At 48.4% G+C, this 51,864-nt stretch overlaps 19 non-coding genes across 19 annotated transcripts; all 19 read right to left on the bottom strand.

Moving 5' to 3' along the window:
• Nucleotides 1–21,400: 21,400 nt before the first annotated feature.
• TRNAR-ACG (transfer RNA arginine (anticodon ACG)) lies at nt 21,401–21,473 on the bottom strand. The gene has a single exon. It is a non-coding gene; the product is annotated as a tRNA-Arg (tRNA).
• Nucleotides 21,474–23,727: 2,254 nt separating this feature from the next.
• On the bottom strand, nt 23,728–23,800 carry TRNAR-ACG (transfer RNA arginine (anticodon ACG)). The gene has a single exon. It is a non-coding gene; the product is annotated as a tRNA-Arg (tRNA).
• Nucleotides 23,801–27,428: 3,628 nt separating this feature from the next.
• On the bottom strand, nt 27,429–27,501 carry TRNAR-ACG (transfer RNA arginine (anticodon ACG)). The gene has a single exon. It is a non-coding gene; the product is annotated as a tRNA-Arg (tRNA).
• A 1,304-nt stretch (nt 27,502–28,805) lies between these two features.
• TRNAR-ACG (transfer RNA arginine (anticodon ACG)) lies at nt 28,806–28,878 on the bottom strand. Its single transcript has one exon. It is a non-coding gene; the product is annotated as a tRNA-Arg (tRNA).
• Nucleotides 28,879–29,134: 256 nt separating this feature from the next.
• On the bottom strand, nt 29,135–29,207 carry TRNAR-ACG (transfer RNA arginine (anticodon ACG)). Its single transcript has one exon. It is a non-coding gene; the product is annotated as a tRNA-Arg (tRNA).
• Nucleotides 29,208–29,463: 256 nt separating this feature from the next.
• On the bottom strand, nt 29,464–29,536 carry TRNAR-ACG (transfer RNA arginine (anticodon ACG)). The gene has a single exon. It is a non-coding gene; the product is annotated as a tRNA-Arg (tRNA).
• A 256-nt stretch (nt 29,537–29,792) lies between these two features.
• Nucleotides 29,793–29,865, bottom strand: TRNAR-ACG (transfer RNA arginine (anticodon ACG)). The gene has a single exon. It is a non-coding gene; the product is annotated as a tRNA-Arg (tRNA).
• A 256-nt stretch (nt 29,866–30,121) lies between these two features.
• TRNAR-ACG (transfer RNA arginine (anticodon ACG)) lies at nt 30,122–30,194 on the bottom strand. Its single transcript has one exon. It is a non-coding gene; the product is annotated as a tRNA-Arg (tRNA).
• A 256-nt stretch (nt 30,195–30,450) lies between these two features.
• Nucleotides 30,451–30,523, bottom strand: TRNAR-ACG (transfer RNA arginine (anticodon ACG)). Its single transcript has one exon. It is a non-coding gene; the product is annotated as a tRNA-Arg (tRNA).
• A 256-nt stretch (nt 30,524–30,779) lies between these two features.
• On the bottom strand, nt 30,780–30,852 carry TRNAR-ACG (transfer RNA arginine (anticodon ACG)). The gene has a single exon. It is a non-coding gene; the product is annotated as a tRNA-Arg (tRNA).
• A 256-nt stretch (nt 30,853–31,108) lies between these two features.
• On the bottom strand, nt 31,109–31,181 carry TRNAR-ACG (transfer RNA arginine (anticodon ACG)). Its single transcript has one exon. It is a non-coding gene; the product is annotated as a tRNA-Arg (tRNA).
• Nucleotides 31,182–31,437: 256 nt separating this feature from the next.
• On the bottom strand, nt 31,438–31,510 carry TRNAR-ACG (transfer RNA arginine (anticodon ACG)). The gene has a single exon. It is a non-coding gene; the product is annotated as a tRNA-Arg (tRNA).
• Nucleotides 31,511–31,766: 256 nt separating this feature from the next.
• On the bottom strand, nt 31,767–31,839 carry TRNAR-ACG (transfer RNA arginine (anticodon ACG)). Its single transcript has one exon. It is a non-coding gene; the product is annotated as a tRNA-Arg (tRNA).
• A 256-nt stretch (nt 31,840–32,095) lies between these two features.
• TRNAR-ACG (transfer RNA arginine (anticodon ACG)) lies at nt 32,096–32,168 on the bottom strand. Its single transcript has one exon. It is a non-coding gene; the product is annotated as a tRNA-Arg (tRNA).
• Nucleotides 32,169–32,424: 256 nt separating this feature from the next.
• Nucleotides 32,425–32,497, bottom strand: TRNAR-ACG (transfer RNA arginine (anticodon ACG)). Its single transcript has one exon. It is a non-coding gene; the product is annotated as a tRNA-Arg (tRNA).
• Nucleotides 32,498–32,753: 256 nt separating this feature from the next.
• On the bottom strand, nt 32,754–32,826 carry TRNAR-ACG (transfer RNA arginine (anticodon ACG)). The gene has a single exon. It is a non-coding gene; the product is annotated as a tRNA-Arg (tRNA).
• Nucleotides 32,827–33,082: 256 nt separating this feature from the next.
• Nucleotides 33,083–33,155, bottom strand: TRNAR-ACG (transfer RNA arginine (anticodon ACG)). The gene has a single exon. It is a non-coding gene; the product is annotated as a tRNA-Arg (tRNA).
• Nucleotides 33,156–33,411: 256 nt separating this feature from the next.
• TRNAR-ACG (transfer RNA arginine (anticodon ACG)) lies at nt 33,412–33,484 on the bottom strand. Its single transcript has one exon. It is a non-coding gene; the product is annotated as a tRNA-Arg (tRNA).
• Nucleotides 33,485–38,535: 5,051 nt separating this feature from the next.
• Nucleotides 38,536–38,608, bottom strand: TRNAR-ACG (transfer RNA arginine (anticodon ACG)). The gene has a single exon. It is a non-coding gene; the product is annotated as a tRNA-Arg (tRNA).
• Between the last annotated feature and the right edge of the window lie 13,256 nt (nt 38,609–51,864).

The raw sequence follows: 51,864 nt of genomic DNA, 5'->3' as shown, positions 1-51,864 counted from the left end.
AGATTGTGGACAGGGTCCAGTCGTTTTATGTAGGACGGTCTTGCTGAGCCATATACTATGGACCCATAGTGTAACTTAGAGCGAACCAGAGAACGATATATATGTAACAGGGAAGCTCTATCAGACCCCCAGCGTTTTCTTGATAGTATTTTCAGCACATTGAGGGCTTGGGAAGCTTTTTTCTTTAAGCTGTTTATATGTTGCAAGAAAGTGAGCTTTTTATCGAAAGTTATTCCTAGGAATTTATGCTCTTGTTTGACAGGTAGTGGGGTTTGGTTTAAATATAGTATGGGGTCAGCCTGTAGGCATCGTCTCAAAGAGAACAGAACCGCTACTGTTTTCTGAGGGGAAAGTCTAAATCCGTTTCTATCTGCCCAGGTAGCCAGTTTATTTATTGTTATTTGTATTTGCCGCTCACAGGTAGGTATACTGGAAGACGTGCATGCTATTTGGAGGTCGTCTACGTAAACTGAGTACATTATGGATTTTGGGATTAATTTTCCTATGGAGTTCATTTTGATGACAAATAAGGTCGTGCTGTGGATGCACCCTTGGGGCACACCAGTTTCTTGGATAAAAGTCTTGGAGAAGGTTGCGCCTAGGCGGACTCTGAACGTTCGATTGGTCAAGATGTCGCTCAAACAGCTCAGCATCCTGCCGCGGATACCTAGGTCCGCTAGGTCACGGAGGATACCGAACCTCCACGTGGTATCGTAAGCCTTCTCCAGGTCGAAGAAGACCCCGATACAGTGTTGGTTGTGGATGAACGCTTCCCGGACTGTGTTCTCAAAGCGTACAAGGTGATCGGTTGTGGAACATGTCTTTTTAAAACCGCACTAGTGTATATCTAAAAGTTGCTGGGACTGAAGTATGAAGGTTAGTCTGATGTTTAGAATGCTTTCGAATGATTTTGCTATACAGCTAGTGAGGGCTATTGGCCTGTAGCTGGTGGGACTAGTTTGTGGTTTCCCTGGTTTTAGGAAGGGTGCTATGATTGCTTCTTTCCATGCTTGGGGGATTTCTCCACTCATCCATATTTTATTTAAAACTTTTAGGAGAGCCTCTATGGCAGTCTCAGAGAGGTGAGCAAGCATGGCATAATGTATATTGTCTGGGCCTGGTGCTGTCATTTTACCGGATGTTAGTACTGTGTTTAGTTCCTGCATGGTAATAAGCTGATTGTAGTCTTCATGTAGGCATGTTCCAAAGGGCAGGCTTTGTTTTTCTACTATTGTTTTGTGCTTTTGAAATGGGTGTGTGTAGTTGGATGAGCTTGAAACTGTGGAAAAATGCTCACCCAATATGTTGGCCTGCTCTTCTAATGTTGTTTGAGTACCGGGTGTTGTTAGCATTGGAAATGTGAATGGAGTAAAATTTCCTGTGAATTTCCGCACCTGCTCCCACATTTTCTATGATGATATTTAGCTGTTTATGGAGGATATGTACTGTTGCCATGATGCCCTTTCTGCGCTGCGTCTAATGTATCGTGCTTTGGCTCTAGCCCTTTTGAAGATGAGCAAGTTTCCTGCAGTGGGATATCTGCGAAGGTTGCCCCAAGCCTTGTTTTGCTGCTTTTTAGCCAATGAGCATTCATTTGACCACCAAACTTGATGTGTTTTTCGTGCAATTTCAGACGTTTGTGGGATGGCTTCTATTGCTGCAGATATTAAGCATGGGACAAATTTTCATTTAGTTCTTCTATAGTAAGGGTTTCGGCATATTCATTTTCTAGTATGGCCTTTGGTCTTAAAAGTGCCCAATCGGCGAGGTGAATTTTCCATCGCCGTGGCTTTGTAGGGAGGATGAATGTAGGTGATGTTAGTTTTAAAGCCGTAGGTAAGTGATCACTTCCCCGGGGGTCATCTAAAACATCCCAAATAAAATCATTAAAAACAGATGGTGATCCAAATGCTAAATCGAGGCAGGCCATTTTTCCAGAACTGGGGCAGCAGTACGTAGCTTTTCCCGTATTCATTAAGCATATGTTATTCGAAAGAATAAAATCTTCGATGAGCTGACCCCTGGAATCAGTATGCGCACTTCCCCAGAATGAGGAGTGTGCGTTAAAATCCCCTATTATTACATATGGCTCTGGCAACTGTTCCAGAAGTTCTTCTAGGTCATGCATGGCTATTGTGTTGTGTGATGGTATGTACACAGAGCATATTGTTATTGTTTTATGGCTAATGATGTTTACTGCGACCGCTTCTAAGTTCGTCTTTAATGATACCTCTCTTGCAGGGACATCGCTTTGCGTAATGATAGCGACGCCTCCTGAGAGTAGGCTAGCTTGTACTCGGTCTTTCCGGAAAATATTATATTTTTTTAAGATGTTTGTGTGCTGTGGCCCAAGGTTCGTTTCTTGCAGGCACACAGCTGTAGGTGCCATTGTTTTGAGCATATCGGTTATGTCCGTGTAGTTTCTGTGTTGACCTCTACAGTTCCATTGTATTAGATACGCCATTGTTATAAGTTGGGGATTGGGGAAAGTTACTTATTTTCAGGAGCAGTGATTCGTGGTTTCCCTTTTTTCTCTAGGGAGTCTCGCCGCCGCTGCAGCGGTGGCGAACCAGGAGTTCTATCCATCGCCACTTTCGTGGCGCCGGATTTCCGCGGAGAATCCGCGGATGCGTGTGTTTTAGATGTCAGCGGACTTTCGCTGACATCCATCTCCTCCACGGTGGACGTGGAGGATGCTTCTTGTTTACGATGGCCCGTGGCCTTCGCATTCGTCTTTTTTGTTGGCACCACTGAACCATGCTCTGCTCCAGGGGCAGAGTCTCTTGGGCCAGCAGTTCCCTTCTTAGAGGGGTGGGGCGACAGGTCCAGTTCAGCAGAGCTGTTCTGGGTGTCTGTCGCCGAGGGTGCTGCTGCTGAAAGTGGGGCCTGAGGGCCTCCGGCGAGGATCGCGTGGTCTTCCCGCGAAATTTTCAGCCCTTTGGACTGTGTCACCGACTTCTGTGGTGGGGACTTGGTTGTCGACCCCAGGTCCTTCGGATCGACCTGTGTGCCGACAGAAACTGAAGGCGGCGGCGGTCCCCGCTTCAGAGTATGTCCCTTTCTGTTGGAAAGAGACGCGTTTTTTTGCTTCAAGGTAGCAAAGGTTTTCTGTGGTCTTCAAAGTTATGATTTGTTTTTCTGTTTTCCAGACTGGGCACGACCTGGAGTACGCGCCATGTGCGCCATTGCAGTTGATGCATTTTGGTGTGCGTTCGCATCTTTCCTGTGTATGTGCGTCTTCTGCGCATGTGACACAAGTGGGTTTACCGCGGCAAGCCAACATGCTGTGTCCAAAGCGCTGGCACTTGAAACATCGTCTCGGGTTCGGTATGTATGGGCGGACTTTACAATGGAGGTATGCGGTGTGGATGGAGTCAGGCAGAGTTGTGGTATTGAAAGTTAAGACAATGTGTTTTGTCTTGATTTCAACATTGTTTCTTCGGATGGTTATTCGTCGGGCTGCTATTACTCCTTGTTCAGATAGTTCTTCTTCCATTTCCGCATCGGTACTCTGTAGGAGTTCATATTCAGATATGACGCCCTTTGAGTGGTTCAGGGTGCGGTGCGGGGTTACCTGTACACTGGTTTCTGCAAGATTCTGTAACGACATCAGTTTGGTGCTCTGTTCTTTTGTGTTTATTTCTACAAGGAGATCTCCGGTTCGCTGCTTTTTTGCTTTGTAGTCTTTGCCTACACACCTTTTTAGGGTGTTGGCGATCACAAATGCAGACAAGTTTGCTACAGGTTCATCTGTATTTGAGTGAACCATGAAAAACTTTGGAAACGTTTCTGGTTTCTGTGGCATCAATTTTTTCTCATCGGTGTGACCCCTTTTTGGGGGCCGATCCGATTTTTTTGCAAATTTTTCCATACGGCATGTACTGGCTAAGGGTTCCTCATACTATGTCGCCTCTGATTCACCCTTATACACAGAGGAAGGTCCCGGGACTCCCCGCCTGGTAGACAAACGAGGAGCCCATCGGCCGAGGATTGACCACTTCCTCGACCGCCACCGTTCATGGTTTCTTCCCTCCACCTTTCAACCTATCGCCACAGTACGGATGACAGCTTCGGTATGGGGGCTAAGGGTCCGTGGTGGCGCCAAGCACCAACACCTCGTTTCAAAAGGTGCCCCTGCGGGGGAAATGATAGTAATAAGGAAGCTGTCATCCTTAGCTGGGATGACGTTGTCGTGTTAAAATTATCTCAAATGGATCAAGGGCTCTAATCTTGGCAGCCATTCTGGAACTGTACACTTCAATTTGTGCATTTCAACAAAGACATGCATACTTTCACGAAAGTAGAGCCTTGCAGCGCGAGCATCGGGGTCTAAATGATACCCAGCCATCCGGGACCGCCAGAGGCTGTGAAGACCGATTAACATGACGGTATCAAAAGGTATGCCGTCTTCGTTATCTGTTGATAGGAACCTGATGCTATGTGTATCTAACGGTAAGTCTTTTTTAAGGGTTCTTTGCAGCACGTCCCAAAATAAACCCCCTCCCAACAGTGTAGAAAAACATGATCTATTGTCTCAGGCTGTTTGCATATTAAACAAAGTGACCCCCATGGCAGAAAAAAAAACCCTGTCTTCAAGAAATGTTTTTACCGATAACGTTCCAGTATGCAGCTTAAAGAAAAACGTTTTTACTCCTGGGGAAACTGGCATCCTTTTGATCCGCTTCAATACATCTTGACCCGGATTGCCGCTGTACAAGGCTCTGTACACAGGACCGGAGAAAAGTCATCGCACACATCCTTATACAATTTTTTCTTATTGACTGAACACAAATATTCAATCGAAAAACGAGTTGTCAAAATTCTGACGCTGTTTACGACCTCTCTTAAAAAACCAAAGAGGCGCCCTGGCATACTTTCTGTAGCAACAACAAAATTTGGCAACGCCCGCACGAGCCTTACTTGGCAAACAGTGCGCAGAAATGGATCATTTACGTCGCAGAAGAAAATGAATCTGTTTACGAGCTGTCGGGCGAATAAGTGCTAGCCCAAGACCCCCGTCTTTGACACGCCGAAACAAGTTATCTCATCTACACCGTTCCCACTTCGACGCCCAAACAAAAGCGGCAAATACCCGATGCAGCCTCTGAATGTTTAACCTGGAACAGTGAAGCGTTTGCATTACATACCACAACTTGGCAACAAAAACCAGATTACACACAGTTGCGCGTGCAAAGATAGACAACTGCACACCGCTCCATTTTTCAGCCTTCTCACGGATTTCTTGGGCTTGATCGCGCCAAAATGGCTCACTGTCTTCATAGCATTCTAGAGGCACACCCAAGTACTTAACCGGTGTTGTGGCCCAAGTCACGTTGGCAAACGTGTAAGGCGTCGATGGCCACTCTCCGTGCCAAAACCCGACACTTTCCCCAATTCACCGGACTTCCAGTGGTCGTGCTGAAATCTTTCACGGCTTCGACTGCCGCGTTAACGCTCTCTCTGTTCGTACAGAAGACGGCTACGTCATCAGCATACGCCAAAAGTTTAACCTCCGTCATGTGGACTTGGAAGCCCTGTACAGATTCATTCCCTAAGATTGACAAGCACAAAGTTTCAATATAAATGCAGAACAGAAGCGGGCTGAGGGGGCAACCCTGACGCACCGAACGTCGCACGTTCACGGGTGCACTAAGTTCCTTGTTGATAATTAATCTTGTAGTGCAGTTTCGGTACGCCAAGGCTACGCCCTCGCTGATAACAGAACCCACATTAATGTAATCTAGAACAGCAAACAACGCATCATGTGAAACACAATCAAACGCTTTTTCAAGGTCGAGTTGCAGAACCGCAACGCTACCGCATGTTGCATCACAACACTCCAGTACGCATCTCGCCTTATGTATGTTCGTAGCAATGGTCCTTCCCTTGATCCCGCAAGTCTGGTGAGGCCCAACAATCTCCTTAATAACGGTCTGTAATCTGGCTGCTAGTACTTTCATTAGTATCTTGTAATCAACATTTGTTAGGGCTATTGGCCTGTATGACGTCACCAATCTCAATTTCTCAGTTTGTTCTGTTTTAGGGATTAGTACAGTATGTGACGACGCAAAAGAAGGCGGCCGTAGCCTTCGTTAAATACTGCAGCTAACAATGGGGACAACACTTTTTTAAATGCTTTATAAAAAGCCGCGCTCAAGCCATCAGGCCCTGGCGACTTCCCTGGATTTAGAGTATCAATGGCACGCTCAACTTCATGTTCGGAAATCGGCAGCTCCAACCTTTGTTTTGTCAGCATCTAGTCGTGGCAAGGAAGAAAGAAATACGCGCTTAAACCTGTCCATGTTCATGTCGCGAAATGCAAACAGTTGCTGATAGTATTCGAAAAACGCACGTGCAATGCCGTCTTTATCTGTCACGAGGTTGCCGTTCCACTCTACTTCTTCTATGTCGTTTCGACGAGCATGCGTTTTCTCGAGTCCGAGAGCCCGTTTAGTGGGCGTCTCGCCTGCTGCGCATCTTTCGGCCCTGGCGCGAACGAGCGCTCCTCGATATCGATCTTTATCTAATAACTCAATTTTCTTTTTCAGTTTTCTGATATCGTCATTATAGACCCCTGGCTCTTTGCACTCGTGCGCTATTAAACTGATTTAGTGTCGCCCTTAAACATGCTTCTTCTCACTTTTCATCATGTCGAATACAACTGGCTCTTTCTATAGCTTTCATCTTAATTTCTTGTTTGCACCATTTCCACTGCTCTCCAATGGTGGTGCAAGGCCGTTGTTCTATCTCTTTAAGCTTCCCTGCAATTATTTCAACTAAAGCTTCATCTTCTAAGAGTTTGGAGTTTAGCTTCCACAGTCCCCACACAATTTTTTTCCTTCGGTTTCTAGTGCCGATTGTACATTTCACAAGACAGTGATCCGAAAAAAGACACTGGCATAACGACATAATTTTGGCACTTCGGAATCGCTTCCAACGATAAATAAATACGGTCGAGCCGGGCATGACTAGAACCTTGGAAATGCGTGTATTTCATGCTGCGCGCTCCCTCCAAACACTCCGCTACATCATCTAGAGCAAATTCGCCAACTAGCTGCGACAAAACATCCATGCTTGCGTCTCTAAAGGCGCGGCTACTTGTCTTATCTCGAGCACTTAAGACACAATTGAAATCGCCCATAACGACGAGTTGTCGCCCACTATTTAGATATCGCTGGATGCTCACGAAAAAATTTAACCTTTCATCAGTCGCATTCGGTGCATAAACACAAAGAACGCGCCATTCGCTGTTATGAAAAACGAAGTCACAAACAAAGCGACCCTGCATACATGAAATCACTTCTTGCACTGTCAGTCCTGGCAACTTCTTAACGAACACAAGGCTTGGTTTGGTTGGTTTATGGGGTTTAACGTCCCAATGCGACTGAGGCTATGAGAGACGCCGTAGTGAAGGGCTCCGGAAATTTCGACCACCTGGGGTTTTTTAACGTGCACTGACATCGCACAGTACACGGGCCTCTAGAATTCCTCCTCCAAAAAAATTCTAGCCGCCGCTGCCGGGATCGAACCCGCGTCTTTTGGGTCAGCAGCCGAGCACCATAACCGTTGAGCCACCGCGGCGGCCGAACAGAAGGCACCCGGCCGATGTGCCAACCGCGTGACTAACAGCCACATCGTACCTCGACGTGAAACGCTGCACCATGCTCCCCGTGTCCTCTTCCCCTTCTATTTGGTTTCCTGAACCGCCAACACGTCCACGTCTTGGTCCGTTAAAATACGGTATACTTGAATTTGCTTTCTTTTCGACGCAAACCCACGGGCGTTAAGCGTTGCTACGCTCAGTGACTGTTGCATCGCCATTTTCGTACTTTAGAAGGACGCTGGGAGCATGGTGCTTACCTTTCGCGCCTAGCACGTCGCTAGACGCTTCCAGAACTCCCGCCGCCATCGTAATTATCGGGCTCGACGTGCTGCGAGAGCGGCTTTTCGGCTGCCCTCCGGCCCGTCGCGATGTTAGGTAGCGGTCTGAAGGAAGGTCGTCGTCCCTGCACAGTTTTCGTAGGTGGTTCCTCGGCGTTGCCAGGGGCCTGCTTATCCGCCCCGTCACCGGCGTCAGCGTGCGGGCGCTTCGGCGCACTGCCAGCGCTCGTGTTCTCAGCCGCCGATGTTTCCGGAGCACTTGTCCCTTGAAGGGGCGCTTCCTCGCTCACAGGCGCCTCCGAAACAACGGATGGCAGTGCCTGTGTCTTGTCCACGCCCTCGCCCGCCTCCTTTTCCGTGGTCGTCGGAGTTGTCATGGTGGGGGCCACCGCAGAGCTTTCCACACCATCGGTCCCCTTGGTTGCCTCCTCAGCCTCGACGACGTCCATAATGTCTTCCGGTGTCTCCTCTCTGAGCGCTGGCACCGTTGCGGCAGCGTATGTGCGGACACACCCATTTTCCGAATGTTTGAAACGTCGGCAGCGTGAGCAGCGAGGTACGTTGCATTCACGTCGGACATGTCCGCTGCCCTGACAACGCAGACACTGCATGGGCCGCCCAGGCACGACCACAAGGGCCAGCTCATCGGCGACTCGTATCTGGTGGGGGAGGTCGTCCGCTTTCATTCCAGGCTTCAGCTTGAGCAGCACTATCCTTGTGGTGGAGCCCTTTTCTTTCACACCTTGCACACGCCAACGCTCACGGGTTACCTCGGTCACGTTCCCGAAGGCCGCAAACGCAGTCCGGATACATTCGTCGGCAACGCCGTGCAGCATCCAGTGTAGCCGCAGTTACAGCACCTGGTCCTCGGGGTCGAATATAAGACACCGGCGTCCTTTAACTGTAAGCTCCTTGAAAGCCGCCAATCGCTTTGTTGCTTCAGCGCTGTTGAGAGTCACCGCCCAAACATGGTTGATTTGTTACGCCCCCAACGCCACTACGTCGGGGAGCGCACCCGCTTGGGCGAGGGCGTCACGAAAATCTTCGACCTTGTAAGGCCGCGCTCGCACGTCGCCGTGCAAAAACACGGTGTTGAGAACAACACGTCCTGTTGGCAGGTTCGGCAAAATAATCTCGTAATCCTTATCGGCTTCCATGTCGGACCTGTTTCCGCGGCCAGCAAGGGCCGCTATCGCCGCTCCACCGGAGCTCATGATTCTGCGACCGTTCACGACAGTGGCCAGAAGTAGAATCACACCACAGGCCCGTCATGCCAAGGTCGCTGTGTCGATGGTCAACTCAATGGTCAACGGAGCACAGGGGCTCAGAATAACCTCAGCACAGCTGTACACATAGTAATGTTTCCTGCCAGCAAGTCTGTCTCCCGTGCCAGCGTTCGCGCTTCTCCGGCTCCTTTTGCCGCCTCCTCTGCCTCGTATACGTCCATAGTGAGCTCCGCCGACCGTTCCCTCGTTCCAGGTCTCGCAGCCGAAGCGTACACACAGTCAGCCTCCTCATGTCCGTAGCGCCCACATTTTGAACATCGGGGCACCTTACATTCGCGGCGGACGTGTCCCGTGCCTCGACAGCGGAAGCAGTGCATCGCCCGCCCAGGCATCACGACCAGGGCTAGTTCACCGGCGACTCGCAGCTGGTGCGGTAAATCATCTACCTTGATGCCGGGTTTCAATTTCACGAGCACCGTCCTCGTGGTGGACCCCTTCTCCTTGACGCCTTGAACTCGCCACCTCCCCGGGGTTACTTCGGTCACATTCCCAAAAGCAGCAAAGGCCGTCCGGATGTCATCATCTGCCACGCCGTGCAACATCCAGTGGAGTCGCAGCTTCACCTGTTGGTCTTCGGGATCGATGATGAGGCAGCGGCGACCTTTAACTTCCAGTTCCGTGAACGCCGCCAGCTTCTTTGTTCCTTCTGTGCAGGTTAACGTGACAGCCCACACATGGTTGATCTGATACGCCCCAACACCAAAACGTCGGGCAGCGCACCAGCGTTGACAAGGGCGTCGCAGAAATCCTCGACCCTGTATGGCCTAACCCGCACATCGCCGTGCAAAAAAAGCGTGTTAAAAACAACGCGTCCAGTGGGCAAAGTTCGCAGAATGATCTGCTACTCGCTATCTTCGCTGTTCTCACGCCTGTTTCCGCGGCTGGAAAGGGCCGCTACCGCCGCTCCGCTAGAGCACATGGTTCTGCGACCATTCCCATCGGTGGCCTGAAGTAGAATGGAATTGCGCCACAGGCCCGTCATGCCAATTCTGTGTCGATGGTCAACTCAATGGTCAACGGAGCACAGGAGCTGAAAATAACCTCACCACAGCTGTATACATAGTAGTGTTTCCTTAGATGTTCCTTGAGATTTTTGAAGGAATTTCATGGGGGCGTACGTATAGATTATGCGGTGAAGGTGCACCTGTAGCCTTCCGCTTTTTTTTATCTTTATTTCCGGATACTTACACAGTACAAAATCGTACATGGAAAAATTAAGCGAACTCACAGCCAAAAGTTCACGTGGAAATGATAGTAATAAGGAAGCTGTCATCCTTAGGTGGGATGACGTTGTCGTTTTAAAATTCTCTCAAATGGATCAAGGGCTCTAATCTTGGCAGCCATTCTGGAACTGTACACTTCAATTTGTGCATTTCAACAAAGGCATGCATACTTTCACGAAAGTAGAGCCTTGCAGGGCGAGCATCGGGGTCTAAATGATACCCAGCCATCCGGGACCGCCAGAGGCTGTGCAGACCGATTAACATGACGGTATCAAAAGGTATGTCGTCTTCGTTATCTGTTGATAGGAACCTGATGCTATGTGTATCTAACGGTAAGTCTTTCTTAAGGGTTCTTTGCAGCACGTCCCAAAAATAAACCCCCTCCCAACAGTGTAGAAAAACATGATCTATTGTCTCAGGCTGTTTGCATATTAAACAAAGCGACCCCCATGGCAGAAAAAAACCCCTGTCTTCAAGAAATGTTTTTACCGACAACGTTCCAGTATGCAGCTTAAAGAAAAACGGTTTTACTCCTGGGGAAACTGGCATCCTTTTGACCCGCTTCAATACATCTTGACCCGGATAGCCGTTGTACAAGGCTCTGTACACAGGAACGGAGAAAAAGTCATCGCACACATCCTTATACAATTTTTTCCTATTGACTGAACACAAATATTGAATCGAAAAACGAGTTGTCAAAATTCTGACGCTGTTTACGACTTTTCTTAAAAAACCAAAAAGGCGCCTTGGCATACTTTCTGTGGCAACAACAAAATTTGGCAACGCCCGCACGAGCCTTACTTGGCAAAAAGTGCGCAGAAATGGATCATTTACGTCGCGAAAGAAAATTAATCTGTTTACGAGCTGTCGGGCGAATAAGTGTGCTAGCCCAAGACCCCCGTCTTTGACACGCCGAAACAAGTTATCCCGTCTACACTGTTCCCAATTCGACGCCCAAACAAAAGCGGCAAATACCCGATGCAGCCTCTGAATGTTTAACCTGGAACAGTGAAGCGTTTGCATTACATACCACAACTTGGCAACAAAAAAACAGATTACACACCGTTGCGCGTGTAAAGATAGACAGCGGCACACCGCTCCATTTGTCAGCCTTCTCACGGATTTCTTGGGCTTGATCGCGCCAAAATGGCTCACTGTCTTCATAGCATTCTAGAGGCACACCCAAGTACTTAACCGGTGTTGTGGCCCAAGTCACGTTGGCAAACGTGTAAGGCGTCGATGGCCACTCTCCGTGCCAAAACCCTAGACACTTTCCCCAATTCACCGGACTTCCAGTGGTCGTGCTGAAATCTTTCACGGCTTCGACTGCCACGCTAACGCTCTCTCTGTTCGTACAGAAGACGGCTACGTCATCAGCATACGCCAAAAGTTTAACCTCCGTCATGTGGACTTGGAAGCCCTGTACAGATTCATTCTCAAGGATTGACAAGCACAAAGTTTCAATATAAATGCAGAACAGAAGCGGGCTGAGGGGGCAACCCTGACGCACCGAACATCGCACGTTCACGGGTGCACCAAGTTCCTTGTTGACAATTAATCTTGTAGTGCAGTTTCGGTACGCCAAGGCTACGCCCTCGCTGATGACAGAACCCACATTAATGTAATCTAGAACTGCAAACAAGGCATCATGTGAAACACAATCAAACGCTTTTTCAAGGTCGAGTTGCTGAACCGCAACGCTACCGCATGTTGCATCACAACACTCCAGTACGCATCTCGCCTTATGTATGTTCGTAGCAATGGTCCTTCCCTTGATCCCGCAAGTCTGGTGAGGCCCAACAATCTCCTTAATAACGGTCTGTGATCTGGCTGCTAGTACTTTCATTAGTATCTTGTAATCAACATTTGTTAGGGCTATTGGCCTGTATGACGTCACCAATCTCAATTTCTCAGTTTGATCTGTTTTAGGGATTAGTACAGTATGTGACGCCGCAAAAGAAGGCGGCAACAAGTTAAGATCGTAGCCTTCGTTAAATACTGCAGCTAACAATGGGGACAACACTTTTTTAAATGCTTTATAAAAAGCCGCGCTCAAGCCATCAGGCCCTGGCGACTTCCCTGGATTTAGATTATCAATGGCACGCTCAACTGCATGTTCGGAAATCGGCAGCTCCAACCTTTCTGTTGTGTCAGCATCTAGTCGTGGCAAGGAAGAAAGAAACACGCGCTTAAACCTGTCCATGTTCATGTCGCGAAATGCAAACAGTTGCTGATAGTATTCGTAAAACGCACGTGCAATGCCGTCTTTATCTGTCACGAGGTTGCCGTTCCACTCTATCTCTTCTATGTCGTGTCGACGACCATGCGCTTTCTCGAGACCGAGAGCCCGTTTAGTGGGCGTCTCGCCTGCTGCGCATCTTTCGGCCCTGGCGCGAACGAGCGCTCCTCGATACCGATCTTCATCTAATAACTCAATTTTCTTTTTCAGTTTTCTGATATCGTCATTATAGACCCCTGGCTCTTTGTACTCGTGCGCTATTAACTGATTTAGTGTCGCCCTTAAACAAGCTTCTTCTCGCTTTTCGTCATGTCGAATACAACTGCCTCTTTCTATAGCTTTCATCTTAATTTCTTGTTTGCACCATTCCCACTGCTCTCCAATGGTGGTGCAAGGCCGTTGTTCTATCTCTTTAAGCTTCCCTGCAATTATTTCAACTAAAGCTTCATCTTCTAAGAGTTTGGAGTTTAGCTTCCACAGTCCCCACACCAATTTTTTACTTCGGTTTCTAGGGCCGATTGTACATTTCACAAGACAGTGATCCGAAAAAGACACTGGCATAACGACATAATTTTGGCATTTCGGAATCGCATCCAACGATAAATAAATACGGTCGAGCCGGGCATGACTAGAACCTTGGAAATGCGTGTATTTCACGCTGCGCGCTCGCTCCAAACACTACGCTACATCATCTAGAGCAAATTCGGCAACTAGCTGCGACAGAACATCCGTGCTTGCGTCTCTAAAGGCGCGGCTACTTGTCTTATCTCGAGCACTTAAGACACAATTGAAATCGCCCATAACGACGAGTTGTCGCCCACTATTTAGATATCGCTGGATGCTCACGAAAAAATTTAACATTTCATCAGCCGCATTCTGTGCATAAACACAAAGAACGCGCCATTCGCTGTTATGAAAAACGAAGTCACAAACAATAAAGCGACCTTGCATACATGAAATCACTTCTTGCACTGTCAGTCCTGGCAACTTCTTAACGAACAGAAGGTTTGGTTGGTTTATGGGGTTTAACGTCCCAAAGCGACTGAGGCTATGAGAGACGCCGTAGTGAAGGGCTCCGGAAATTTCGACCACCTGGGGTTCTTTAACGTGCACTGACATCGCACAGTACACGGGCCTCTAGAATTTCTCCTCCAAAGAAATTCCAGCCGCCGCGGCCGGGATCGAACCCGCGTCTTTTGGGACAGCAGCCGAGCACCATAGCCGCTGAGCCACCGCGGCGGCTGAACAGAAGGCACCCGGCCGATGTGCCAACCGCGTGACTAACAGCCACATCGTACCTCGACGTGAAATGCTGCACCATGCTCCCCGTGTCCTCTTCCCCTTCTATTTTGGTTTCCTGAACCGCCAACACGTCCACGTCCTGGTCCGTTAAAATACGGTATACTTGACTGCTTTCTTTTCGATGCAAACCCACGGACGTTAAGCGTTGCTACGCTCAGTGACTGTTGCATCGCCATTTTCGTACTTTAGAAGGACGCTGGGAGCATGGTGCTTACCTTTCGCGCCTAGCACGTCGCTAGACGCTTCCAGAAGTCCCGCCGCCATCGTAATTACCGGGCTGGACGTGCTGCGAGAGCGGTTTTTCGGCTGCCCTCCGGCCCGTCGCGACGTTAGGTTGCGGTCTGAAGGAAGGTCGTCGTCCCTGCACAGTTTTCGCTGGTGGTTCCTCGGCGTTGCCAGGGAGCTGCTTATCCGTTCCGTCACCGGCGTCGGCGTGCGGGCGCTTCGGCGCACTGCCAGCGCTCGTTGACCGGCCGCCGTTCTCCGCATTGGTGTTCTCATCCGGCGATGCCGCCGGAGCACTTGTCCCTTGAAGGGGCGCTTCCTCGCTCACAGGCACCTCTGAAACAACGGATGGCAGTACCTGTTTCTTGTCCACGCCCTCGCCCGCCTCTTTTTCAGTGGTCGTCGGAGTTGTCACGCTGGGGGCCACCGCAGAGCTTTCCACACCATCGGTCCCCTTGGCTGCTTCCTCAGCCTCGACGACGTCCATAACGTCTTCCGGTGTCTCCTCTCTAAGCGCTGGCACCGTTGCAGCAGCGTATGTGCGGACACACCCATCTTCCGAATGTCCGAAGCGTCGGCAGCGTGAGCAGCGAGGTATCTTGCAGTCATGTCGGACATGTCCGCTTCCCTGACAACGCAAACACTGCATGGGCCGCCCAGGCACGACCACAAGGGCAAGCTCGCCGGCGACTCTTATCTGGTGGGGGAGGTCGTACGCCTTCATTCCAGGCTTCAGCTTGAGCAGAACTATCCTTGTGGTGGAGCCCTTTTCTTTCACTCCTTGCACTCGCCAACGCTCACGGGTTACCTCCGTCACGTTCCCGAAGACCGCAAACGCAGTCCGCATATCTTCGTCGGCGACGCCGTGCAGCATCCAGTGTAGCCGCAGTTTCAGCACGTGGTCCTCGGCGTCGAATATAAGACACCGGCGTCCTTTAACTGGAAGCTCCTTGAAAGCCGCCAATCGCTTTGTTGCTTCAGCGCTGTTGAGTGTCACCGCCCAAACATGGTTGATTTGGTACGCCCCCAACGCCACAACGTCGGGGAGCGCACCCGCTTGGGCGAGGGCGTCACGAAAGTCTTCGACCTTGTAAGGCCGCGCTCGCACGTCGCCGTGCAAAAACACCGTGTTGAGAACAGCACGTCCTGTTGGCAGAGTAGGCAAAATAATCTCGTAATCCTTATCTGCTTCAATGTCGGACCTGTTTCCGCGGCCAGCAAGGGCCGCTATCGCCGCTCCACCGGAGCTCATGATTCTGCGACCGTTCACTGGCGTGGCCGGAAGTAGAATAACATTGCGCCACAGGCCCGTTCTTTTTCCTTACTGCATGGAAAAACTTCCGTAAAAAGGGGGAAAACTCCAATCAAACTAGTTCGCCTCTCAAGTTTCCGTGCTGCTTAATAGGAGCCCGCCATAGGCCTAACTCAACACTGCCCTTATAAAAATGGTCTATATACTTTCTATAGACTTTTTATAGACTCTATAGCCATCCTATAGACTTTTCCTTTCGTCTATAGACTGTCTATAGACCCTCTATAGACTAAGGTCTATAGCTGCCTCAATTTCCTTTCGTCTATAGACTGTCCATAGACACTTTATAGACTAAAGTCTATAGCTGGCTCAATTTCCTTTTGTCTATAGACGGTCTATAGACTCGCTATAGAGTGAAGTCTATAACGACCTCCATTTCCTTTCGTCTATAGACGGTCTATAGACTCGCTATAGCCTGAGGTCTATAGCCGCCTCAATTTCCTTTTGTCTATAGACTGTCTATAGACTAAAGTCTATAATTGCTTCATTTTCCTTTCGTCTATAGACGGTCTATAGACTCGCTATAGACTAAGGTCTATAGCCGCCTCAATTTCCTTTTGTCTATAGACTGTGTATAGACTAAAGTCTATAATTGCTTCAATTTCCTTTCGTCTATATACGGTCTATAGACTCGCTATAGACTAAGGTCTATAGCTGGCTCAATTTCCTTTTGTCTATAGACTGTCTATAGACTAAAGTCTATAACTGCTTCAATTTCCTTTCGTCTATATACGGTCTATAGACTCGCTATAGACTAAGGTCTATAGCTGGCTCAATTTCCTTTTGTCTATAGACTCTCTATAGACTAAAGTCTATAACTGCTTCAATTTCCTTTCGTCTATAGACGGTCTATAGACTAAGTTCTATAGCTGCTTCAATTTCCTTTTGTCTATAGACGGTCTATAGACTCTCTATAGACTACAGTCTACAACTACCTCAATTTCCTTTCGTCTATAGACTGTACACTATAGATAGTCTACTGCCTATAGACCAGTCTATAACAATCGCAATTTTATCTAACAATGTTCGATACACTGACTTTCGACTAATTCCAGAACAATGTCAATTCATTTTTGCACTGCATGTTGAGGGGACCTGCATCTAGTGACCGCAACTATGTCGGGAGTCCCCCACCTCCTTCGCTAGTACGGAAATTAAAAAGTATTGCGTAAGGCCATTACAACACCCTCCTGTATATTGTTTTCAGGAGCATTGACAAGCTCCTTTTCGTTATACCGTGACGTATATTGTCAATACAATTAGGTATTAATGCTAACAAGTAAGCCGAGGCAAGGCAGTCGTTCTTGAAGTAAAGGCGCCCGCAAACTGTACTACATCGAACGAATACGCTGTCCCTTAAAGGAATCGCTCTACACAATTCCATTCCATCTTTCGATCGTTACTGTCCAACGCGCTGAAATCAGACACATTTCATCAAAAGTTCAACATTTCTCTTTAAAACGTCCTGAAAATGAAGGGGAAAATACGGGTGTAAGAATTCAAGGAAGCGCCCATCCCTTAGAAACACTTTAGATTAATCTCAAAGAGCCTGGTCCTCTGTGCGATTAACATCTGCCATTTCTACCTTTGCAGTTTGTATTCACGTGAATAAGTGCTGCGACGCAACAATCACAAAGCCAGTATTTTTTCGTTCCTACCCTTGCGCCTGTTGCTTGGGAGCCGATGACACGCTGATGTGGCGCATATCAGTTTTCTAAACACGAACACACGCAAAAAAGACGTTATGCTATGCAACCTTATAATTATTATTTGAGAATTGTACCACATACTATTCGGTGGGAGATGCGGCGCGTATACCGACAAGAAGTTAGATTTCGGTTCTGTTTTAACGAAAACAATAAGATTTTTAGAGGGTAAGCGAAGAATTTAAGCTTATAAACCAATTGCCTTCTGTGGTCTTGGATATCAGATCAAGCTGCACACGGCAAGAGTGCGAGCGATAAAGATACGACCGTGAAATGGGTTTCTGTTTCACGTTTTACCCATTTTACCGCGAGACGGCGGAAAATCATTCGGGCTGCAAACCCTGTGCGTGGCTGCATCAATGGCGTTAGCGTGTTTTTCGCGGATTACGCTTTCTTCAAAATCCAGCTTCATCGTCCGCTTACGGTAAGTCTACACGTTTATATTTTATTCATTTTGGTCTCCTAAACCACTCTAAGCAGAGCTGTGTGTGCAGAACAGATTATGTGCGCAGTTACAAACGTCCTATCTTCGTTTCTAAGGCGGAAGCCATCGGGTTCTCGACTAATGCCGCTTATCTCTGTCCCGCTGTCTTTAAAACGCGCGGAAAGGCAGTCTGTGCGATGCCCTTGATGATAAGCCGCTTCTCGCGAGCTGTCTACTAGATTTTTCGTGTTTCAAGGCATATGCGCGGCCAGAAATGTCGTGTAGCCTGTGAATGACGGCCGAAATGGAACTGTGTGTTAGTTAGCGCCCTGTGAGCTCAATTTACTTTGCACCTCCGAAAACGTACTTACATACAGTCTCGTTCAGTGGTGGATTACATTTATTTTCTTATCTTTGTGTTATCGCCTGTCTGGACCATGGAGTGCTGTTCTTTTTGAGGTGTGCATTGCTTGCTACGTATGGACGCTCGCTCGGTGCGCGTCGTGGACGCCGACGTTTCAGCAAAGGTGTCTTGTAACGCTATAGACTGGAGCGCGAGACGTTTGTCAAAGTTGTATTCAAGCGGCGCTGGAGGAATGCTTGTAGTGTGATGGGTGAATAAAATTCGTTGCCGGCGCGAATGGTCGGCGTGCTCAAACACCGCGAAGAACCCACGAGCTCCATCCCACCTCCCCTTCGTTGCACACGTATGGATTCGTCCGTGTCTGTCATCAGAGCCGTTGGCCGCCGCCGCTGGCTTGCGGGCACTTCATTTTGAAAGCTTAGTGAAGGTCGGCTCGACAAGAGGTGGCTTACATTTCGTTCCGAGTGGATCGTTCATGAATGCCGCTCGCGCGTGCACAGATTTCTCGAATACCGTTTGCGCGGGAGGCAAAGGATGTGTTTCTGATTTCAGACTGCTACGTTTCGAAAGCGCCGATGTAACTCGCCGCTTATTTGCAGCTAAAATTAAATTAAGCTGTCGTGTTATTATAGCTGCGCCTGTTGAAGGCGTTAATTGTTTCATTGAAATACTTCCTACTTTGAGCACGTTAAATGCTTTCGCTGATTTTTCTAGCAGCGTTGGGTTAGGCTGCCTCCATGCAAGAAACACACCTCTTTACTGCGCTGTTGGAGCTGCACTTGAAGGAAAAACTAAGTGAATTTCAGGCGGTATTTTATCGTGACAGTAATTTGCTGTCTCAACCTCGCGACTGCTTTTGAAACGGCGCAGCTGCAGCCTCTGTGTGCTGTATTAGTTTTCTGAATAATGAGCGCGGCATGGAAGCGCTGCAACCCGCTTGTTTCTAAGAGCGTGCGCAGATGTACAAGTATGCTGTTCCGTCTTTGTACTTCAAGTTATAGGCGCAAATCTGTGGTGAACTGGTTGCTTCTGCCTGCTGGTTTTGTATAGCTTGTGCCCGTCTGAGTATCGGCTTACGTACACTCGGCCAAATCTTTAACTGGCTTAGGTGTTGCATCGCTAAATGCACCTGTAAAAAGGTGCCTTTTGGCTACACTGCTGGCATATTCATGTTGTAATTTGATGCGTGAGATGGCATTTCAGTTTCTTTTTGTTAATATAATGTTTGAGTGGAGTACTTGCATGTTTAGATCAAAGTTACCAGAAATATTCATCGTCTGCCGCTACGAAGAGACGAAACAAGCGGAATACGCAGCAATGGTTATGGTGGCGCATTTGCACTAATCTGGGTAAACGACTTGTCCGCCATGAAAGAAGTGGTACTTTACCCAGAGGATGAGGCCATATGGACAAGATCCATTGCTGCGTATGCCGCTTGTTTCAGCTGCTCGTAGTGGCAGACGAATGTTTCTGATAACGTTGATATAAACACGCAAGTACTGCACTCAAACATTATATGAACAAAAAGGAACCACGAAATGACATTTCACTCGTTAAATTACAGCATGAATATGCCAGCAGTGTAGCCGAAAGGCACCTTTTTTACAAGGTGCATTTAACGATGCAACACCCGAGCCAGTTAAAAATTTGGCCGGGTGTACCAGGCTTAATTCACGCAGGGTGTTCTGAAGCGCTTCTTCTATAGCGGTTATAAGAATAAATGCTGCAATATTCTCCTTTTTGGATCCCTCTGTAAGGTGCACTGAGTCTGTATTTTATGGAGGTGGCATTCTTAACAGCCCCTTGCGAGTCAATGCAGATATGTGGCACAATTGTTCGAAGTCTTCTGTTACAAATAGTGTAAAAGGATTGCCATAAAGAGATCAGTATTGGCTGTAACAGTATTGCCATACAGAAATCAATATCAGTACTGGATTCAGAGTAGAGTGCTCCAGAGATTAGGGGTCTTTGTTACAATGTTTTATGACGACACTTATAATCTGGCGTGTATTTACTGAAATGATTGAGCCGGCGTGATAGCTCAGTGGCTATCATGTTCGTATGGCGACCGGAAAGATGCAGGTTCGATTCCGGCCTAGGCGGTCGCATTTTAATAGAGGCAAAATGGTAAAGGCCTGTGCACTCTGCACAGGTGACCGAAATTATTCCCCAGCCTTTCACTTTAGCGTCTCGTAGCCTGTGTCGCCTTGGGTCTTTGAACCCCATAAAACCAAACCAAAAGATCAAGATTGCCTTTCTAGAATGGCATAGCCAGGATATGCCTTGCATTGTAAAGCACATGTGTAGAAATGGAATGGGAATTTTTTTTTCAGTTCCTCTTATATTATTTTTTTCCTTTGTGCTGTACAGGTGAACGTGCCCGCGGATGATTTACAGCAGACAACAGGCCACAAGAATGCTTCTGAGGAAACTAGCCGGACTGTTACTTTCAACTTTTATGTTACTGTGGTGCATTCTTATGGTGCATGTATTGCATATTCCCAGCCTGGATAGCTTGGAAATAAACTAAATTTGTAAGTATATTGATTGTTTCATGTGTGAACTCTGTCTGGTGACCTTTTTCAATGATTGTGGACAGTCTATAGGCAGTCTATAGATAATGGTCTACTAATAGTTTAGTAGACAGGGGTCTATAGACTGTATAGACAAAGGTCTATAGCACTGCCAGGCCACACACCTATGGAATGTCTATAGACAGTCTATAGACATATGTCTACTGGACCAGTGGACTTTTGTCTGTAGACTGTCTATAGACAGTAATCTACAGGAAGTCTATGGCCATAAGTCTATAGGTCGTCTATAGTCCGTCTATAGACAAGTGTCTATAGACAGCTCTATAGGAAATGCATGACCATAAGTCTATAGATCGTCTATAGACTGTCTATAGACCTGTGTCTATAGACTTCCTATAGACCTATAGACTTTCAGTAGACATTGTCTATAGACTGTCTATAGACAAAAGTCTACTAAAAGTGTATGGCCATAAATCTATAGACTGTCTATAGACCATTCTAAAGGATTTGTCTATAGACAGTCTAGACTTCATAGACTAAAGTCTATAGACAGTCTATGGACTGTCTATAGAAATTTTTATAAGGGTGCATCCCCATCAAAACATCAAAAATCAGGGAGGCACATACATGCATATAGGCCCGTGATGCCAATACGTCAATGGTCAACTCAGTGGTCAATTGAGCACAGGGCCTGAGAATAACCTTACCACAGCTGTATGCATAGTAATGTTTCCTTGGATGTTCCTTGAGATTTTTGAAGGTATTCCATGGGAGCACACGTTTAGATGAATCGGTGAGGATGCACCTGTAGACTTCCACGAAGGGGGCCCTCGGCATGGTTTCTCTATGCGCGAGAAGCGGCGTCTGTTGCAGAAAGCAAAAGGACAAAAAAAAAACAAGTGAGCGAGCCTGCCAGGAGTCGAACCTGGAATCTTCTGATCCGTAGTCAGACGCGCTTTTCATTGCGCCACAGGCCCGTTCCTTTTTCTTTATTGCCTGGCTTTGGCATTACACAAGAATGACCAGAACAAAATTTCGGGACACAATGAACACATGGCATTGATATAGTCAGCCCGCCAAGGGCTAGGTTCGTCAAATTAAAATTCATTTATTGCCATCAAAGGCTCAACTCTTGACAACCACTCGGAAGCCTCGCCAACAGCTTTGACCCTCTCAACAAACCGATGCACATTTTCACGAAAATAAATTCGTGCTGGCCTCGCGTCGGGATCACAGTAATATCCTGCCATTCGCGAGCGCCAAATACTGTGGAGGCCCATTAACATTATTAAATCAAATGGTACTCCATCCTCGTTTTCAATAGACAGATACCGTATTCAATGGGGGTGAAGTGGAAATTGCTTCTTTATCGTCCTTTGAAGTACGTCCCAAAAGTAAACCGCTTCCCAACAATGCAGAAAAACGTGATCTATCGTTTCTGGTTGCTTGCAGATTAGGCAGTGATGACCCCCCGGAAGAAATAAGCCTTTATCCTGTAAAAACATTTTGACTGATAACATTCCAGTATGCAACTTGAAAAAAAAAAGTTTTAACTCCTGGCTCAACGTGCATTTTCTTTACCCTCTTTAACACAGTTTCCTTCCAGGGCCACCACTGTACAAGGGCCCCGCCGCGGTGGCTCAGTGGTTACGGCGCTCGGCTGCTGACCCGAAAGACGCGGGTTCGATCCCGGCCGCGGCGGCTGAATTTCGATGAAGGCGAAATTCTAGAGGCCCGTGTACTGTGCGATGTCAGTGCACGTTAAAGAACCCTAGGTGGTCAAATTTTCGGAGCCCTTCACTACGGCGTCTCTCATAGCCTGAGTTGCTTTGGGACATTAAACCCCAATAAACCAAACCACTGTACAAGGCCCTATACATGGGTTCCGGCAAGACAACTTCACATAAATCCTTATACAACTTTTTCTTGTTCACTGTAGATAAATATTCGTTGAAAAACCTCATTGAGAGAAATCGGACACTTGTGACAATTTTTCTGAAGTACCCAAAAATTCCGCTCGATAGGGTTTCGGTTGCAACAACAAAGTTAGGCAGCGCGCGCCCCAGCCTTAGTTGGCACACTGTGCGCAATAACGTATCACTGACATCACGCAGAAACATAAATCTGTTAACAATCTGCCGCAAGAAAAGGTGTCTCAGACCCACTCTACCATCCTTCACTCTTCTAAATAAATTCCGCCGGCTGCACCTTTCCCATTGTGCATCCCACACAAAAACGGCAAAAATTCGATGTACCTTTTGTATGTTCATTCTTCCACAATGCAACACTTGCATCGCATACCACACTTTACTGATAAAGTAAAGGTTGCACACGGTGGCTCTTGCGAAATTGATAAGCCTGTTCCTTTCCATCTTTCCGCCTTCTCACGCACATCCTGGGTCTGCACTCTCCAATATGTTTCGCTCTCGTGATAGCTTTCTAGCGGTACTCCAAGGTACTTCGTTTGTGGTCTTCACCCAGGGTACGTTTGCAAAGTGTTCCATCGTCGTTTGCCATGCTCCGTGCCAGAGCCCCACTGACTTAGACCAGTTCACTCTGCTGCCAGAGGTTTTGCAGAATTCAGCGACACATTCAACGGCCTCTGTTACACCTTCTAGATGAACGGAAAAAACCGCTAAATCATCCGCATATGCCAGCAGCTTCACCTCCGTAGCTTGCAGCCGAAAACCAGTTATTCTCTCGTTTTCGATGATGTTTAAACACAAAGTCTCGATGTAAATGGCAAACAGAAGAGGGCTGAGGGGGCAGCCTTGACGTACCGAACGCTGTACACGAAAGGGGGCCCCAAGACTCCTCTAGTTAACAATCTATCTCGTAGTACAGTTCAGATACGTCAAGGAGACTCCCTCTCGGATAACATAACCAACATTCATGTAATCAAGTATGCGCAGAAAAATTTCATGCGCGACACAGTCGATCGCCTTTTTGAGATCAAACTGCAAGAAATCAAGGCCGCTGTGTCGATGGTCAACTGAATGGTGAACGAAGCACAGGGGATGAGAATACCATGACCACAGCTGCATACACAGTAGTGTTTCCTTGGTTGTTCCGTGAGATTTTTGAAGGTATTCCATGGGAGCACACGTTTAGATGAATCGGCGAAGACGCACCTGTAGACTTCTACGAAGAGGGCCCTCATCATGGTATACCTTTATAAGTCAGAAGCGGCGTCTGTTGCAGAAAGCAAAAAGGAAGGCAAAAATAAGGGAGCGAGCCTGCCAGGAGTCGAACCTGGAATATTCTGATCCGTAGTCAGACGCGTTATCCATTGCGCCACAGGCCCGTCTTTTGTTTTCTTTATTGCCAGGCTTCGTCATTACAAAACAGAACATGGTAATATGTACATACATTATACAGAGTGAGCCAGGAACCCAGAGAGTGGGCCTGACTTAGACAGGTTAAAATTCTCTTAAAGTTACGAGGGGTTCAGCCTTGGTAACCACTCAGGAACTTCCACTATTAGCATTTGTTCTTACACAAACTTGTGTATACTTTCTGTAAAATACATGCGGGCTGGCCGTGCGTCACGGTCACAATGATACCCTGCCATGCGGGAGCGTCATATACTGTGGAGGCCCTACAGCATGACTAAGTCTAACGAAACCCAATCCTCGTTTTTGGTTGGCAAGAACCTTATTCCGTATGAGTGGATTGGAAGCTGTTTCTTTAAGGTCCTCCTCTACAACACGTCCCAAAAATAGACTCCTTCCCAGCAGTGCAAAAAGACGTGGTCAATTGTCTCCGGCTGTTTGCATATGATACAATGCGACCCCCAAGGAAGAAATATCTGTTTTGCCTCGAGGAAAGTTTTCACAGGTAAAGTTCCAGAGTGTAACTTAAAGAAGAAACTCTTGACTCCCGGTGGTACTTTCCTTTTCTTTACCCTTTTCAATACGTTGTAGCCCGGCCCTCCTCAGTACATGGCCCTGTACAAGGGCACCGGAAAGAGGATGTCACACAAATCCTTATACAAATCTTTGCGGCTCACATCACTCAATTATTGTTTTGAAAATATAGCATTTAAAAATCTGACGCTGGCAACTATCTCCTTGAAAAGCCCAAAAATGCCACCCGTCATACACTCAGTTGAAATCAGTCTGGCAAAGCCCTACCGAGCCTTACTTGGCACACTGTGCGCAGAAAAGGATCATGCACATCGCGCAAAAAGAAGAACCTATTGACCGATTGCTTCGCAAATAAATGTCCAAGCCCGAGTTCCCCATCCCTCACTCTTCTGAACAAATTGGTTCGCGTAGACCTCTCCCATTTAGAGGCCCACACATAAACAGCAAAAATGCGATGGAACTTTTGTACGTTAATTCGCGAGCAATGCATCACTTGCATCACATGCCACAGTTTGCTGATGAAAAACAGATTGCACACTGTGGCTCTCGCAAATATAGATAGATAGGACGCTTTCCACTTTTCAGTCTTTTCGCGTGTTTCTTGCACCTGCCGTGTCCAATACGGTTCGCTGTCGCGGTAATTTTTCAGCGGGACACCCAGGTATTTCACAGGAGTCGTGTGTCAGGTCACGTAGCAAAATTTTCCGGGGTCACTGGCCACTGTCCATGCCAGAACCCCACACACTTCCCCCAGTTAACCCTGCTCCCCGTCATAGTGCTCAATCGCTTTACCCCGTCGACCGCATTACGAATGCTATCGTGACTCACGCCAAAAACAGCAACATCATCAGCATATGCTAGGATCTTGACTTCAGCCGTCTTTAGCCGAAATCCTTGAACAGCATTATTTCTTATAATGTGCTTACACAGTTTCTATATAGATACAAAATAAAAGAGGACTGAGGGGGCAACCCTGGCGAACAGAACGCTGTACGTTAATGGGGGCCCCCAACGATTTATTAACAATTAACCTGGTAGTGCAATTTCTGTACACCAAGGCCACGCCCTCAGAGATATAGTGCCTAAATTAACATGATGAAGGATAGAAAACAATGTCATGCGCAACACAGTCAAAAGCTCTTTCTAAATCTAGTTGGATAACTGCCACACGAGCGCCAATGGCGTCACAGCACTCCAACACACTTCTTGCTTTGTGAATATTATAAGCAATAGACCGCCCCTTGATGCCACACGTTTGATGAGGGCCAACGATTTATTTAATTACCATCTGAAGTCTGGCAGCTAGCACTTTCATAAAAATTTTGTAATCGACGTTCGTCAGCGAAATGGGCCTATGTGCTGTAACCAGTTTAAGTTTCTGTGCGTCATCTGTTTTAGGAATAAGTACTGTTTGGGACGTACCGTAGGATGGAGGCAGAGCATTACGATTGTAGGCTTCGTTAAATAAAAAAGTCAGCAAAGGGGTTAATTCACTCTTAAACACTTTATAAAAAACAGCACTTAAAACATCCGGGCCTGGAGACTTTCCAGGGTTTAAGCTTTCTACAGCGCGTTCGACTTCTTGCTCCGTAATCTGCTGCTCTAAAATTTTTTTGTTCGTCATCTAGCCGTGGCATATCTTCCAAAAACTCGTCTCTAAATGCATTCGAGTCGACTTCATGTTGCGGAAAGATTGTCTGAAAGTGCTCAAAAAAGGCCAGCTGTATGCTATCGTTATCAGTGACTAAAGTGCCTGCCCAGTCTACCTCGTGAATCTGGATTCTTCGAGCGTGCGCCTTTCCATTCCAAGCGCCCGCTTAGTGGGCGTTTCTCCCGCGACCAAATCTGCCACTCGCTCCCGAACTAGCGCTCCCTGATACCGCTTTTCTTCGATAAATTCCAGCTTCTGCTTTGTTTTCTTGATGTCTTCCATGCATATGCCCGGTTGTTTGCATTCTTGAGCTAATAATTTTTCTAGAATAACATTCAGCTGCCTTTCTTGTAATCGTTCTTCATGCCCTAGAACGCTGGACCGTTCTATAGCCTTCATTTTAATGTCTTGTTTCGCTAGTTCCCACTGCAATCCGACTTCGTTTTTTCCCTCCCTGTCTATTTTATTGATCTTTTCTACCACGGCATCAGTGAAAGTTTTGTCACTTAGCAGGTTAGAGTTTAGTTTTCATAGGTCCCACGTAAAGCTGTTATTTCGCTTCTTCGATCATACAGTGCACTCGACTACACAGTGATCAGAGTAGGACACAGGCACGACATTGTACTTGTGACATTTCGGCAATAAAGCAAATGACATATAGATGCGGTCTAGGCGCGCGTGACTGACACGTTGAAAGTGCGTGTACTGCACATCGCGGGCGCCCTCTAAGCATTCGGCAACATCTTCCAACGCGTATTCGTCTATCATTTGATTTAAAACCTCCGTACTTCTGTCCCTGAAGGCACGGGTGCTACTCTTATCGCGAGCGCTCAAAACTCAGTGAAAGTCACCCATGAAAACTATTTGTTTGTCGGAAAGAAGATACTGTTGCAGGTTCTCAAAAAACGTTACCCTGTCTTCCACTACGTTTGGCGCATAAATGCATAGTACACGCCACTCAACATTGCAGTACAAAAATCGCATACCACGTAGCGGCCCGATTGACAAGAAAAATACGCCTGTATTTCGAGTACCGGCAACTTTTTCACAAACACAACACACCCAGCAGAGTTGCCAATCGCATGACTCACAATTACATAATACCTCGACGTGAATCGTTGCACCATGCCTCCAGTGGCCCCCTCCCCGCCACAGGCCCGTCGTGCTAAGGCCGCTGTGTCAATCGTCAACTGAATGGTGAACGAAGCACAGGGGATAAGAATAGCCTCATCACAGCTGTATACATAATAGTGTTTCCTTAGTTGTTCCTTGAGATTTTTGAAGGTATTCCATGGGGGTGCACGTTTAGATGAATCGGCGAAGGTACACTTGTAGACTTCCACGAAGAGGGACCTTGGCATGGTATCTCTAGGCGTCAGAAGCAGCTTCTCTTGCAGAAAGCAAAAAAGAAGGAGCGAGCCTGCCAGGATTCGAACCTGGAATCTCCTGATCCGTAGTCAGACGCGTTATCCATTGCGCCACAGGCCTGCAATGCCAATTTTATGGCGATGATCAACTCAATGGTCAACGGAGCACAGGGGCTGAGAATAACCTCACCACAGCTGTATACACAGTAATGTTTCATTTCATGTTCCCTGAAATTTTTTAAGGTATTCTATGGGAGCACACGTTTAGATGAATCCGTGAAGATGCACCTGTAGACTTCGACGAAGAGGGCCCTCGGCGTGGTATTCCTATGCGTCAGAAGCGGCGTCTGTTGCAGAAAGTAAAAAAAAAGTAGTGCAAAGAAATTGGGGAGTGGCTTAGCTAGGTTAAGCCTGGATATCAGAAGCGAAACAGCAACACCGAATGCGTAATTGTTTCGTCGTCTTCACTCATTTAGCTGCTCTCCCTGGCCGTCGACGCAGCCAAAAGCCGCCTTTGGGCTAACTTTTCGACGTCGTTCAGCGAGGCGTTCTTACCGCACTTCGGGTGTTTCGGCCGCTCGTTTCGCTTTCAGCTCTTCATTTCTTTGCTGATTTTCAGCCAACTCCCGAGCTAGCTCTTCTGTATCGGTCGAACTCTCAGCTTTTCTGTGTCGTCTAGCAGCAGCCTCAATCTCTTCTCCTTCCATGGTGAATGCGCACGCCTATTCTCTGGCAAGCGCATTATACAGCCGTCCTCGCGCATGCGTAGTAACCGTGGTATACACGCGGCTGCAGGAATCAACAAAGGCGCGTCTAGTGAATACGGTGCTGTCTTAGAAGGGTACTTTAGAGACATGTACTGTGGTGTCCATTCCTTCCGGGTCTAGACCAAGATATCAGAGAGAGGCGTTGTTTCGTTTCCTTGAAACCAATTTTCTTCTGATTTTCCTTCCCTTACGGCGCGGTTCGCGTCTCCACCGAGACATGAGGGACAGGCATCGTTTCCTTTCCGTGACGTCACTCGGTCGCGGCATACGGCATACGCGAAGCTCGGCTCGGACCCTCGTAGTGAAGCTTTTCGCTTCAAAAGAAGGAGCGAGCCTGCCAGGATTCGAACCTGGAATCTTTTGATCTGTAGTCCGACACGTTATCCATTGCGCCATAGGCCCGTCATGCAAAGGCCCCTGTGTCGAGGGTCAACTCAATGGTCAACGAAGCACAGGGGCTTTGAATAGCCTCACCACAGGTGTACACATAGTAGCGTTTCCTTGGATGTTCCTGGAGATTTTGGAAGGTATTCCATGGGAGCACACGTTTAGATGAATCAGCGAAGATGCACCTGTAGACTTTTACGAAGAGGGCCCTCATCATGGTATCTCTATGCGTCAGAAGCGGTGTCTGTTGCGGAAAGCAAAAAAGGAGGAGCGAGCCTGCCAGTAGTCGAACCTGGAATCTTCTGATCCGTAGTCAGACGCGTTATCCATTGCGCCACAGGCCCGTCGTGCCAAGGCCACTGTGTCGATGGTCAACTGAATGGTGAACGAAGCACAGGGGATGAGAATAGCCTCACCACAGCTGTATACATAATAGTGTTTCCTTAGTTGTTCCTTGAGATTTTTGAAGGTATTCCATGGGAGCACACGTTTAGATGAATCAGCGAAGATGCACCTGTAGACTTTTACGAAGAGGGCCCTCATCATGGTATCTCTATGCGTCAGAAGCGGTGTCTGTTGCGGAAAGCAAAAAAGGAGGAGCGAGCCTGCCAGTAGTCGAACCTGGAATCTTCTGATCCGTAGTCAGACGCGTTATCCATTGCGCCACAGGCCCGTCGTGCCAAGGCCACTGTGTCGATGGTCAACTGAATGGTGAACGAAGCACAGGGGATGAGAATAGCCTCACCACAGCTGTATACATAATAGTGTTTCCTTAGTTGTTCCTTGAGATTTTTGAAGGTATTCCATGGGAGCACACGTTTAGATGAATCAGCGAAGATGCACCTGTAGACTTCTACGAAGAGGGCCCTCATCATGTTATCTCTATAAGTCAGAAGCCGCGTCTGTTGCGGAAAGCAAAAAAGGAGGAGCGAGCCTGCCAGGAGTCGAACCTGGAATCTTCTGATCCGTAGTCAGACGCGTTATCCATTGCGCCACAGGCCCGTCGTGCCAAGGCCACTGTGTCGATGGTCAACTGAATGGTGAACGAAGCACAGGGGATGAGAATAGCCTCACCACAGCTGTATACATAATAGTGTTTCCTTAGTTGTTCCTTGAGAGTTTTGAAGGTATTCCATGGGAGCACAGGTTTAGATGAATCAGCGAAGATGCACCTGTAGACTTCCACGAAGAGGGCCCTCATCATGTTATCTCTATAAGTCAGAAGCAGCGTCTGTTGCGGAAAGCAAAAAAGGAGGAGCGAGCCTGCCAGTAGTCGAACCTGGAATCTTCTGATCCGTAGTCAGACGCGTTATCCATTGCGCCACAGGCCCGTCGTGCCAAGGCCACTGTGTCGATGGTCAACTGAATGGTGAACGAAGCACAGGGGATGAGAATAGCCTCACCACAGCTGTATACATAATAGTGTTTCCTTAGTTGTTCCTTGAGATTTTTGAAGGTATTCCATGGGAGCACAGGTTTAGATGAATCAGCGAAGATGCACCTGTAGACTTCCACGAAGAGGGCCCTCATCATGTTATCTCTATAAGTCAGAAGCAGCGTCTGTTGCGGAAAGCAAAAAAGGAGGAGCGAGCCTGCCAGTAGTCGAACCTGGAATCTTCTGATCCGTAGTCAGACGCGTTATCCATTGCGCCACAGGCCCGTCGTGCCAAGGCCACTGTGTCGATGGTCAACTGAATGGTGAACGAAGCACAGGGGATGAGAATAGCCTCACCACAGCTGTATACATAATAGTGTTTCCTTAGTTGTTCCTTGAGATTTTTGAAGGTATTCCATGGGAGCACAGGTTTAGATGAATCAGCGAAGATGCACCTGTAGACTTCCACGAAGAGGGCCCTCATCATGTTATCTCTATAAGACAGAAGCAGCGTCTGTTGCGGAAAGCAAAAAAGGAGGAGCGAGCCTGCCAGGAGTCGAACCTGGAATCTTCTGATCCGTAGTCAGACGCGTTATCCATTGCGCCACAGGCCCGTCGTGCCAAGGCCACTGTGTCGATGGTCAACTGAATGGTGAACGAAGCACAGGGGATGAGAATAGCCTCACCACAGCTGTATACATAATAGTGTTTCCTTAGTTGTTCCTTGAGATTTTTGAAGGTATTCCATGGGAGCACAGGTTTAGATGAATCAGCGAAGATGCACCTGTAGACTTCCACGAAGAGGGCCCTCATCATGTTATCTCTATAAGACAGAAGCAGCGTCTGTTGCGGAAAGCAAAAAAGGAGGAGCGAGCCTGCCAGGAGTCGAACCTGGAATCTTCTGATCCGTAGTCAGACGCGTTATCCATTGCGCCACAGGCCCGTCGTGCCAAGGCCACTGTGTCGATGGTCAACTGAATGGTGAACGAAGCACAGGGGATGAGAATAGCCTCACCACAGCTGTATACATAATAGTGTTTCCTTAGTTGTTCCTTGAGATTTTTGAAGGTATTCCATGGGAGCACAGGTTTAGATGAATCAGCGAAGATGCACCTGTAGACTTCCACGAAGAGGGCCCTCATCATGTTATCTCTATAAGACAGAAGCAGCGTCTGTTGCGGAAAGCAAAAAAGGAGGAGCGAGCCTGCCAGTAGTCGAACCTGGAATCTTCTGATCCGTAGTCAGACGCGTTATCCATTGCGCCACAGGCCCGTCGTGCCAAGGCCACTGTGTCGATGGTCAACTGAATGGTGAACGAAGCACAGGGGATGAGAATAGCCTCACCACAGCTGTATACATAATAGTGTTTCCTTAGTTGTTCCTTGAGATTTTTGAAGGTATTCCATGGGAGCACAGGTTTAGATGAATCAGCGAAGATGCACCTGTAGACTTCCACGAAGAGGGCCCTCATCATGTTATCTCTATAAGACAGAAGCAGCGTCTGTTGCGGAAAGCAAAAAAGGAGGAGCGAGCCTGCCAGTAGTCGAACCTGGAATCTTCTGATCCGTAGTCAGACGCGTTATCCATTGCGCCACAGGCCCGTCGTGCCAAGGCCACTGTGTCGATGGTCAACTGAATGGTGAACGAAGCACAGGGGATGAGAATAGCCTCACCACAGCTGTATACATAATAGTGTTTCCTTAGTTGTTCCTTGAGATTTTTGAAGGTATTCCATGGGAGCACAGGTTTAGATGAATCAGCGAAGATGCACCTGTAGACTTCCACGAAGAGGGCCCTCATCATGTTATCTCTATAAGACAGAAGCAGCGTCTGTTGCGGAAAGCAAAAAAGGAGGAGCGAGCCTGCCAGTAGTCGAACCTGGAATCTTCTGATCCGTAGTCAGACGCGTTATCCATTGCGCCACAGGCCCGTCGTGCCAAGGCCACTGTGTCGATGGTCAACTGAATGGTGAACGAAGCACAGGGGATGAGAATAGCCTCACCACAGCTGTATACATAATAGTGTTTCCTTAGTTGTTCCTTGAGATTTTTGAAGGTATTCCATGGGAGCACAGGTTTAGATGAATCAGCGAAGATGCACCTGTAGACTTCCACGAAGAGGGCCCTCATCATGTTATCTCTATAAGTCAGAAGCAGCGTCTGTTGCGGAAAGCAAAAAAGGAGGAGCGAGCCTGCCAGGAGTCGAACCTGGAATCTTCTGATCCGTAGTCAGACGCGTTATCCATTGCGCCACAGGCCCGTCGTGCCAAGGCCACTGTGTCGATGGTCAACTGAATGGTGAACGAAGCACAGGGGATGAGAATAGCCTCACCACAGCTGTATACATAATAGTGTTTCCTTAGTTGTTCCTTGAGATTTTTGAAGGTATTCCATGGGAGCACAGGTTTAGATGAATCAGCGAAGATGCACCTGTAGACTTCCACGAAGAGGGCCCTCATCATGTTATCTCTATAAGTCAGAAGCAGCGTCTGTTGCGGAAAGCAAAAAAGGAGGAGCGAGCCTGCCAGTAGTCGAACCTGGAATCTTCTGATCCGTAGTCAGACGCGTTATCCATTGCGCCACAGGCCCGTCGTGCCAAGGCCACTGTGTCGATGGTCAACTGAATGGTGAACGAAGCACAGGGGATGAGAATAGCCTCACCACAGCTGTATACATAATAGTGTTTCCTTAGTTGTTCCTTGAGATTTTTGAAGGTATTCCATGGGAGCACAGGTTTAGATGAATCAGCGAAGATGCACCTGTAGACTTCCACGAAGAGGGCCCTCATCATGTTATCTCTATAAGACAGAAGCAGCGTCTGTTGCGGAAAGCAAAAAAGGAGGAGCGAGCCTGCCAGGAGTCGAACCTGGAATCTTCTGATCCGTAGTCAGACGCGTTATCCATTGCGCCACAGGCCCGTCGTGCCAAGGCCACTGTGTCGATGGTCAACTGAATGGTGAACGAAGCACAGGGGATGAGAATAGCCTCACCACAGCTGTATACATAATAGTGTTTCCTTAGTTGTTCCTTGAGATTTTTGAAGGTATTCCATGGGAGCACAGGTTTAGATGAATCAGCGAAGATGCACCTGTAGACTTCCACGAAGAGGGCCCTCATCATGTTATCTCTATAAGACAGAAGCAGCGTCTGTTGCGGAAAGCAAAAAAGGAGGAGCGAGCCTGCCAGTAGTCGAACCTGGAATCTTCTGATCCGTAGTCAGACGCGTTATCCATTGCGCCACAGGCCCGTCGTGCCAAGGCCACTGTGTCGATGGTCAACTGAATGGTGAACGAAGCACAGGGGATGAGAATAGCCTCACCACAGCTGTATACATAATAGTGTTTCCTTAGTTGTTCCTTGAGATTTTTGAAGGTATTCCATGGGAGCACAGGTTTAGATGAATCAGCGAAGATGCACCTGTAGACTTCCACGAAGAGGGCCCTCATCATGTTATCTCTATAAGACAGAAGCAGCGTCTGTTGCGGAAAGCAAAAAAGGAGGAGCGAGCCTGCCAGGAGTCGAACCTGGAATCTTCTGATCCGTAGTCAGACGCGTTATCCATTGCGCCACAGGCCCGTTTTTTTTTCTTTATTGCCGGACTTCGACAGAGGTCACACAAAACACATTCACCAAAGACAATCACAAAAACTAGCACAATAGTAGCCTAAAACCCACTTTGGTTAGGCGTTGTCAGATTAAAATTCTCTGAGATGCGTCAAAGGTTCTAACTTTGACAACCACTCAGGAACACATGGTCTTGTTTGTACTATCTCACAAAACTTGTGGATATTTTCCCGGAAATACATTCGAGCCGGCCTCGCGTCCGGGTCACAGTGGTACCCCGCCGTTCGAGAGCGCCATATACTGTGAAGGCCCACGAGCATAATAAGGTCATCTGGTACGCCACCTTCGTTCTCTGTAGGCAGAAACCTGATTCCTTGAGGGTGCAGCGGTAATTCTTTCTTTAAGGTCTTTTGCAGGACGTTCCAGAAATAAACTCCCTCCCAACAATGAAGAAAAACGTGATCTACGGTTTCTGGTTGCTTGCATATTAGACAAAGTGATCCCCATGGAAGAAAGAGCCCCCTAGCCTGTTGAAATGATTTCACACTCAAAGTGCCTGTGTGCAACTTGAAAAAAAAAATTTTTATCCCTGACGGCACATGCATATCTTTAACTCCTTTAAGGACATCGCTTCCTGGGCCTCCAGAGTATAAGGCTCTGTACATAGGTTCCGCGAAAACAGTTTCACATAGCCTGTTATACAACGTTTTCCTCTTAACATTGCTTAAAAATTCTATTGAAAAACGGGCGGTGAGAAAACGAACACTGAGGACAATCTCTCTAAAAAACCCTGCAGTTCGTCCAGTCATTTGTTGTGTTGAGACAACAAACTCCAGTAAAGCGCGCCCGAGCCTTACTTGGCACATGGCACGAAGAAAGGGATCCTTAATATCCCGTAAAAAAAGAACCTATTTACAACTTGGCGCAAAAACAAATGCCCGAGTCCAAGTTCGCCTACTTTGACGCTCCGGAAGAGATTCGACCGACTACATCTCTCCCAACTTGAGGCCCAAATAAAAACTGCCAACACACGATGAAGCTTTTGTACATTCAACCGAGAATAGTGCAACACTTGCATGACATACCAAAGCTTACTTATGAGAAAAAGATTGCAAACTGTGGCTCTCGAAAAAATAGACAAATGGGCGCTTTTCCATGTTGCTGCCTTCCCACGCGTTTCTTTCACTTGCTCTCGCCAATAAGGCTCAGAATCTTGATAAAATTCCAACGGAACGCCCAGGTACTTAACGGGTGCTTTCACCCATGAGAAATTGGCGATAGTTTGTGGGGTTGATGGCCAATCACCGTGCCAGAATCAAAGACACTTCCGCCAGTTCACCAATCTTCCGGTAACTGCACTAAAGCGCCTTGAAATGTCGACCGCATGGGTTACACTGCTCTGATCGGTACAAAACACAGCGACGTCGTCTGCGTATGCAAGCAACTTCACTTCCGCTGCCTGCACTCGAAAACCATGGATAAAATCGTTTTCAATAATTCTTAGACACAACGCTTCAATATATATACAAAACAACAGAGGGCTGAGGGGGCAGCCTTGGCGCACCGAACGTTGTACGTTTATGGGGGCCCCCAACTTCTTATTTACAATTAATCTTGTACTGCAGTTACGGTACGCCATGGCAACTCCCTCACTAATTACAGACCCGACATTAATATGGTCTAGAACACAAAACAAAAGTTCATGAGACACACAATCAAAAGCTTTCTCGAGGTCGAGCTGGAGGACTGCCACACGATCTTGCGTGGTATCACAGCACTCGAGCACGCACTTTGCTTTGTGGATGTTATTTACAATGGAACGCCCTTTTATCCCGCATGTTTGGTGTGAGCCAACTAATACCCGTATTACGGTTTGTAACCTGGCCGCTAGAACCTTCATGTATATCTTATGATCCACATTTGTCAAAGCGATCGGCCTGTAAGAGGACACCTGCCTTAATTTTTCTATCTGCTCGGTTTTCGGAATAAGTACGGTGTGAGATGACGCGTACGATGCGGGAAGTGAATGTAATTTATAAGCTTCGTTGAAAACAGCGGTTAGTATTGGTGCTAGACCGTTCTTAAATGTTTTGTAAAACGCCGCGCTCAGCCCGTCAGGTCCAGGCGACTTTCCCGCGTTCAATTTATCTATGACCCGTTCTACTTCGGCTTCACTAATCGCTCGCTCCAATCTTTGTCTTCATCGTCTACACGAGGCATAGCCTCCAAAAAATCTTCTTTGAACCGTGCCACATCTACTCGATGCTGGGCAAAAAGCATTTGATAATGATAAAAAAAGGCTTGCGCGATACTGTCGTTGTCATACACCGTTTGGCCTCCCCTCTCAACTTCTGCTACGTGATTTCGCCGTGCGCGCGCTCTTTCTATTCCCAGTGCTCGCTTTGTGGGCGTCTCACAAGTAGCAAATTCTTCGGCTCTCGCGCGCACAAGCGCCCCTCGATATCGGTCTTCTTCAATCACTTCTATCTTTTGCTTGATTTTTTTTTATATCGTCTAAGAACATACCCGGTGATTTGCACTCCTCAGCAAATAATTTGTCAAGCAGGGACCTTAATTGTGCTTCGTGTAACTTTTCTTGGTATTTTATACAGCTAGCTCTGTCGATAGCTTTTATTTTAATTTGTTGTTTGCAAATTTCCCATTGCATCCCCCATATGTGTATGCCGTCGCACGTTACTTTATATACTTCTACTTTTACCATCTCAGTGAATGTTTCGTCCCGTAAAAGCTGGTTATTTAATTTCCATAAGTCCCACTGAAATACACTAGATCGTCTTTTAACTCCTATATTGCATTGCACCATGCAGTGATCTGAGAAAATCACGGGCACGACATCATAACTATTGCATTTTGGCACCAGATCTAAAGATACATAAACTCTATCGAGACGAGCATGACTACTGCGTTGAAAATGCGTGAACCAAACATTACGCGTGCTTTCCACACATTCAGCCACGTCCTCCAAGGCAAAAATATCTGTTAAATGGCTCAAAATATCGGTACTTCCATCCCGGTGGGAACGTGTGCTCGTTTTATCAGCAGCATTCAAAACACAGTTAAAATCACCCAGAAGAACTACCTGTTTTTCAGTGCTTAGATATTGCTGGATACTTTCAAAAAACACAACTCTCTCCTCCAGCACATTAGGCGCATAAATGCAAATGAATCGCCATTCAACCCTCGCAAAACAAAAGTCAACCACTACACATCGCTCCGATGGACATGACAAATGCGCCTGCACCTCAAGACTTGGCAGTTTTTTAACAAAAATAATACATCCGGCCGATGTGCCATTTGCGTGGCTAACGACTGTGTAATATCTGGCCGTGAAACGCTGCATCAAAATCCCGGTCTCTTCGTCCCCTTCCACTTTTGTTTCTTGGATAGCAAGAACATCAATCCCACGGTCTGTTAGGAGGCGGTAAACTTGGCTCTGCTTCTTTTTACCCGCTAGACCCCTCACATTGAGCGTACCCACCGTGAGCTTAAGCGCAAAAGCCATTTTTATAGACAGTGAAGAGACCGAGAGATCGGTGCTTACCGCTCACGTCTAGCACGCAGCTAGACGCCGTCGCCGCCACCAGAACCATCCGGTGCAAAAGCCTGGCTCTGCTGCACAGGCCCCTTGTCGTCGACCCGCTTTTCCGACGAGACATTAGGCCGCGGCTTGAAACTGGGCCGCCGCCCTTGGGCCGTTTTCGCTGGCGGCTCCTCAACGTTGGTTACTGTCACTTTGTCTGCATCGCCGCCTGTCTGGTCGTGGGTTCGCTTAGCTGCTGCGGTGACGCTAGCAGTGTGTGCGCCGCCCTTGTCTGGGTTATCCGCACTCCTTGACGGTTCGGCGCCCTCCGCCTCTCTGGTTGCGTCGTTGCCCTTGGCGTCACCGCTGCCCGGTTTTGAAGAGGCCGTCACTGCCTGGCCCTTATCGGCTGAGTCAGTGCCTTTCGCCGCATCCTCTGCCTCAACCACGTCCATGGTCAAATCAGCCGCCTCGTCCGTGAGTACAGGCCCTGTAGCTGTCGCGTACGTGCGAACGCACTCGACGTCAGTGTGGCCGAACCGCCGGCATTTTGAGCACCGGGGCACCTTGCACTCGCGTCGGACGTGTCCTGTGCCGCGACAACGCAGGCATTGCATTGGGCGTCCAGGCGCCACGAGGGCCAATTCGCCGCCGACTCGTACCTGATGAGGCAGGTCGTCCACTTTCATGCCATGTTTCATTTTCAGAAGAATGGTCCTCGTTGTCGAGCCCTTCTCCTTGACGCCTTCGACGCGCCAACGCTCCCGCGTCACCTCCGTCACCTTTCCGTTCGCCGCGAAAGCCGTTCGGACATCTTCATCGGGTACGCCGTGCAGCAACCAGTGGAGCCGCAACTTGAGCTGCTGGTCCTCGGGGTCGATGATCAGGCAGCGGCGTTCTTTCACCTTCAGCTCCTTCAGCGCAGCCAATTTCTTAGCACCATCCGCAGAGTTGAACGTCACCGCCCAGACGTGGTTGATATGGTACGCCCCCAACGCTACCACGTCGGGGAGCGCGCCAACGTTGGCGAGAGCATCCCTGAAATCTTCGACCTTGTACGGTCGCATTCGCACGTCAGCGTGCAAAAAAACGGTGTTGAGAACAACACGTCCTGTAGGCAAAGTCGGCAGAATAATCTGATAGTCATCTTCAGCGTGTTCAATCCTGTTACCGCGGCCGGCAAGGGCCGCTGTCGCTGCTCCGTTGGAGCCCATGATTCTGCGTCCGCACCGAACGGTAGCCGGAAGTAGAATGCGCCACAGGCCCGTCGTGCCAAGGCCACTGTGTCGATGGTCAACTGAATGGTGAACGAACCACAGGGGATGAGAATAGCCTCACCACAGCTGTATACATAATAGTGTTTCCTTAGTTGTTCCTGGAGATTTTTGAAGGTATTCCATGGGAGCACATGTTTAGATGAATCAGCGAAGATGCACCTGTAGACTTCTACGAAGAGGGCCCTCATCATGTTATCTCTATAAGTCAGAAGCAGCGTCTGTTGCGGAAAGCAAAAAAGGAGGAGCGAGCCTGCCAGGAGTCGAACCTGGAATCTTCTGATCCGTAGTCAGACGCGTTATCCATTGCGCCACAGGCCCGTCGTGCCAAGGCCACTGTGCCGATGGTCAACTGAATGGTGAACGAAGCACAGGGGATGAGAATAGCCTCACCACAGCTGTATACATAATAGTGTTTCCTTAGTTGTTCCTTGAGATTTTTGAAGGTATTCCATGGGAGCACACGTTTAGATGAATCCGCGAAGATGCACCTGTAGACTTGTGATGTGCGCGCTATGGCATACGCTTTGTGGCCTTGCCTCCGGCGGCAGCGTTCCGACCCGGCTGGCAAGCACCGTCGCTGCCCCTTACGCGCCTGCAGACTTCCCCCCAACGCACAGGTCAGCGCACCCCACGTAGGGAGCCTGAATGCGCCTCACGAGAATGGGACAGGCGTGACGACTTTGCCGGGGGAGTGCGGCGCATTCTCCCGAACGGTGCATTCCTGTGGAATGACAGAAGAAACACCGAGTGGCGGCACGGCGGAAGGATGACGGCGCCAGCCCACCGCACGCATGCACCTGAGAGGCCCGCGGCAGGCCAAAGAATTCGCGACTGAAAGGCGCCATGACCCCCCCTTGCCTGCACGTGTTTCGGCGGTATGTGCGCGGTGACGTGCTGAGGGCGGAGCCTATGAAGAAGCTGAAGAATTTGGACTCGAGCAGCGACCGGGGGTTCCCTGGCTAGGTGCCTAGGGAAGACGAACGGAACAAAAACCGCAAGCAAGAGGAGCGAAGAGGACAGGAGCAGAGTGAGAGCCAAGAGAGTTCCGTCCGGGTGGCCGAGATCGACCCTGAGCTGCTGAGCCCTTCCATGGTCCCGTGGTGGAGCTGATGCCGCCCCTCCACTCCACAAGAAGCCCCGTCTCGTCACCGGGTGAGCAGATCGCCGACCCCCTTCAGGCAGCCTCAGCTGACGATTAAATATTTTCCTTATCAGTCAGTTGTGATGTTGACTCGTTCACTCCCACCCTCTGCACGAATCCCAGACGGCAACCCACCAGGTTGCGCATTGTGACCCCTCATTAGGGCCGTCACAAGTGGTGGCAGCGGTGGGATTCTGCTGAGGTTTTGGTACGAGCCCGTATACCCTCGTGCCGGGGAACGAACGAGTCAGCATGACATCACAGCAGTTACCTGACTCTCAGACTGGAGCATTAGGGGCTAATGCAATGATGTTGGGAGGAATTATTCCGCCATTCACCGGGGACGGTACAGGTCCGAATATCAAGGACTTCCTCCAAATTTTAGAGCAGGTCGGCGCAATGGGAGGATGGCAGGCTAAACAACTGATCGGTATGGCACGGTGTAAAATGGTCGGCGCTGCTCAGGCATTTGCGTGGAGGGACGAGGAGGTGAGCAACGCCGCCACCTTTGAGGCATTCAAAGAACTGGCCCTGAAACGCTTCGACACGGAGCCAGCCAGTGTAAAGCTAGAACGGTTCATGAACGCCAGACAAGAGACAGGCGAGGATGCACGTGCTTTCGCGGCTCGCTTGCGGATGTTGGGCACGGACACGCTGGGGAATAATGCCACTGAGGACGCCGCAAAGAAGAAAGCGAGAAGCGAAATTCTCAAAGAGCAGCTCCTTTCGCGCTTTCTAAATGGCCTGCGCGATCCCGTTAGGCGTTTCACCCTTTCACGCGATCCCAAGACGTTCGAGGAGGCCATAGACGTAGCAGCTAAAGAGGAGGAGATCGAAAAGGTCACGCGGCCTCGGGGCATGGCTGTCAGGCAGGTGGAAACAGACGAAGCAAACGAGTTGAGGACGCGACTGGACCGCCTCGAGAGGCTGCTAGAAGAGAATTTAAAGATTGTCGAGCAGCGTGCACAAGACCAGCCGGATGGCAGGCCGCGGCGCTATAACACTGGCCGCTGTTTTTCGTGCGGGAAGTCGGGTCACTACGCCCGTGCATGTAGCTTTCGGCAAGCGCCCAGCAGAGACCCCCGTCTGGAGATTAGCCCACGCGACCACACTCCGGCTGAGGACAAGGCGTATCCTAAGAGTTCGGGAAACTAGAGGTGGCCTCCGTCGAGAACCACAGCGATAGGGGGCCTTCAACGGCTGTACTAAGTCTACGTGGAGAAACAAGCCCTATTGTGGTGGGCGAATTGGCGGGCGTGAAGGTGCAGTGTATGATAGATACAGGGTCCAAGGTGAGCCTTTTCAGGTTGGATGCTTTATCGCGGATCAGCAGTGAGTGGGAGCGGACGTTCGAGAGGCACGAGAGTAGTATGACGCTGGTGGGCATTACTGGGAGCCCGTTACGCACTCTAGGCCGATTTAAGATTCCACTGGTGCTTGGCAGACGCGAACTCGTGGCGGAATTCTTTGTGTGCGAGGATGATCTAATGTTGCCGGTTGACTGCTTGATCGGTCTGGATATCTTAGAGCGGGAGCGGGTGGACCTAATACTAACGCAGGGAGTACTGAGGATGGGGGATGATTGCGTGCCTATAGTCAATTGGTCCCACAAAGAGAGCGCAGTACCCGATCCGGAGAGCAACAATCCATTGTTGGTCGCATTAGCCAGAGAAGCAACAGTGCCTGCAATGACGGAGCGCGTTCTGTGGTGTAAACCAGTGCGAGATCTGCCGTCGGGGGAAACTAAAGTGGTGGAAGTGAACCGCCTCGAAACGAACGGCCTCGTAGGCGCACCGACATTGGTAACAGTGCGCAAGGGTGCCTGTGTCCCAGTTAGGGTGGCGAACGTAACACTGCAAGATATCCCTCTAGGCAAGAACAAAGTCATTGGCACTTTGATTGACGCAGAACTTTCAGAGCCAGTTCGAAAGGTAGACACGGCTGCCCTCGGGGTAAGCACCGAAAGCTTGCTTGAGATGTTCGACCTATCTCATGTGAACGGAGAACACAGATCCAGAATCGAAGCCCTCATCGCGAGGAATAGCGCAGTATTTTCTGCACACAGGACCGATCTCGGACACTGTCAGGCCATTAAACACAAGATATACACCGGCGACGCCCCTCCTGTCTACCGCCGGGCATATCGGATCCCCTTTGCTAAGAGGGAAGAAATGGAAACCCAGGTCGGCGACCTCCTGACCGCGGGTGTAATTAAGCATTCAACCTCGCCTTGGGGAGCGCCGGCCTTATTAGTAGAGAAGCCCGACGGCAGCTACCGTTTCGTGGTAGACTACAGAGACCTGAACAAGGTGACACGAGTAGACCCTTACCCCCTGCCAAATATCCACGAAACCCTCTCCCAGCTTGGGAGAGCCAGGTACTTTACGGTTGTAGACATGGCTAGTGGATATTGGCAGATAGAGATGGACGCTAAAGATAAAGAAAAAACCGCATTTAACACGCCCACGAGCCACTACGAGTGGAACAGGATGCCAATGGGGCTCGTGAACAGCGCGGCGGTATGGCAGAGGACAGCCGATGTAATATTGGCAGGGTTGCTCGGTAAGCTGTGTCACGTATACCTCGACGACATTATTATATACAGCGAGTCTTTCGATGAGCACTTGCGGGACATTGAACGAGTGTTCAAGAGAGTAGGGGGAGCCTGCCTGAAGTTAAAACCATCGAAGTGCCAATTTCTGAAGCCGGAAGTCAAATACCTGGGACACATTGTCTCGGCTAACGGCGTGCACCCCGACCCCGGAAAGGTAAAGTGCGTGGAGGAATTCCCAACCCCTACCAGTAAAACCGAAGTCCGCCAATTTCTGGGGCTGGTCACTTACTACCGCCGCCACATCTCAGACTTCGCTGAGATAGCTAAACCATTGACAAGGCTAACGAGCAAGGTACCCTTTGAATGGACGCCAGAGGCAGAGGCCGCTTTCAAAGCGTTGAAGAGAAAGCTAACTGAAGCCCCCATTTTGCGGTTCCCCGACTTCGGTCAGCCTTTCACACTCGCGACCGACGCTTCTAAGCACGCAGTCGGAGCCATCTTGTCCCAGATCCACGACGGGGTAGAATGCCCGGTCGCTTACGCGAGCAGGCAGCTGAATGCAGCTGAAAAAAATTACGGCGCAACAGAGCAAGAGTGCCTAGCAGTGGTGTGGGCAGTGCGTCATTTCCGCTGTTACCTATACGGCCGCCATTTCCAGATTGTGACAGACTGCCAGCCATTGAAATGGCTCATGAATGTAAGAGACCCCAGTTCGAGGTTAGCCCGTTGGAATCTGCTCCTGCAGGAGTATGATTTCGAAGTCATCCATCGCGCAGGAAAAACAAACCAAAATGCGGATGCCCTCAGCCGTGCGACAGTAGCGGGCGTGTCTGATCTATTTCCCTCGATCGAGGCAGCTATACTTCAGGACGAACAAAGGAAGGACCACTTCTTATTCAAGAAGATAGAGGAGTGCAACAACTCCGCAGGCAGGATTAGCGGTCGCTACCACACCGACCAGTACGGCACCCTTAGGTTTCGGAACAAGGGAAGCTCAGAGGAAGGTCGCGTGGTCATACCGCCGTCGATGAGAGGAGAGATTTTGAGGTTGCACCACGACTCGCCCTGGGCAGGGCACCTTGGCGTTCGAAAGACGCAGGAAAGGGTCGCAAAGAACTACTTCTGGCATGGGATGAAGAAAGACATAGCATGCTACTGCAAGCAGTGTAAATCATGCGCACTTCGCAGAGTTCCCAAAGGCAGGCTAGCAGCGCCGTTGCAGATCTTTCCAGACGTTCACCAGCCGTTTGAGCGAACCGCAATGGATATTGTGGGGCCGCTACCGTGCACAACCTCTGGCAGGCGGTACATTCTAGTGTTCGTGGACCATCTGACCCGATACGCCGAAACATTCGCTTTAGAGAATCAGGCAGCCGAGACGGTGGCGAGGGCGTTCACCGAGGGTGTAGTATTGCGACATGGAGCACCTAAACAACTGCTAACCGATCAAGGGGCTAACTTCACGGGGCGGCTTATGAAGGACGTGTACGATCTCCTCAGTGTCAAGAAGCTCCAGACGACCGCTTATCACCCAGAGTGCAATGGCGCGGTGGAAAGGCTGAACCAGACCCTAATGCAGATTTTGTCTCACTACGTTGACAATGACCAGCGCGACTGGGACCTCTGGCTTCCTTACGCGACCTTTGCCTACAACTCGGCCGTCCACGACGGAACGCGAATGAGCCCGTTTTCACTTTTGTATGGCAGGGATCCAGTGATCCCAGGCGCTGCTTGTGAGGGACCCAGGGGCCATTATGGCACGCTACAGGACTATCGCGAAGAACTTGTACAGAGGCTAAGCTCCGCCCACGAGGTCGCGTCGAAGGCGCTACGCAGCGCGGCGGAAGCACGCAAAAGACGGCAGGGGGTTGTCAGTAAAAACACTGACCTCCAGGTGGGTGATCAAGTTTACCTGCAAGTAAATGTCACCCCGCGCGGCCTTTCGAGGAAACTGCATGCAAAATGGACAGGTCCTTTTGAGGTAATCGAAAAATTGTCTGACGTCACGGTTCGTCTCCGGCACACGAGAACGCGCAAAGAAAAAATTGTGCACGTGAATAAACTCCGTCTGGCCGAGGAGAGCGAGATCACTGACGCGCAGCAACACTCCCTGCCGGCATCGTCGCCAACAGGGCCGGACGCTCCGCCAACACCCGCATGCGAGACCCTCGATGCCGGCATCCCGCCTGAAGCTTTTCTCGATTTGGAAATTCCAGAGCAGACAGCTACCGTCGATGAACGGGCGCAGGGCCACGATTACGCGTTGCGAAGCCGAGGGCCACTTCCCGTCCCTCCTTATTAAGCTTATCGGCATGGCAGGCCGACCGGAAGGCACCTTGCTATGCTACGGGGTACCGTTTTGTAAATACGTACTTATTGCTCCAGTTTCCAAGTCTGAGAGACGCTTACATGCCTCCGGACATGCTCTGGCACAGCGCAGGTAACTGCATTGTGATGTGTTCCTGGCTGCTAATTTAATTTCCCGCTAGAGTGGTTTTGCCCCTAGGGAGGCGACGGTCTGCACGACAAACTGATGTGTGATGTCGACGACTGAACGGCCTCTAAGAAGTTTCCAGATGTGATGTGTAGTGGTGGTGACAAACGCCCGTTAATAAGTAGCAAGTGCTTAAAAGTAAACAGAATGTACCTGACTGAATGCTGCCCTTATCGAGAATTTTGCCTCTGGAAAATTCTTCTTCCAAGAAGAGGGGATTGTGATGTGCGCGCTATGGCATACGCTTTGTGGCCTTGCCTCCGGCGGCAGCGTTCCGACCCGGCTGGCAAGCACCGTCGCTGCCCCTGACGCGCCTGCAGACTTCCCCCCAGCGCACAGGTCAGCGCACCCCACGTAGGGAGCCTGAATGCGCCTCACGAGAATGGGACAGGCGTGACGACTTTGCCGGGGGAGTGCGGCGCATTCTCCCGAACGGTGCATTCCTGTGGAATGACAGAAGAAACACCGAGTGGCGGCACGGCGGAAGGATGACGGCGCCAGCCCACCGCACGCATGCACCTGAGAGGCCCGCGGCAGGCCAAAGAATTCGCGACTGAAAGGCGCCATGACCCCCCCCTTGCCTGCACGTGTTTCGGCGGTATGTGCGCGGTGACGTGCTGAGGGCGGAGCCTATGAAGAAGCTGAAGAATTTGGACTCGAGCAGCGACCGGGGGTTCCCTGGCTAGGTGCCTAGGGAAGACGAACGGAACAAAAACCGCAAGCAAGAGGAGCGAAGAGGACAGGAGCAGAGTGAGAGCCAAGAGAGTTCCGTCCGGGTGGCCGAGATCGACCCTGAGCTGCTGAGCCCTTCCATGGTCCCGTGGTGGAGCTGATGCCGCCCCTCCACTCCACAAGAAGCCCCGTCTCGTCACCGGGTGAGCAGATCGCCGACCCCCTTCAGGCAGCCTCAGCTGACGATTAAATATTTTCCTTATCAGTCAGTTGTGATGTTGACTCGTTCACTCCCACCCTCTGCACGAATCCCAGACGGCAACCCACCGGGTTGCGCATTGTGACCCCTCATTAGGGCCGTCACAGACTTCTACGAAGAGGGCCCTCATCATGGTATCTCTATGCGTCAGAAGCGGTGTCTGTTGCAGAAAGCGAAAAAAAGAAGGCAAAAATAAAGGAGTGAACCTGCCAGGAGTCGTTTGGCATTAAATTTCCATAAATCCCAATTAAATCTCACCTTTAATTTTGATCCTAAGGTGAAGGAAACCATGCAGTGGTCAGAGAAGGATACTGGAATGACTTCGTAGTTTTCGCAGAGCGGCGCCAGATGCACCGATATGTATAAGCGATCGAGCCTGGCATGGCTTTCACCCTGGAAATGAGTAAACTGTGCCTGACTGCCGGGTGATAACATGCAGCCAACATCTATTAAGTCGTACTCCTCTACGAGCTCATCCAGAACCTGCACACTTTGATCCTTTAGAGTACGGACTTTAGCTCGGTCATCTGGCCTGCAAACACAATTGAAGTCTCCCATAAATATAACATGCCGCTCTGTTTTCAAGTACTGCTCGAGGTTTTAAAAAAAAGTTCTGCGGTCGGTTTCTTTGTTAGGCGCATAAAGACACACAACACGCCACAATAAATCAGAGAATGAAAAATCCAGGATAACAAAACGGCCACTTTCGCAAACAATGACTTGTTCCTCCATAATCCCAACACTGTTACGTACAAAGAGCGCGCATCCCGCCGATGTTCCAACCGCATGAGCTGTACAAACATTGAAATGAGTTGTAAAGGGCTGCACCATGCGGTCCGTTTGGTCCTCGCTGATGACCTTCGTTTCTTGGACAGCAACGATGTCCAGCTCGTTTTCGATAAGTAGCCTACTAAGCTGGCACTGCCCTCACCTACTTGCCAAGCCCCGAACATTCAATGTTTCTACACGGAGGGATTTTTTAAAGTTTGCTGCCATATTTACGCTAGGACATAAGGACCGCACGGGGCTTACCTCGACAATCTGAGGTACGCCGCTGGCGTTGAAAACCGCGGCACTCGACTTTTCCGCCCCCGCCGCAAGATAGCCCTTATAAAAATGGTCTATAGACTTTCTATAGACTTTTTATAGACTCTATAGCCATCCTATAGACTTTTCCTTTTGTCTATAGACAGTCTATAGAAAATCTATGGACTAAAGTCTATAGCTGCTTCAATTTCCTTTTGTCTATAGACGGTCTATAGACTCTCTATAGACTAAGGTCTATAGCCGCCTCAATTTCCTTTCGTCTATAGACTGTCTATAGACCCTCTATAGGCTAAGGTCTATAGCTGCCTGAATTTCCTTTCGTCTATAGACTGTCTATAGACTCTCTATAGACTAAGGTCTATAGCTGCCTCAATTTCCTTTCGTCTATAGACTGTCTATAGACACTTTATAGACTAAAGTCTATAGCTGACTCAATTTCCTTTTGTCTATAGACGGTCTATAGACCCTCTATAGACTGAAGTCTATAACTACCTCTATTTCCTTTTGTCTATAGACGGTCTATAGACTCGCTATAGCCTAGGGTCTATAGCTGCCTCAATTTCCTTTTGTCTATAGACTGTCTATAGACTAAAGTCCATAACTGCTTCAATTTCCTTTCGTCTATAGACGGTCTATAGACTCGCTATAGACTAAGGTCTATAGCTGCCTCAATTTCCTTTTGTCTATAGACTGTCTATAGACTAAAGTCTATAACTACTTCAATTTCCTTTCGTCTATAGACGGTCTATAGACTAAGGTCTATAGCTGTCACAATTTACTTTCGTCTATAGACGGTCTATAGACTCTCTATAAACTATGGTCTATAGCTGCTTCAATTTCCTTTCGTCTATAGACGGTCTGTAGACTCTCTATAGACTACGGTCTATAGCTGCTTCAATTTCCTTTCGTCTATAGACGGTCTATAGACTCTCTACAGACTACAGTCTACAACTACCTCAATTTCCTTTCGTCTATAGACTGTACACTATAGATAGTCTACTGCCTATAGACCAGTCTATAACAATCGTAATTTTATCTAACAATGTTCGATACACTGACCATCGACTTAGTCCAGAACAATGTCAATTTCTTTTTGCACTGTATGTTGAGGGGACCTGCATCTAGTGACCGCAACTATGTCGGGATTCCCCCACCTCCTTCGCTATTACAGAAATTAAAATGTATTGCGTAAGGCCATTACAACACCCTCCTGTATATTGTTTTCAGGAGCCTTGACAAGCTCCTTTTCGTTATACCGTGACGTATATTGTCAATACAATTAAATATTTAATGCTAACAAGTAAGCCGAGGAAAAGCAGCCGTTCTTGAAGTAAGGGCGCCCGCAAACTACTACATCGAACGAATACGCTGTCCCTTAAAGGAATCGCTCGACAAAATTCCATTCCATCTTTCAATCGTTACTGTCCAACGGGCTGAAATCAGAAACATTTTATCAACGCATCTACATTTCTCTTTAAAACGTCCTGAAAATAAATGTGGAAATACGGGTGTGAGAATTCAAGGAAGCGCCCATCCCTTAGAAACATCTTAGATTAATCTCAAAGAGCCTGGTCCTCTGTGCGATTAACATCTGCCATTTCTACCTTTGCAGTTTGTATTCACGTGAATAAGTGCTGCGACGCAACAATCACAAAGCCAGTATTGTTTCGTTCCTACCCTTGCACCTGTTGCTTCACAGCCGATGACACGCTGATGTGGCGCATATCAGTTTTCTAAACACGAACACACGCAAAAAAGACGTTACGCTATGCAACCTTATAATTATTATTTGAGAATTGTACCACATACTATTCGGTGGGAGATGCGGCGCGTATACCGACAAGAAGTTAGATTTCGGTTCTGTTTTCACGAAAACAATAAAATTTTTAGAGGGCAGGCAAAGAATTTAAGCTTATAAACCGATTGCCTTCTGTGGTTTTGGATATCAGATAAAGCTGCACACGGCAAGAGTACGAGCGATAAAGATACGACCGTGAAATGGGTTTCTGTTTCACGTTTTATCCATTTTACCGCGAGACGGCGGAAAATCATTCGGGCTGCAAACAACCCTGTGCGTGGCTGCATCGATGGCGTTGGCGTGTATTTCGCGGATTACGTTTTCTTCAAAATCCAGCTTCATCGTCCGCTTACGGTAAGTCTACACGTTTATATTTTATTCATTTGGTCTCCTAAACCACTCTAAGCAGAGCTGTGCGTGCAGAACAGATTATGTGCGCAGTTACAAACGTCCTATCTTCGTTTCTAAGGGGGAAGCCATTGGGCTCTCGACTAATGCCGCTTGTCTCTGTGCCGCTGTCTTTACTAACGCGCGGAAAGGCAGTCTGTGCGATGCCCTTGATGATAAGCCGCTCCTCGCGAGCTGTCTACTAGATTTTTCGTGTTTCAGGGTAGATGCGCGGCCAGAAATGTCGTTTAGCCTGTGAATGACGGCCGAAATGGAACTGTGTGTTAGTTAGCGCCGTGTGAGCTCAATTTACTTTGCACCTCCGAAAACGTACTTACATACAGTCTCGTTCAGTGGTGGATTACACTTATTTTCTTATCTTTGTGTTATCACCTGTCTGGACCATGGAGTGCTATTCTTTTGGAGGTGTGCATTGCTTGCTATGGACGCTCGCTCGGTGCGCGTCGTGGACGCCGACGTTTCAGCAAAGTTGTCTTGTAACGCTATAGACTGGAGCGCGAGACGTTTGTCAAATTTGTAGTCAAGCGGCGCTGGAGGAATGCTTGTAGTGTGATGGGTGAATAAAATTCGTTGCCGGCGCGAATGGCCGGCGTGCTCAAACACCGCGAAGAACCCACGAGCTCCATCCCATCTCCCCTTCGTTGCACACGTATGGATTCGTCCGTGTCTGTCATCAGAGCCGTTGGCCGCCGCCGCTGGCTTGCGGGCACTTCATTTTGAAAGCTGGATAAAGGTCGGCTCGACAAGAGGTGGCTTACATTTCGTTCCGAGTGGTTCGTTCATGAATCCCGCTCACGCGTGCACAGATTTCTCGAATACCATTTGCGCTAGAGGCAAAGTATGTGTTTCTGATTTCAGACTGCTACGTTACGAAAGCGCCGATGTGACTCGCCGCTTATTTGTGCCTAAAATTAAATTAAGCTCTCGTGTTATTATAGCTGCGCCTGTAATTGTTTCATTGAAATACTTCCTACTTTGAGCACGTTCAATGCTTTCGCTGATTTTTCTAGCAGCGTTGGGCTCCATGCAATAAACATACCTCTTTACTGCGCTGTTGGGGCTGCACTTGAAGGAAAAACTAAGTGAATTTCAGACGGTATTTTATCGTGACAGTAATTTGCTGTCTCAACCTCGCGACTGCTTTTGAAACGGCGCAGCTGCAGCCTCTGTGTGCTGTATTAGTATTCTGAATAGTGAGCGCGGCATGAAAGCGCTGCAACCCGCTTGTTTCTAAGAGCGCGCGCAGAGGTATGAGTATGCTGTTTCGTCTTTGTGCTTCAAGTTATAGGCGCAAATCTGTGGTGAACTGGTTGCTTCTGCCTGCTGGTTTTGTATAGCTTGTGCCCGTTTGAGTATCAGCGTACGTATACACTCGGCCAAATCTTTAACTGGCTCAGGAGTTGCATCGCTAAATGGACCTTGTAAAAAGGTACCTTTTGGCTACACTGCTGGCATATTCATGTTGTAATTTGACGCGTGAGATGGCATTTCATAGTTTCTTTTTGTTAATATAATGTTTGAGTGGAGTACTTGCATGTTTAGATCAAAGTTATCAGAAATATTCATCGTCTGCCGCTAGGAAGAGCCGAAACAAGCGGAATACGAAGCAATGGTTTTGGTGGCGCATTTGCACCAATCTGGCTAAACGACTTGTCCGCCATGAAAGGAGTGGTACTTTACCCAGAGAATGAGGCCGTGTGGACCAGATCCATTTATGCGTATGCCGCTTGTTTCAGCTGTTCGTAGTGGCAGACGAATGTTTCTGATAACGTTGATCTAAACACGCAAGTACTGCACTCAAACATTATATGAACAAAAAGGAACCACGAAATGACATTTCACTCGTTAAATTACAGCATGAATATGCCAGCAGTGTAGCCGAAAGGCACCTTTTTTACAAGGTGCATTTAGCGATGCAACACCCGAGCCAGTTAAAAATTTGGCCGGGTGTACCAGGCTTCACGCAGGGTATTTTGAAGCGCTTCTTCTATAGCGGTTATAAGAATAAATGCTGCAATATTCTCCTTTTTGGATCCCTGTGTAAGGTGCACTGAATCTGTATTTTATGGAGGTGGCATTCTTAACAGCTCCTTGCGAGTCAATGCAGATATGTGGCACAATTGTTCGAAGTCTTCTGTTACAAATAATGTAAAAGGATTGCCATAAAGAGGTCAGTATTGGCTGTAACAGTATTGCCATACAGAAATCAGTATCAGTACTGGATTCAGAGTAGAGTGCTCCAGGGATTAGGGGCCTTTGTTGCAATGTTTTATGACGACGCATATAATCTTTCGTGTATTTACTGATATGATTGAGCCGGCGTGATAGCTCAGTGGCTATCATGTTCGTATGGCGACCTGAAAGATGCAGGTTCTATTCCGGCCTAGGCGGTCGTAATTTTAATAGAGGCAAAATGCTAAAGGCCTGTGTACTCTGCACAGGTGGCCGAAATTATTCCCCAGCCTTTCACTTCAGCGTCTCGTAGCCTGTGTCGCCTTGGGTCTTTGAACCCCATAAAACCAAACCAAAAGATCAAGATTGCCTTTCTAGAATGGCATAGCCAGGATATGCCTTGCATTGTAAAGCACATGTGTAGAGATGGAATGGGAATTTTTTTTTCAGTTCCTCTTATATTATTTTTTCCTTTGTGCTGTACAGGTAAACATGCCCGGACGATTTACTGCAGACAACAGGCCACAAGAATGCTTCTGAGGAAACTAGCCGGACTGTTACTTTCAACTTTTATGTTACTGTGGTGCATTCTTATGGTGCATGTATTGCATATTCCCAGCCTGATAGCTTGGAAATAAACTAAATTTGTAAGTATATTGATTGTTTCATGTGTGAACTCTGTCTGGTGACCTTTTTCAATGATTGTAGACAGTCTATAGGCAGTCTATAGATAATGGTCTACTAATAGTTTAGTAGACAGAGGTCTATAGACTGTCTATAGACAAAGGTCTATAGCACGGCCAGGCCACACACCTATGGAATGTCTATAGACAGTCTATAGACATGTCTACTGGACCAGTAGACTTTTGTCTGTAGACTGTCTATAGACGGTAATCTACAGGAAGTTTATGGCCATAAGTCTATAGGTCGTCTATAGTCCGTCTATAGACAAGTGTCTATAGACGGTCTATAGACAGCTCTATAGGAAATGTATGACCATATGTCTATAGATCGTCTATAGACTGTCTA

The sequence above is a fragment of the Amblyomma mixtum genome, chromosome 3, assembly GCF_055824585.1.
Source record: "Amblyomma mixtum isolate Tamu chromosome 3, ASM5582458v1, whole genome shotgun sequence".
Classification (NCBI taxonomy): Eukaryota; Metazoa; Arthropoda; class Arachnida; order Ixodida; family Ixodidae; genus Amblyomma; species Amblyomma mixtum.
This window is presented reverse-complemented; position numbering and strand designations above follow the sequence as displayed.